Source organism: Urtica dioica, chromosome 9 (genome assembly GCF_054948205.1).
Source record: "Urtica dioica subsp. dioica isolate 48M chromosome 9, U.dioica_male_clone48M_v1_H2, whole genome shotgun sequence".
NCBI lineage: Eukaryota > Viridiplantae > Streptophyta > Magnoliopsida > Rosales > Urticaceae > Urtica > Urtica dioica.
Genome location: NC_142764.1, coordinates 19,561,723 through 19,633,645, shown reverse-complemented (window position 1 = coordinate 19,633,645; position 71,923 = coordinate 19,561,723). Strand labels below are relative to the sequence as shown.

The 71,923-nt window shown below is 36.2% G+C and overlaps 7 protein-coding genes across 8 annotated transcripts; 1 reads left to right on the top strand and 6 right to left on the bottom strand.

Annotated features, from left to right (window-relative positions):
* Positions 1 to 10,509: 10,509 nt before the first annotated feature.
* On the bottom strand, positions 10,510 to 13,760 carry LOC149385583 (Subtilase family protein). Its single transcript, XM_089625509.1, has 2 exons — positions 11,681 to 13,760; positions 10,510 to 11,276 (listed from the first exon to the last, which is right to left on the bottom strand). Exons 1-2 carry the CDS (start codon positions 13,491 to 13,493, stop codon positions 10,741 to 10,743), a joined length of 2,349 nt encoding a protein of 782 aa, XP_089481635.1. The 5' UTR covers positions 13,494 to 13,760; the 3' UTR covers positions 10,510 to 10,740.
* A 21,826-nt stretch (positions 13,761 to 35,586) lies between these two features.
* On the top strand, positions 35,587 to 36,165 carry LOC149385582 (agamous-like MADS-box protein AGL61). The gene has a single exon (XM_089626363.1). The coding sequence runs from the start codon at positions 35,587 to 35,589 to the stop codon at positions 36,163 to 36,165; it is 579 nt and encodes a 192-aa protein (XP_089482489.1).
* A 5,386-nt stretch (positions 36,166 to 41,551) lies between these two features.
* LOC149385581 (RING/U-box superfamily protein) lies at positions 41,552 to 43,337 on the bottom strand. Its single transcript, XM_089626362.1, has 4 exons — positions 42,810 to 43,337; positions 41,929 to 42,281; positions 41,778 to 41,829; positions 41,552 to 41,560 (listed from the first exon to the last, which is right to left on the bottom strand). Exons 1-4 carry the CDS (start codon positions 43,335 to 43,337, stop codon positions 41,552 to 41,554), a joined length of 942 nt encoding a protein of 313 aa, XP_089482488.1.
* A 1,118-nt stretch (positions 43,338 to 44,455) lies between these two features.
* Positions 44,456 to 46,102, bottom strand: LOC149385580 (E3 ubiquitin-protein ligase RSL1-like). Its single transcript, XM_089626361.1, has 2 exons — positions 45,718 to 46,102; positions 44,456 to 44,754 (listed from the first exon to the last, which is right to left on the bottom strand). The coding sequence occupies exons 1-2, from the start codon at positions 46,100 to 46,102 to the stop codon at positions 44,456 to 44,458; spliced, it is 684 nt and encodes a 227-aa protein (XP_089482487.1).
* Positions 46,103 to 49,761: 3,659 nt separating this feature from the next.
* Positions 49,762 to 51,383, bottom strand: LOC149385579 (uncharacterized). Of its 2 annotated transcripts, none has more exons than XM_089627119.1 (3): positions 51,235 to 51,383; positions 50,110 to 50,797; positions 49,762 to 50,017 (listed from the first exon to the last, which is right to left on the bottom strand). In XM_089627119.1, exons 2-3 carry the CDS (start codon positions 50,742 to 50,744, stop codon positions 49,945 to 49,947), a joined length of 708 nt encoding a protein of 235 aa, XP_089483245.1. In that variant the 5' UTR covers positions 50,745 to 50,797; positions 51,235 to 51,383; the 3' UTR covers positions 49,762 to 49,944. The 2 variants fall into 2 exon arrangements, with proteins under 2 accessions (XP_089483245.1, XP_089483246.1); XM_089627120.1 differs by having other exon boundaries at positions 50,110 to 50,750.
* A 1,953-nt stretch (positions 51,384 to 53,336) lies between these two features.
* LOC149385578 (uncharacterized) lies at positions 53,337 to 55,467 on the bottom strand. The gene is made up of 2 exons (XM_089626873.1): positions 53,731 to 55,467; positions 53,337 to 53,637 (listed from the first exon to the last, which is right to left on the bottom strand). Exons 1-2 carry the CDS (start codon positions 55,446 to 55,448, stop codon positions 53,562 to 53,564), a joined length of 1,794 nt encoding a protein of 597 aa, XP_089482999.1. The 5' UTR covers positions 55,449 to 55,467; the 3' UTR covers positions 53,337 to 53,561.
* Positions 55,468 to 68,877: 13,410 nt separating this feature from the next.
* Positions 68,878 to 69,809, bottom strand: LOC149385577 (putative E3 ubiquitin-protein ligase ARI10). The gene is made up of 2 exons (XM_089626360.1): positions 69,136 to 69,809; positions 68,878 to 69,058 (listed from the first exon to the last, which is right to left on the bottom strand). Exons 1-2 carry the CDS (start codon positions 69,807 to 69,809, stop codon positions 68,878 to 68,880), a joined length of 855 nt encoding a protein of 284 aa, XP_089482486.1.
* Between the last annotated feature and the right edge of the window lie 2,114 nt (positions 69,810 to 71,923).

Here is a 71,923-nt window from a genome sequence, read left to right as displayed (position 1 = left end):
TGTCGATATATCCCTCGATATTCGATATATCCATAAAATCAGAACCTCGGTATGGGTATCGGTATCGATATTTTGAACATTGGTCCTTCACAGTTGATTATTTAAGAAGTAAAATCATTACTCATCTCTAAGTTTAAGTTGAAGGAATTAGGTGAGCTTAATTACTTTCTTAGCCTTGAGATTGCATGGTCTAGTAAGAGAATTGTTGTTACTCAATGCCAATATGTACTACATCTTTTGGAAGACTTTGAATCCCTAGATTCAAAACCGGTTCACGCACCTAGGAATCTTAGAGTTTCTTTAAATAGCTTTAAAGGTGCCTTACTCGATGATGTTACTCATTATCTCCATCTCATTGGCCGACTTCTACATCTCACGATCTGTAGACCTAACATGGCATACAATGTGTTGTCGCTCGTTTAACGTTTTAAAGACACGAACGGTCCGACCCAAGGCCAAGCCATATGATCGCGTTCGAGCCTAGGTGTCTTGAACTTGGTATTCTAAGTTTATTCCCAATGATGACGTGTCCTTCGCGTTCTTCAAGATAACTTGAGAGTAAGAAGAAAATAAAAAATTTCAAAGGGAAACAGAGACGTTGCCTCTATTTACCTCTCTGACACTCAACATTAGAGGGATTGAAGTAGAAATGTAGATGGTTTTACTGTTTAGAAGGCAAATTCGAGTGAAACGAGCTTCCATAGTTTTTCAGCAACGTTTCAGGGCTCAAAATTGGATAATTACCTTTGATATGGGTTGAGACCCATATTTATAGCCTTTGTGGAACATGCCTTCTGGTTTAAGAAAGCCTCTGGGAACGCCTGTGGGGCGTGTGGCCAACACCCGACCGACCCGGATAGTGGCCGAGTGTCCGCCAGCTGATGAAGCGAGCCTCTTGGCCGGTTGGACAATCGACTCTCCTAAGGCGGCGCATGGGAAGCCCTCTCAGCGTGGAGATCGAGGGCTGCATGCGTCCACTGATGACCGATCGGTTGAGGGACGAAGGCCGGTCGGCTGATGTGAGAGGGGACGACAAGTCGGTCCGGGCCTGTTCTTGCCAGTTTGAATCGCGTATGGGCCCTAATCGGGTTGGAGCCGAGCTGGGTTCCGATGAACCATCGTATCATTCCGGAGGCCCAGAACGAACCGATAACACAATGCTCACTGTCTAGGTAAGTTTTGTTTGCTCCTCGTGACTTGCATCTTAAGGCAGCTCATCAACTTCTTTACATATCAAAGACTAACCAGGTTTAGGCTCTTCTAGGTCAAAGACTTTTTTGTTTGTTTATTAGAGATTCCCAAGTTTCATGAAAATCGAAGAAACAGACCTTACAATGCGCACTAGTGAATTTGTTTCGATTCAACGTCTACTTTGTGATTTTCGTGTTAAAAAATCATCTCCAACCATCTTTTTTTGTGACAACCACGCAGCTCTCCATATCGCATATCTCATCCTGCCTTTCACGAAAAAACCAATCACATCGAGATCAATTCCACTTCGTTCGTGATAGTCTTCAAGCCGATGGCCTGTGATTGCTCTATGTTCGTCGCTCATCAGCTTGCTTATACTTTTTACTAAATTGTTGCCAACTCCTCTTCTTACTTCATTGACAAGCAAGATGCTCCTCAAATATCTTCATTGTCCACTTTATGGGGCGTATTGGAGCTCATGTGTACTAGTGATAGCTAGTGTGTACATATTAGTTAGCTAACGTAGATTTAGTTACAATGATTTTTTCTTTCTTCAATTTCAGTATATATAAACCGAATTGTATTTATATTTGCAACTTAATGTAAATATCTGTTTCATTAGTACATTAAAGAAAGACAAAACACTCTCTCTCTTGTTTCTAGGTGATTGATTGTTTTACAGATAACACGAATCTAATAATATACATATCTCAAATAATATTTTATTACTAACGTCTCTCTCTCTCTCTCTCTCTCTCTCTCCCTCTCTCTCTCTCTCTCTCTATATATATATATATATATATATATATATACCATTATAATTTTTTAATTTAAGATTGGGCTATTTAATTTGAGTGTTATTTCATATTTGATCGGATAAATTTTAACAATAACTCATTTGAAGATGGTTATTTCTTGGATATCTTTAGTTTTAAATATTTAATTTTTAGATGATTTTACCTTTATTTTAAATGAAGCTAAAAAAGCAATAAAAATTTAAAGGTTAAATGATTACAATGAGATATTGTCATAATAAAATGATATATTGTCAAATTAAGGAGTTGGACTTTCTTGGATTTTTTATTTATCAAATGAGGTAGATTTTAACAGTTTGCTAGGGGCGGCTAATTTCTGGCCCATTTTTTTTTCTTTTTAAAAGGGTTTTAATTCTGGCCCAATGTTTCAAAAAGTGTCAATTTCTGGCCCATTTAGTGTTGGCTGTTTTGAATGAATCAGCCCGGGGAATCAATCGTTAGCTGGTCTCCTTTTTTTTTTTTGGATTATTCCTAAACTATGAACTCCTTAATACTTTTAAACCAATATCCAATATGTCAAAACTAATCCAAAAGTATGACTTCTTTATATTGGTTGGCACAAAACTACTCTCAATGAAATATTATTTTTCTTTTATATTTTATTTGTCTAATTTATTTACATGATCGTCAATAATCTACCTAATTTATTGATATTGTCGACATTACGATTTTTTTTTAAAAACTTAGAAAATTTGAAGAAAAAAATATTCAAGCAAACCAAATGAAAATAAACAACTACACATCCGAAATCAATCTCGTTTCGAGCCTCTCTCCATTTACCAGTGATGAGTTAGATATATTTGTCATAGCTTTAACTTTAGGGTTTGGGTTTGGATTTTGGTTTTTTTTTGTCATTTTGAATGAAGAAGAAGAAGAAGAAGAAATCATGACGGAGAAGAAGAGGAATTGGCGTGGAGGTGAAGATAGAGAGAGAGGGAGAGAGAGAGAGAGAGAGAGAGAGAGAGAGAGAGAGAGAGAGAGAGAGAGAGAGAGAGAGATTTATGTACGTATCAATGTTTTCACGATTTCACTCATTCCAAAGCCTCGTATATACCTAATAATTTGGGAAATTTGAAAAGAAAAAAATAGTAATAATAATCTAGAATTTCGTTTGAAGATTTATTGACATTTTTTCTTTTTATTGATATTAATGTCAATAAATCTTCAAATGATTTTCAGAAATTCTTTGAAGATTTATTGATATCGATGTCAATAAATTTTATGGATGTCAATCTTTAAAGAATTCGGTATGTTGAAGATTTATTCACATGCATTTATTGACAACAATGTCAATAAATCTTCAAAGAATTTTCATGTATCGTTTGAAGATTTATTGACATTCATGTCAATAAAAGGACAAAATGTCAATAAATCTTCAAACGGATTTCCAAATTTTTCAAACCAATTTTTACTTTATTTTATTTTTCTTCAGATTTTCATATTTTCCATTTTTTATTTATTTTTATTTTTTAACTTCACATACCAAACGAAAAATGATCTCTAACTTTGCTTTTATAACCATTAAGTAAATAACAAAATTAAATACAAAAGAAAAGAAAATGATATTTCATTAAGGGTATTTTTGTACTTACATATATAAGAAAGTCATACTTTTGGATTAATTTTGATTTATTGGATTTTGGTCCTAAAGTATTGAGGATATCATAGTTTAGGAATATCCATTTTTTCGTTATGTTCTTTTTTTTTTTTTTTTCTTTTTTTGAGGAAATTTTTTCGTTATATTCTCTACCACCAGTTTTATATTAATTTTAATCGGACAATTTTTTTTTTATACAATTTCGGCTTTCAATAAAAACTTATTTTCACTCTTCTGAGTATTTTATACATTTATTTACGATTTCGAATTTAAAAGGATATCCATATTTAATAGAACTGCTTTTACAATTCCAAGCTCTCAAAAATCACTTAAATAATGTGCATAACACTCATAAATCTAGATATTAAACTCTTTTGAACAAGTAAATTCAAGACCTACAATTATGAAATATTTAAAACTAGACTCAAATAATAAACAACGTATATAAATTTATGATAAACGGAAGATACTAGCACACAGAGCAACTCAATGACTATTTCAAAAAAAATCTTTGAATGTTAATGAATGAATCCAAACACTAAAGACTGCAAAAAAAAGGTTCAAACCTCGAATAAAAATATCTTGAAATATCGATACTCTCGTTAAAAAAGTATTAAAAAAGAGTTGAATAGACGATCCAAACCAAAACAGTTAGGACAATATGAGAAATAATTATAGAAGAAATCAACAAGAAAAGAAACTATTAAGTATTGATCTTTCTTTGGTAGAGATGTAGAGCATGACGAAGAAGTGCCACTACAACATATTTTTGGGTGCGCAACATAGAGAGAGACTACACTTCAGTAGTCCAGTTATTCTTAGAATTTTAATCACTCGTAAATTGTAATCGCATAAGAAATTCATATATGAAATTTTATGTTCAATATATTTCAGCTTTGGCGTGGGAGTTGCTATATATTTAATTGATATGGTAGCCTATACCAGTATCATACATGATTTGATAATATATGTCAAGAGTGACACATCAATAATGAAAAATACAAGCCTATTTGATATACATGTGGTCATGATTTTATCAAAATGTTTCTAGAGTATGACAGGTTTAACACTTATTTTCACTTATTGTGGTCCAAAGATATGTATTGGACTTTAATTAAATATATATATATATATATATTTATATATATTGGACTTACTGCCTATTTAAAAATAAAAAATTATTTAATGTAGAGAAATTGTCCCATTTGCCACCAATTTCATAATATTTTCCCACTTTCCATCAAAAGACTAATTTTTTTTCCAAAATGCCACCATCTATGTCAACAATATTGACATCTATTTTTGCCCTTCACTATGAGATGTCAACAATGTTGACATCTCGGTGGCATTTTGAGTCAAATTAGTCTTTTGGTGGAAAGTGGAAAAATGTTATAAAATTGGTGGCAAATTGGACAATTTCTCTGGCCACTCTTCACGGTAGATATATTATGTCTATATTGAAAGTTCTATATACTTGACCATTCAATTCAGAAAATCATTGGATTGCCTTTTTGTTAGAATTTGTTGAGACTATTATTGTCATTAAATAAATATTTTGAGTCACTATTAATTAAACCAAAATTGATATGATCGAATTCATAATAAAGTTTATGACTTAAAGACATTTGTCATGAAGTTATTATGTGGATACTATAATTGCCAATTTTAATTTGATGATGGACCAAATTAGAAATAGGCAATTGTTATTGCTAACTACCTGTCAGTTATTAATAACAAGTATGGTCCCTGATTGCAGTACAATTTTTTTCTTATATCCCAATCAATAAGAATACTCGAGACTTAGAAAAACAACAATTAGAAAACCATCACCACTGTGTGCATTCAATTCAATGCATTAAGGTACGCTTCTCGAAGACTGGTACTGATGAAGAATCTTTTCTTGACTGGCCTCGTAGTCTTCGCAATATGAGTCTTTCTCTTCCCTTTCATACCGATCTTTGGCATGTTTCCTGGATTTCTTAATCCTCATGTCCTTTTCCACAGGTTCTTTTCCTCATCGGTGTTAGGTTTCTTCATCAGGGATCACCACTGCACTTCGCAGCGTTACCTTTTTCGCTCGGAGTCTCCTCTAAGTCCTTGTTGTTGGCTTCTTGAGCCAAGAGACGCTCTTGCATCTCTTTGAACTGTTCGGTCAGGCTAGGATGAGGCAAGTACTCATCGAGTTCCTCCGAGGTGAGTGGCAAAGTGCGGTTGTGGTGCTCGATCTGTGTATCGACTCATGTGGTGTTGTTGGCGCCTCTGGTTGGACTTGATGAACTAGCTATCGATCTTCAACGCTACCCTCTCTTTTTAGCGCCAAACTGTTGACAGACATTATTAGTACAACAATTGTCTTACGAGGAACACTTGGTTCATAGCACGCAGTCCCAAGAACTTCGAGTGTCTAAATACAGACGAATCTAGTAAAATAGGGCAAGTAATGAAGGGTGTTGAATGATAGGTGAAACTTTTGGAGTGTGCTTGTATGTGCGAAAAAATGTGTGCCATCTCTTAAGGCCTTGGGGTCAAGTACGTGGGGTGACCAATCTCATGTCTCGAGTGGTTATCAAGTAACCGCTCCTAAAACGAGCTTAGTGGATGGTTATTTCCTTGTCTGCTCGGCATAACCGTCGAGCTAAGCATTTTACTTAAGTTTGAATTTGTTTACATGTGTTTATATTTGGTTTGACTAGTCTTTGATCTATTATCTTATCTTCTCTCCAAAGTTCTGCTTGATAAGGTTTGTTCTTAACTTATGAACATGTCGTTCCTTATCTTTAGTGAGTCCTCGGGCTTATTTGACTCGGACTCGATCCTGAATTTCTTCCGTTTTTGGTGCCTCCGAGCTCACGCTCGGACTGTGCAAATTATATGAGTAACACCTCCGAAGTTAGCTCGTATCAGAACCATTGCCTTACCTGCGATCAACCTTTAATGATGAAATCCGTTTTACTTGTTCGTTTATTAGCACCCTTTACATGGATTGAAGTCATTTGTTAACTATAGAACTCTATAATGAAGCTAGCTCTATCAAGAGAGTTAATCCTTTAATAGACTCTAATTCTAATTCGGTGTTCTCCGAACTGTGTGGGAAAAAAAACCATCATCAACTCATGGGAACCAGTTATCATCATACTACTCATACGACTCCCAACTTTTGAACGATAGGGGAAAAAAAGGAAGGTATGCATCAAGGAGGGGGAAACTAGTAAAAACAATTCCTTAACAACTAGCTTAGTTAACGGATAGATACGGTGGATAGGCCCCTTCTTCCTTTCGAACTCTCGTAAAATTGAGAAGATAATGGTAGGTACGAGTCGAATTCTAATGATGTATCGGCACTTGAAGAAGGATAGTAATTCATCCAAAGTTTTAACTGAAATCGTATTTATTGGATGGAAAGAAGTGGTAATATTTCTTCACATAAATAAGTTAGGATAAAAGTTGATAGTGCTCAGAGAAGCTATTGAAATTAAAACTAATTATAGTTTGAACTTTACAATTATATATCTACTTATAATATCCATTCTTTTATATATATATATATATATATATATATATATATATATATATATATATATATATAATATCCATTCATTTAATCTAAGAAAAATGTTGGGTCAAGCAGCTATATAGCCAAATAGAACTTAAGCTTTTGCAAAGTAGCCATAGTTTGCCAACTATAAGCAAACTAGCCTAAGTAAGATTAATCTAGGTTGGATTAAATTTAATCCCAACGAACTATAAAGACAGAATGTAAGTTTTACGAAGACTGGATTAAAATTAATCGAGGCAGGATTAAAAGTCGTATTACTCTCAATTGGCTATTTTGCTATACCTAATGAAACTGTGGCTATTTTGCAAAAGTCATAGTTTGAATTGGCTACTTCATACCATTTTTCCTATATATAAAGACAGAATGTAAGTTTTACGAAGACTGGATTAAAATTAATCGAGGCAGGATTAAAAGTCGTATTACTCTCAATTGGCTATTTTGCTATACCTAATGAAACTGTGGCTATTTTGCAAAAGTCATAGTTTGAATTGGCTACTTCATACCATGTTTCCTATATCAAGCGACTATATAGCCAAATAGAACTTATGCTTTTGCAAAATAGCCATAGTTTTTCAACTATAAGCAAACTAGCCAAAGTAAGATTAATCTATGTTGGATTAAATTTAATCACAACGAACTATAAAGACAGAATGTAAGTTTTATGAAGGCTGGATTAAAATTAATCGAGGCAGGATTAAAAGTCGTAGTACTCTCAATTGGCTATTTTGCTATACCTAATGAAACTATGGCTATTTTGCAAAAGTCATAGTTTGAATTGGCTATTTCATACCATTTTTCCAAAAATGTTTTAAATCATGTATATTATTTAATCACGATATATATGTATATAATTTGTTCAAGTTAGTTATTTTCCAACTACATAACTAAACTTACAATCATGAACCCTATTTTTGTAAAGTGATTCCGATTTAAGTGGCTTTTTATTTCTTTATTGGTGATTTGTTATGAATATATTTGCATCACAAATATATTATTGCCTTTTCCATAACATAATCAATTGGTAATATTTTTATGCAATGCTTAATGAAAAAAATCAATAATACATTTGCAAAAGAAAGTTATTTGGACCTAAAATCACCACCTAGACAAACCCACCACCTTCGTTATTGGCATTGATCATGGCCTATAAAGAAAAAAGGCCTTGACTTTATTTAACATTGAAATGTGTCTTTAGAATCAAGCACTTTGGGGTCTAATGTAATTGGCATTTATTTCGGAAAGTGTTTCAGGATCAGTGTGAATGTGAATCCAATATAATACAGGGAAAACTTCGGTTCATAGAAGTGCATAGTCGATGTTTAACAGAATTGGAACTTTTCAATCGTTAAGAACTGGAATTTTGACTTATTTGGAACTGGAATTTCCAATCTCACAATCGGGATCTTTAGTTCTGTTGAGTTCCGATTAAATGATTAATTTTTTTTTTTTTTTAAATGTTAAGGACTTTAAATGTTAAACTTTGCTAATAATTAAGGTGCTAAAATGCAAAGTTGGAAAATGATTACAAATTTCTTGAAATCGATCTGAATAAAATCTATCCGAGCAAGCCCAAATAGATAAATCTCAATACAATCGATAGCGGAAAAAATGCCTTTAAAATTTATTAATGATAATTTAACATACAATTTACAACAAAGTAGTTGTTTAAAAATACCTCTTGAGCTCGTTTATCGTGACGAAGTCGTCTCGACCACTTCAACTGCTAAACTATATTTTAATTTTGAATAATGCAACTCAAATCAAGATTAAAATTTCGAAAAATTGCGTGAAAATTACGCCGAAATTGCAGAAATTTGTGTGGAAATTACGCCGAAATTGAAGAAATTTGAGAAGTCCGGCACATTTACAACCATACGTGCATTTCACCATTTTGTATCGCTGGTATTGCGTCGAAATTTCCATGTCGTTGCGTCCATTAATGTCGTTTAGCCCATGGTATAAAATACAAAAAATTGTGTCATTTTCGTCACAATTTCCGTTGCATTTCACACCGCAATTTCGGTCGCGTCGTTCAAAAGTCGTCAATGCTAGTGCAAATTCAACAATATTTCGAAAAATTATGTGAAAATTGCGTTTATTTGTGTTTTTAAGCATATAAATTATAATTTTTAAGGGTTTTTTTTTTCATTGGATGTTGTTTGTACATGTTTCATTGTGAACATATTATTGTTTTAATATTTTTGGAGAGGTTACAAATTTTAAATTGATGTTAATTGAAAGTTAATTGTTAGAAAATTGTAGTTATATATATGTATTCGTAAACAAGTATTTGAAAATATGAAAAAAATGATACCTTGTTAATGAATTTCATATCTGGGGTAGTACATGAAATTATGATGTACTTAGATCTTATTATGTATGTTTCTTATGTTATGCTTGAATTTGATATTTTTCAACTTATTATGTGTGTTGATTATATATATCTGACTTTGAAGTTTGAATTTATTATGGTTGTATATTATGTGCGTTTGTAATTGAAACTTATTATGTATATTTATTACTTCTTATATGTGTACGAAACTTATTTTTTATATTTGAAATTGTGTAACATTATTTTCGCCATAATTTTCATGTTTTATCGCAATTTTTATCGGTTTCTGCAATTTCTGCCAATACAATTTTTTCAAATTTTTACATTATTTTCGTCGCAATTTTCGTTTTTTTAGATCATCGACATAAAATCGACAACCAACATTTCAAACCTTGACTCAAACTACTAAATACAACTTCAAACGAAATCAAATAAATGTGAATCCAATAAAACTAATGAAATGTGGTGGTTTATTGATCACACGCCTTCTTCAAGTGCCCGTACACTTATTTTCTTTGATCAGCGTGATTGTTGTTCAGACTTCAGACTCAGTCCGTGACAACTTACATAGGCATATATACTCCAAAAGAATCTAACTTTATACAAAGAAAATTATCTTGTGATTTCAAAGACAAGAGGACAATTACCCCGTATGATGTTTTTTTTATGAAAAAATAATAATAAAATGTTACTGAAAAATCGAATATTTTTGCTATTTCTCTAATATTTTCATTGCCTAGGATTGAGGGACCAAAATAAATAAGTGATAATAAGTTATTAACCCATTTTACTTACTCTTTCCACACGACTATTGTCCTCATCCTCTTACTTTGGCCGGTAATCGAATTTGCTCACGTGTACTTTCTACTTTTTGCTCGTGAAAACTTCATTAGAATATTCATTATTCCCCGATTAAGCCAATGCACTATAATAATGTGTTCACTCCATTCATTCACAGCCACATAGTTTTTTTTAAATTTTTTTTTTTTTTTTAACAATAATACAATATAAAGAAAAATGAGTTTGTCTGATGGCTTTCTCCTCCTCGCCCAAAAAAAAAAAAAAAACACATCACCTTTGTTAATCTTACAAACGAGGCGTCTGTAAAGATTATAAACAAATATTTATACGGTTTAATGCCCTTTTATCGACTGTGCATTACATTACATAATGACAAATACAATACGCAAACGCAAAACAAACATTACAGGCAAAATTCCTAAAACACCCCTTTCACTTCACTGGTGTGTCAGAGAGGCTGTTGCATTGTGACAACCAAAGGACTCGTGACGGTGTGTTTCCCGTCCGACCAAACCACGGTCCCGCTCCTCACGTCGGAGCTCCCCGGAGCCAGCTTCACCGCCGCCACCTCGACCCTCACCAGGAAGCTGAGCCTCTGCCCGACCCGCCGGAAAACCAGCCTGTCGGGCTTCACCGTCACGGACGCCCCCTCCGGCGCCAGCACCGCCGCCCGGTACTCCGACCCGGCCTCGCCCACGTTGGTCACGCTCCGGATGAAGTGCGTGGACATCATTTCCCGGCCGTACTGCTGGAACACCGCCGACATCGACGGGTAGTTCAGGTTGCCAGCGTGGCCCGCCCGCCGGGCCCCGCGGCAGTCCGCGGCTCGCCGCGTCACCACGCGGATGTTGGCGGCCGTGTAGTTTGAGTTGCAGAGGAAGTCCACGTAGTCATGGGCCGAGATGTCGTACACCAGGCCCGGGTCCATCGCCTTCTCCGGGTGCACGTGGCCCGACCCGAAGTCTAACACGGTTGAGCTATTCCCTGTCACCAACGTGTTCTTAACGGTTAAAGATTTGATCGATTAATCGTTCTTTTAAAACGGTTAAACATTAACCGTGTTAATTGAAACATTTTATTGAAAAATTTCACGACTAGACCACTTGAATTTACAATCTAATCAATGTTTCAAACATATTTAAAACCTAATCACATTTAGTGACGTGAAGACTTCATTGATCAAATAATATTTAACACGTTCATAAGTTAATTTTAGTTAATTAATAAAAATAAATAAAACGATGGTTAGTTCATTAAAAATCAAGGTTGAAATAGCTAAGGCGCCCTATTTTATTTTTCTTGGTGAATCGCTGATAATCATTAAATAACCGTTGGATTAATTTTGACAAAAAAGAACGATTAAAATGTAAATAAATGGCCGCCTTTACCTGTGGACTCGTCGAGCATGGTCTCGCCGCGGTTGTCGAGAGTGTAGGCGGTGGTCATGAGGGCGGAGCGGATGGCGGCGGGGCTCCAGTCGGGGTGGGCGGCCTTGAGGAGCGCCGCCAGCCCCGAGACGTGGGGGCAGGCCATGGACGTCCCGCTCAGGATGTTGAACTCCGTGGCCCGCTTGTCCGACGGGATCCCCGACGGGCCCACCCGGTCCGGCCACGCCGCCAGGATGTTGAGCCCCGGCGCTATCACGTCCGGCTTCAGAACCTCCGGCGACTCCGGGTTCGGGCCCCGCGCCGAGAACGACGCCACCACCGGAGCCGGCCGCACCCCGAGCTTCGTCCCCCGGAACTCGATGGTGGCTCGTCCGCCCCCGCTCCCGGACGAGGACTTCGACGCCGCCGCCATGTATCGCCTGATCTCGTCCCCGGCCGCCGCCCCGACGGACGTCGCCGGCAACACGTGGCAGTCGGCCACCAGCCCTTCCCCGTCGAACGCTCCGTTCGCGAGGATCATCCCCACTCCGCCGGCTTTCTTCACCACCGCGCCTTTCGCGGCCCGGGAGTTGATTCCCCGGTCGCACACCACGATCTTGCCCTTCACCGATTTCGGGTCCAGCGAGCCTTCGAGGCAGAGAGAGGACGAATATCCGTCGCTGCCTTCGTTCCCCGCGTACAAGAGCCGGAACATTCTTCCTGGAGTTAGTCCGGGCCCGCCGTAGACGCTGACTCCCGGGATGACTCTCCCGTTTCCGAGCCTGACGTCGGCCGGGAAATCCCTGTCCATCGTCCCGGCCCCGACTGTGGTCACCCACGGCGCGACGTTCGTCACCGTGAGCCCGCCGGGCCCGCCGTTCCCGGCCGAGGCTGAGACGAAGACGCCGGCGCTGGCTGCGCCGAACGCGCCGATGGCGATGGAGTCGAGGTGGTACGGGACGACGACGCCGCCGACGCTGAGCGAGACCACGTCGACGCCGTCGGCCACGGCGGCGTCGAAGGCGGCAAGGATGTCGGAGTCGTAGCAGCCGGCGTTCCAGCAGACTTTATAGGCGGCGAGTCTCGCCTTCGGAGCCATCCCGGCCGCGACTCCGCGCGCGTAGCCGAGCGTGGACGCCGGGAAGACGTATCTCCCGGCGGCGATCGAGGCCGTGTGCGTTCCGTGGCCGTCGGTGTCCCTCGGCGATCGAAACTCGGTCGTCTCGTTCATCTTCCCGTTCGTCGACTCGTACCCTTCGCAGAAGAATCTCGCGCCGATGAGCTTCCTGTTGCAGAATCCCTTCCCGGCGTCGCAATGGCCTTTCCACTTGGCCGGGATCGGACCGAGGTCGCGATCGTTGAAGCTCTGCCTCTCCGGCCAGATCCCGGTGTCGATCACTCCGATGACGAGGTCGGACCCGAAATCGGACTCTTTGAGCAGCCCTGCGCTGTCGGTGGTTGTCAGGCCGAGGAACTCCGGGGAGCGCGTGGTGTGCACGCCCCGGACTTGCTCTGGAATGACGGCGAGTACGTGCGGGAGAGCCTCGAGCGCGTGGAATTCGGACGGAGTGAGCTTGGCGGAGAAGCCGTGGAAAACGGTGTCGTATGTGTGGATGAGATAAGATTGTTGCGAAGACGAGGGTTTTACTGAGGAGAGAGACGACTCGTACCAGTGTCTGTGTGTTGGGAAAATAGAAGGCTTTAAGTCGTTCTGTACTCGGACTATGAATGTCTTGCCTTCATCAATTGGAGATGAAGAATCAGCAGAGGATAAATGAAGTGAGAGAGTTAGAGAGAGTAAGAAGAGGAAGAGGAGAGAGAGAGTGGAAGGCATTGTAGAGAGAGTGAGTGACTGACTGAGTGACTGAGAATGGTGATTCAAGCTACAACCTTTTAAAAGAAGAAAGTTAAGATCAACTTTTTTTATTTGTTTCAAAAGAAAGAGGAAAATGAAGAGAAAAATCAATCAAAACAAAAAAGAAATTGAAGTGGTGAAGGTACAGAAACTACTAAACTAAACTGGTCTAGAAATTGAAGTACCGAAACGAAGATGAGAGAGAGAGAGAGAGAGTTTTACATGGTTGTTGTGAGAGAGTCAAGGGGGGGACTAGATTTTGAAAAGGATTAGAGGATTGAGAAGTGTGATTGATTCTTTTGTTTGCACTTTTAGATGTCCCTGTAATTGCAGTTACACTTTTTTTGGGGGGGTAATAAGCAAAGTACTTTAGGAATATTATTTTGTTTATAATAATCTAAAGCTTTGATGTATGCATTGAGCAAATATTTTGTTGTTATTACGTGGGTGATGGAGATGGTAGTTCTCGTTATTTTGCGCGTAAACTATTTGATTATTTTGATTTTTTTTTTTTTCTTCTTGCACTATTTTGTGGATGGAATGTTAACCTGCCACATCCCACATGTATCAGTTTTCTCAAAAGCAGAAATCCCATTTTAATTTGGAAAATTGTCACGTCTATTACTAAAACAATAACTTCTTCCAATTTCCAACCAAAACCATAATTTGGCCAAAAATGCCACTAACTCATTTGTAAACCATTTTACCATCAACTACATTTTTCTTACAATCTCAAACCAACCCACATTAACTCGTTTTAATGAGCAAATATTTAAGTCTGAAACATTTTATATTCCTCTCTCTCTCTCTCTCTCTCTCTCTCTCTCTCTCTCTCCGTCGCTCTCTCACTCTCTCTCTCCTGTAAATCTCGTCCAAGGTCGGTCACCCATGAAACCCCCACTCAAACATTGAAACCCTCTGCTTCTAAAAACCCACACACAAGCGTTGAAACCCTCACCCAAGCTATGAAATTGTGGCTCTGAAATCCTCGTCCAAGTTCAGCCCCCGCACAACGTCCTCGCCCAAGTTCCGACCCCAGATCCTCGCTGAAACTAAAGCTCAAGGTTCATTGTTTCTTCATCTTTAAAAAAAATTTGTGGTTTAAAAAGTTTTATGTCATTTTTATAGATTGTTTAAAGAGATTTAAATGTTCAGTTTGGTTTGGGTATGTTCACCAGGTTTTCTGAAATCGTCAACGAAGTTCATTATTTGTTGACTTCAGATGTCAACAGTTGACGTCCATTGTTGACATCTAAAGTCAACAATTAATGAACTTCGTTGACGATTTCAGAAAACCTGGTGAACATACCCAGACCAAACAGAACATTTAAATCTCTTTAAACAATCTATAAAAATGACAAAACTTTTTAAACCACAATTTTTTTAAAAATGAAGAAACAACGAACCTTGAGCTTTAGTTTCAGCGAGGATCTGGGGTCGGAACTTGGGCGAGGACGTTGTGCGGGGGCTGAACTTGGACGAGGATTTCAGAGCCACGATTTCATAGCTTGGGTGAGGGTTTCAACGCTTGGGTGTGGGTTTTTAGAAGCAGAGGGTTTCAATGCTTGAGTGGGGGTTTCATGGGTGACCGGCCTTGGACGAGATTTACAGGAGAGAGAGAGAGAGTGAGAGAGCGACGAAGAGAGAGAGAGGAAGAGAAAATGTTTCAGACTTAAATATTTGCTCATTAAAACGAATTGGTGTGGGTTTGTTTGAGATTGTAAGAAAAAATGTAGTTGAGGGTAAAATGGTAGTTGTACAAATGAGTTAGTGGTATTTTTGGCCAAATTATAATTTTGGTGGGAAATTGGAAAAAAGTTATTGTTTTGGTAGTAGATGAGGCAATTTCCCTTTTAATTTCCTATGGTTCCCTTCGCCTATTTTTTATCTTAATTTTTTTTAGAACTTGATATCAAACTTCTCCAAGTCTTTCACAGCAACTTCGGTCACCAACGTGAATGTCCGTAGCTGCATAGATTTTATCATTTTTTTATTAATTTTTTTTATGGCTCTGTAGCTAAGTAACTAAGAACATATTTAAATTTTGCTAAATAATGAACGTTTGTTTATTTTATAAAAATAACCCATTAGCGGAAATTAATAAAGATCAAATATCCAAAATACCATTTATTAAACATTTCACAATTATTAACTCTTTCTATCCCTTTCTCTTTTTCATAATTCTACATTGACGTGACCACGTGAAGAATACCTCACACAGATCCTTGATGCGAAGAACATCATTGACGAGCCGTTGTTAATTTTCATAAATTTAAGTAAATAATGATTAATTTCGGTAAATAACAGATATTATGCATCAAATTAACAAAAATAAACAAATGAAAAATTACGAAAAAGGAAAACAAATCTCAGATTCAACAAAATTATGTGTTAAATCAACCAAAATAAATAAATAACAAGTTCTAAAAATAAAGAGAGAACTCAGCGAATAACTTATTATCAATTTGAATTCTAAATTCAATAACATATATTCATCCTGGGTATTGGTAGCTAATGGTATTACTGCTACTGTTAGTGTGCCTACCATTAGCTTAATGGTAATGGTTCTACTGTTATGTATTAGTTTGCCATTCGTTTCTTAATGGTAGCGGTTATACCGTTATGCTTAACGAAAATCAGCGAAAATGGTAATTTGCATTAATTTCATTAAAAAAAATAATTTTAAATGGTAATTCAAAGGGATTAAAATGGGATAATATGTAAACTTCTAAATCGCGGATGGTACCACGTAAATTTTATTAATTGCCCACACTTATGGTGGAAGAAAACCGTGGTTACAATTATTATAAAAAAAATACAAATAAGACATTACAACAAGATTATGAAATACTCATGTTTTGTAAGTTTAGATCAAAATTATCAACAAGATCAATGTTAATAATAATGTTTCTTGAGAACGTCATTCGTGTTGACACAAATTTTTGTAAACGGTTGTGCCTCGACCATTTCGGGTTTCAAGCTCTGCCTTCGATCGTCAATGATGTGACCCAAGCTACTAAATACCGATTCGGATGAAACCGTTGAAAACGGGATCGAATGTACATATAGGGCCATCTTGGATAATATTGGAAACATGTTTTCGTGTTGCCTCCACCATGTCAGTATGTTCAGATCCTCTTGGCTCCAACGTGATCTAGTCGTGCTCCGACGTTTCTTGAACGGGTGAGTAATGTGGAGATGATCTTAAAAATGAAGTTCTACCTCGAGCGAAATAGCTAGATCTCTAAACATTCCTCTACTTGTTTATGCGTGTCGGGATCTCGAAACTTTCCTATACTTGTTGATGCGTGTCGGGGTGGACTTTGGCTCGGTATGAGTAGGAATCGGTCGTTGGTAAAATTTGAAAAATGAGTAAAACTTTTCCACGACCCTAGTATGGTCATGTGTCACGTAATATTGTCTAGTAGTACATTTCAAATATTGTAAAAAAAAAGTAAGCTAACCTCAAAATTCCATTCGAGGGTCTAAAATATATGCAAAACCATAAGTGATGAATCTTTAAGGTACCCCAAAATTTTGAAAATTTTGATCTCATAGATTGTACACATGGTCGACACTAGTACAAAAAAGACCTTTGGGTGCGACTTTTTTCGCACCCAAAATTCAATTTTCGCACCCAAAGATATATTTAGGTGCGACTTTGGGTGCGACTTTTCCGCACCCGAAAGTCCACACCTAAAAGTCTTGGGTGCGAAAAGTCGCACCCAAAAGTCTTGAGTTTCGGGTGCGACATTTAGGTGCGACTTTCCGCACCTAAAAAGTCACAAAAAAAAAAATGGCGACATTTAGGTGCTTCTTCGCACGGTGAGAACAGCGACGAGGGCTTGCGGAGAGTCGGCGGCGCCATCTTCGCGCTGCTTGTCCACACCGTCATCACAGCCTCGATATAACAACATCAACAAAACAGAACTCAAAATTCGAATCTAAGAACTTACACAATGAACCACACGGCCAAGTGACCAAAATCAACCAAATTTGTCCAAAAATTTAATCCAGCCAAGAAATCTGAAATCAAAGGACAAATTCAAGTCATAACCATCAAAACCGAGCTCGATGAACATCACAACCAAGCCAAAACCTCATATTTCACTCGGAAATCAAAACCCCCAAATCAAACTCTCAACCCTAACTTTCGAAATTCTTGGCTGAGAATGAAATCTCCTTACCTTGCTCACGAAATCAACTCCCGGATGTTACTTCTCTCGCTCTCTGGCGTCTCCTCATGGGCGGCGCGCTCGGCGGCTCGCGGCGGCGCTCGCTTCTTCTTAGCCCGCGCGTGCGTCCCGTGGCTTGGTCTCGGTGGCTGTCGGCCTCGCTCTTCCTCCGCGAGCTCACTCCCTCGCTCTCTTCCTCTCTCTCGGTCTCTCGGCCCTTCACTCTCGCGCGCTCTCTCCTTTTCTCGGTCTCTCTCTTTCCCTTTCGTCTTCTTTCTTTTCTTTCTTTCCTTTCTTTTCTTTCTTTCTTTTCTTTTCTTTTCTTTTCTTCTTTTTTTCCCTTTCCCGTTTCTTTCTTTCTCTCGTGTTGGTGAAAACAAATATTTTGGACTTTTGGGTCGCACCAAAATGTATGATGAACATTCGGGTGCGACTTTTCGCACCCAAATTTAAAAAAATCAGCGAAATTTTTTGTGCGACTTCAGTGACTTTTGGGTGCGAAAAGTCGCACCCAAAAGTCATCCGCACTGAAAAACTGTATTTGTAGTAGTGTGAAAAATTGTGAAATTTTCGTTAAGGTAAAGATGTTAAAAAATTCTTGCAACACTATGAAGTGCTAGATAAGATGTGGGTGAGTAAATGACAGACAATGTACATGTTTCATCGTAAAAAAGTGTAAAAATTGAAGAAACACTTAGCCACTATGATATCTTCTTCGATTATGTTATGGCTTTCGAACCTATTTACGTATTCACTAATAAATTCTATATATCTATCGGCCAAGAAGGATTTCAACATTAAAAATGTCGAGTTCCACCTTGTATTGTTATATGTGTGGAAGTTTTTCTCGTCAAGATCGTTAAATAAAAGTCTCTTTAGCTCGACGAGAGCTTTTGTGAGATGATGACTCTCCAGAAATTTTTTAAAATCAAAACTATATTTAATAAATTGTAATAAAAACTTTAAGTATATGATTTTTAGAAAATCAAAACTATATAATACAAATTGTAATAAATACTTCAAGTATATAATTCTTGGAAAATCAAAACTATATAATATAAATTGTACTAAAAACTTAAGCATAGAAATTTAAAAACAAAATCAAAGTATATAATAGAAATTGTATAACCAAATTTAAATATATAAATTATAGAGAGAGATTTGGTTGTAGAGAATTGTAGAGGTAATTGTAGAGACAATTGATGGAGAGTGTTGTGAAAATTGTATTGAAATGGGTTGTATTTATAATGTTAGAGGATGAAAAAAAAAAAAAAAAAAAAAAACTTGATATTTCCGAGCTCAAACGGTAAAAAAACGGTCATATTTTTTCATTTAAAAACGGTAACATTTTGGACGGCTGAGATTGAAAGACAAAAAAAAAATTAAAACCCACGTCACCAACAGTAGCAAACGGCTACGATTACTCCACAATTACTGTTAACCTGATGCACGGAAGAATCTTGTCCACTACCGTTTTTATGGCTTAATGGTAGCCAACGGTAGAGAAGGAGGCGGACGGTAGTCACGGCTACCGTTAACTATTGTCTGTGTGCCCAGATTGAACATATTTACATATATATAATGTAAATTGCATTTCATTTTCTATGATCATTTATTTAATTGGAAATATCTAGTGTGGGTCTTACGGTAAGACTCTTACCAACATTGATATCATTATTATCGTCGTCGTCATCTATCATATCACAGTTTTCTTTTCACTTTTTTCCTGCTGCAAAAAGTAAACAAATGAAAAGAAGAACTCCTCGTGTAAACACCCATACTCGAGATCAGCATCAAGAGGATACAAAACCAGAGACATACACGTGGGGACAAAATAATTCAAAGGTTTTATCAGGATAATGGGAAGATCATAGCATTTTGATTGTCGTTATATAGGCTTTGAATTTGAAATCCCAATATTTTTCCATTAGGAATAATAATAAAGGTAAAACATGGTAGAAGACATTATTATGAATTTGGTTTTATTATTTAAATTAAGTGAGAAGTACATAGCTAGAGGCAACGCTTCTTTAGTTCTCTATGCGGGTGTAATTGAATTTGGAGGGAAATGAAGAGCAAAATCTAAGAAAAAAAATGTTGTGGGGCCGCAAAAGAAAATTATGAAGAATGACAGAGGGAAGGTGAAGACTGAAGAAAGTAGGGCCAATACAGTTCACATGCAATTATTGAGAGCGTTAAAACATATTCCTAATTAATTTTTCAGTGGTGCTAAATCAAAATTTGAGTTTTTTTTTTTATTTTTACGCCTCCGCAAAATCTATTTTCCTTTTTTAATTAGGCAATAATCAATTCATACATAATGTTTCCTTTCTTTTACCATTTTTTAATAGGTAAGTAATTGATTGATTTACTTGGGCAGAATTATTCATATATATATATATATATATATATATATATATATATATATATATATATATGAATAACGTTATTTTGAACTCGTTGCTTAGGGAAACTAAAGAAATACTTTAGGCTGAAAAAGAAGGTTATTGCATCTTCTTTTTTCTTAATGTTTTAGTGCATATCATTTTATGTTTGAAATATAGTCATCTAATCTAATCATCTTTTTATTTGTAACTTTTGCAAAGCCCTAGGTTTAGAAAGTGATAGCAAAATTGGCTAACAAAGGGCGATGAAAAGAATGATTAATCTGAGGACTGTAGTAGTTTGAGACATGGACTTTAATTTACTTTCCTGATATAGCCACGCATAATGTATTAGTTATACAGCCTTATTTTTACAAATACCCTAAATAATTTGGCGTCACTCCGGCGTTTATCTCAGTCTGAGTAGTGCCAGTGAATGCCGGTCAGGCGGTTTATGATCAAATATGGATAAAATCCATCATAGTAATGTGCACAATACACCAAAATTTAGGCATATTAAACGCAAAAGAATAGCAAAAAGAAATTATTTCTTAGGAACATCCTCAATTCAATCAACTAAAAACAAACTATTACATAAGAGTCTTTGCCGGGGAAAAAGAGTTGATACAAGATACCAAATCCACCATAATAATGTGGACAATAAATCAAAAGCTAAGCATCTGCTAAATGCAAGAAATAGCAATAAGAAATTGTTTCTAAGGAACATCTCATTTCAACCAAGAAACCAACCAGTGCAGATGTGTGGATTATAATTAAGTGTTTTAAGAGTAAATAGATTTTTTGAGAGAGTTCTTTTAACAAAATTGAAACTATTACATTTTTTTTTATATATTTCTCTCTTTCACTCTTATATTTTCAACGCATACAACTCTTTATATAAGCTTTTCACATCAGAATACAACTTGAAAAACGTAGAGAATTTACTAGTAGTAAAAATAATTTATTTCAGCAACATTTATTCCTGATCAGTAGTTACTAAAACGGACGTAACTTCTTTCTCAGAGCTCCAAACGATATGAAACTTACGCCATTACAAAATAGACTTAAAGGGATTTAATTTGGTATATTATATACCCAAATCCATAATCGTTTGCCCTTCCATCTGATCAGTCAAAGTTGATTGACTGTTTTTGACGTTTTCTTTTGAGTTTATCCCAACAAAAAGAGCCTTTTCCTGGAAAAAGTCAATAACAAAGACGTTGCCAATCCACACCGCCAGGGAAAATAGTGCCAGATGATGTAGATAAAAAAAAGAACCAACAAGGGACTCAACTACTATAAAAAAAGTGTAGCATCATAGTCGTCTTTGAGCCAGATGATAAGTGCATAATTCTTGTTATTTTGTGATAATTCTTCACCACGTTATTCATCGTAATCACTTAAAATCATGTTTACAATTGAACATCTTATGATTTGAGTGTTTACACGTGTTTAGGTGAATCCGGGGGAGTTCAGAGCTAAAATGTCAATTTTTGGAGGCAAACGGATCAGCACACTGAAGAGGAGCAAAGCAGTAGCTGTACCGCGGTACAGCAGTCTAGTACCTAGGTACAGGAGTAAGAATCAGTGGCAGTACTGCGGTACAGTTCCGTTGAAATCCCAATGCGACTCGAATAAAGCCCATTGGGAGTCCAATTAAAAAGGGACTTCGGGATTTTGACCTAGCACACTTAGACGGCGATTTGGAGAGATTGAGAAGGGCAGAGAGACGCTTTTGGAGAGGGACGACTCGACTTGGAGGATTACTTCACCAAAGCGAAGATTAGAGCCATCAATCTTCGCCGTTTTTCTTGTTCTTTCTTATCTCTATTCTCTATCATGAATTCTATTTGTCTTTGTGTATCTTTCATTATGAGTAGTTAAATTCCCAAACGATTAAGGGGAATTTCAATCCCGTAACACGAATTGAAGATTTTGATGTAGACTTTGCTTGTGTTTCTAATATTGAAGTTGTTATTTCTTTTTCAATTGTTCAGTGTTCATGAATTGTTGTGTTTCTGTTTGGATTGATCACCTAGATAGGAATATATTTTTTCATAGCCATACTCGCAATTTTAATCCGTAACTGTTAGGATTGCTAGTAATTAGTGGTGCGACTACGGGTACGGATTTCGCAAGGATTTTGTGCACGTAGTGAAAAGAGTAACCGGAATTAATTGAATCACGCGTGTTGAATTTATATTGTTCTATTCGTCTCGCTTTCTGAATTCATTGTTGTTGTTAGATTAAATCTAGGCGCGTGTTCATTAGGTTGTTTAACAATTAGGGCTCGTAATCGGCGCAACGTCGTGATTAGCTAATATCAAAGGATTGCGGAGATTATAGGCCGCGTGTGTCGATATCTATGGACGTTGATTTCAATAGAGTGTGTGAGCATTTTCAAACCAAAGTTGGATAGGATTGTTGCGGGAGTGAATGAAACTTTAATCGTGTTTTTTTCCATTTGATTTTCTCAAGTAATTTTAATAATCTTTCAAAAACCCCGATTCTCTCTTCTTTTATTTGTTTCTCCTGAAATTAAGAATCAATTGATTACACTAGGTCCTTGTGGGTTCGATTCTTATTTATCGCTATATGTTAGTCTTATTTAAGGTTATTTTTTATCGCGGTACGACACGCATCACCAGAGCGTCATATCTCTACAAAATCTTTTTGAGGGAAACATGAAACCGATGTCTACATGGTTGGACGACACACTACAAATTCCTCATCACCAAAAGAGTCCACCTACCACAAGTGGAATCTCCTCCGAGTTCCACTCGAAGACGACAATTTCCACAATAACCAAACTATTTGCAACGTAAAAAATAAACTCGTTTATCAAAGAAACATAATCTCGAGCTCAGCGATGATGTATAATAGAGGAAAAAAACTCAAAGAGAATTATAAAAAAAAAAGGAAGTAAGGCTCCTCGCAAGACCGGAGCCTCACCGTAGAATCAAGCAGGGATCGAGGCAACGGCCGACGACCTAGGGATGGAGCCAATAAGGATCAATGATTTGACAAACTCTGCCAAGAAGGCTAGGTCTACAAAGAAAAAAAAATTGTTTATGATAATATAACATAAACTATGACCGAGTTCAAAGAGCGCACAGATCGTGTAAGCTTTTTAAATGTATTAAATTTGGTATTTAATCATTTATATAATACCTTAATGTATATTGAGATATTAGAATTGAGCTTTGACTTGACGTTTGTAACATTCAAATGAGTCCGATTTACATCGCTTTTCTTCAACTGATTCTCTAACTTTTATACACCATCGTGTATGGATGCTTACTCCTTTGAGCACGATGCACTAAAAATTCTGGTGAACTCGATCGACTTGCATCAAATGACTAAGATAGTGTTATGTGCCCCATCTATGATTGAATGATTGTGTGTCATATCTTGGGTGAGCTGAGACTTTGTTGGATCTTGAGGTTATTAATATTTAAATTTGACTTGATCATAAAACAAATAGCAATTACAAAGAATAATAAATTTGTTGTGGTTTTCTCTCAATGTGAGAGAGAGTTATGTATATTTGTCAATGAAGATTTAACCATGGTTCAAAATGCCGGCGAAAATCCAGGAAAGTCGCCTGGAAATTCCATTTCGGAGGGTTAACGGCCGGCGACAAGCAATTGTGTCGTTTCCTTCTAATTTGTCGTTCGGTTTTCCAAGAAACGGCATGTCGTTTTCGCTTGGTCTCTGCCGGTCAATGTCGTTCATTTCTCTGTATAAAACCATCAACGTGTCGTGGAAAGTCGCCGACATTCCCAGGAAAAGAAAAAAAAAAATAAACGAAACTCTGTTTTTTTTTCTCGTTTCTGCAGCAGATGAAGAAGAAGAAGAAGAAGAAGAAAACAAACGTAATAACCAAGAGTTGGTTAATTGCTCATTTAAGTCCTCAGCTTTTTCCCTAAGCTTCACTTCTGACCCAAAATTAACTTTTTTGTTGCAACTGGGTCCTTAATTTTTGTTGCAAATGAGTCATATCCATTTAATTCCTTATTCAAGTCCACAATTAAATGGATAATATCATACATAGTCTAATATATAATATCACACATTTAAAAATTATATATAGTATTCAATTCTATTATATATAATATCACACATACTATATGAGATAATTCTAATAGATAATATCACACATTTATAAATTATATATATTAAATATTATTAATAACACACATTTATAAAATATTATATATATACAATTTTCTATTAAAAAAGATTATATACATAATGTATTTTCTTTATATATGTTTAAAAATTGAAAAATATATGTATGCATATATTTATAATATATTTTACCACATTTTTTCCGTTCGGTTTTCCATCGGCATGACGACTTTCCGTAAATCAGGAGCCTCGATCGAAACGGCAACGAAAACGGCATTTTAAACCTTGGATTTAACTATGAAACTAAATCAAGTATGGAGATTACCATCCTCCTTTCAATCCAAAAGAAAAAGGCTTTGCAACTCAACATAGGTTACGTTGGCAAATCCTATGATAAGTGTTTTTTTCTAAAGAAGAAATAGACCCGAAATACAATAAAACAATATGGAACAAATTGCTCCAAAGTTTTGCAATATGCTTAAAGTTTGCATTGTGATGGAATATTTTTTTTACCCTCGCACGACGCAAGCGTACGTGTCGTCAAGTAATGGATGTGCATGAGCACGAATCTCGAACCACGAGGAACTTGCGTATTTTTTATATTAAATAAGTAGAAAATCTAAATGATTATGAAAAAGTAAAAGGTGTGGGATTTTGATAGTTTTTTATTTGAAACTAATTAAAATGAAAAAAAAGCAATTAAACAAAGACTTGACAAATGATAAGGAGAACGAATGTATGCGACTTCTTTGGGTTCTTCGACTCGGTCGGTTCTAGGGAATCTACTAACGACTATTGTTTGGGTAAACCTAATCTAGTTTTATCTTGAATACCCATTTATCTCCTTCTCGAGTAGAAACGCGCCTAATTGTTTGACAAATTTACACCTCTCTGCTTTGATCTTATTAAAACAAACAGTTGCATTTGCTACATGAATTCAAATAACTACATAAACCTCATGGTCTTTCTATAGCTCTATGTAGGTAGACGAGAGAATGGGTTGAGCACACTTGATTACCACCTCTCGATGTCTAAACGGGTCAAGAGATTCATTAAAAAACCACATGTAAGCAGAATCCTAGCATAATCTACTAACCGAATCAAATCACCCAATTACATCACCACCCTCCTATAAGTTTAGCTACTCATTATTATGATTATGCAAATCAATTTGATGTGATCATAAGCATAAACACAAATACACACATATTCATTCAATAATCAACAATAAAAACCAATTCCACAAGAAATCCAAAGTCTCAACCAAGATCAACTAAAATTATTTCAAATAAACTATACACGATTCAAGTTAAAATGGAAAAGATAAACAATTGAGTTCAAGCACAAGTTATGAGAAAGAGGAAGAGATATAATAATAAAACTATAAAATGGAGTTCAAGCACAAGTCTCTATCTATTATCGAAAAAGCATTGATAAGTGTGAATGAATCACATTGATTTTTATTGAATAGATTTTTTCCAAATAATGTTCCATCGAAAGCGAGGTTAAATTGAACTCTTCCTATTATAATCATTAAGCCTGATTCGAGCATCCTCGGGCCTAGGAAATGACCTCAAATATTTGTGCATTATATCTTTTCATCCTTATGATATAAAATTGAGTCAGATATAGCCTATATACATATCTGACTCAAACTTAATCTTTTTTATTTTTTATTTATTTTTATTTTTACTTTTTTATTTTTTACAAAGATCAAAATTAATATCTGACTATAAGGATGAAAATTGAGATATTTGTGAAAAAGTGGCTATAAAATATTATATTACTGGTAATGGCCACTTTATTTAAGAACCATTTGTTCTTCATATCAACGTCTACTATTAATTCCGAGCAAAAAAAAAAAAAACTCTACTATTAATTAAGGGCCCACTCTATAATCTCCAAGATTAGAACTAAATGTGTCGCTGTTCATCGTTATCAAGTGAGTGGAGCTTAATTCAAAATCTTCGTGATGGACCCATTTGCATATGTTAAGAGGGGAGACAATTAGACAAACATGGCCAAATGTGAGAAACTGAAATAGTAACTACATCCTGATCCACATGTTCTTGATATCAAGTTTCGGTTATAAAAAGAGAGAAAGTAAATTCTTGGGTGCAACTTAAAACCCAAAAAAAAAAAAAAAACGTGTGGGTGAAAATACTCTCCATAGTCCATACCTAGTTACAGAATTTTTTTTTTTTTTTTGAAATAGTGATTATTGTAAATAATTTTAAAATTTATGGTTTTTTAATCTATAAATAATTATTTGAGATTATGTTCGTTATCACCGAATAAACAGAGTTTAATAGAGCCCATAATAATAAACATAAAAAAAATTATTTAAAACTTTAATAACACTATTTTCGTGATATAAACTTTAAACACGTCATTTTTACGATTTTCACATATCTTTCTCGATTGATTAATTATGCCCGGTTAGTGTTTCTTTCTGGGCCTAGTTTCATTCAGTCTTGGGCCAAAGCCCGCACCATGGTTGTGACTTGCGACCCACTCCATTGATACTTTTTCAACAACTGTACGACTTTATTAAATGATCTTTTCTAAAAATAGAAAATAGGATTAAATTCTTGGGGTAAAAGAATTTCATAAATAAAAGGTGTGAAGTAGTACTGTAGTAGGCACTATATAAGTATTGTTAAGAGGTTTAAATTAACCCGCACTTATTAAAATCCATGGACCAAATAATTACTGACAAATATAATGTAATATATATTAGCAATTAGCAAAGTTAAAAACGTGGAGCTAATTACGTACGCACACAAGTAAATATTTGTCACGCAATTGTTTTTGTTATTGATTCGGATAAAGAAAGGGGTTTTGACAGCAATAATATCATTTTGTTGTCACTTACCATATTTAGCCCAAAACCAATATTTTGACACATATGTTACTTTGACTAGGAAAGAGAAATAAAAATTTCCTCAATTACCCTAAGCAGCCAAAAATATTTTTAATAACCCATACACTCATATTTGACTGCTCTCTCTCTCTCTCATCTTCACTCTCTTTCATTCGTTCTTGCTCTCTCTCTCTCTCATCTTCACTCTCTCTTTTCTGAAGAAAAAAAAACCCTCAGATCTTCATTTCCCTCCAAGCATCTCTTTCATTCACGCTCACTCTTCAATCGCTCACCCTCTTCAGCGTGGGTCCAAGTCTTCTCCGGTCACCGTCGTCAGATCTGGGTCGAGTGTCTTCTCCGGTGACCGTCAAATCTTGGCGTCAAATCTGGGTAAGTAGCTTGTTCTTCTAACAACTAAGAGCTATTTTAGTGATTTCGTTCAGTTTGAACGTGTTCCAAAGCTTTTTTGAGTTTTTACTTCGCCAAAAATGGTGTTTGGAATTTCAGTGTTGAAATTTTCCAGGTGTCACGAACTGGATTCACTTCGTGACACTAGTGTCACGAACTGGATTCACTTCGTTACACTAGTGTCACGAACTGGATTCACTTCGTTACACTAGTGACATTAACGCTTAAAAACGAAACTAAGTGATAATGAGCTAATTGTATGGCTTTGTTCCGAGTCAATTCATATTAGTTTGGTTCACATTCTCTGTCTATTGAGTTTGATTTCAAATTCAACATTGAGTAACAAATCTAAGGAGAAGAAATGAACTACTGGAGAACTTGATGAATGCAATGCACATAATGCAATTATTTTTCAGAATGAGAAGATATAGGAGATTCGGGTTCAATTGGAATCTTTTGATCTTGGTCAGGAATGGCTGCTGAAGAGCATGATATTTATAATGGGAATGACTGTGTGATGCTACAGTGGATTTATAAATATTGGTAATTGGAATGTATAGTGTGTATGGTGGGTTTGAGTGTGCTTAATGAAAAAGAGACTAGTATTGCTTAAGTCAAAAATACAAAAGAGATGGTTCTATTTTGCTGACTACATATCATGGTAAACCCAAGCTACAATTCCTTTTGATCGATCAATTGATGTATTATTAATCGCCGCATCTGTTGATTGAATGATTTAAGTTTTTAGTATCACCACTCTGTGTTTTGTGTTGAAAACCACGTTCTTACAGAATTAGCATGGGTTTTGATGTTTTGTATTCTGAATAAGATGCAACTTTGCATTAATGAGATTATTAATTGCAGGTAATGCTTTGCTAATGTTGGGGAAAGTACAATTTGAACTTCAGGAACTTGTGGATAGCTATGTGAGTGCTTGTAACAGTGCTGTTACTTGTATATGATTCTTAATATTTTAGAAGTTTATTAAATCCCATCTCCACCATTTGTTTAGTATTTGTTTCGACTTGTCCCGGTGTTGACTGATTATTTTTCTGCTTCAGCGTGCTCATATATTTGTGACAGTTATGAGTTATATTTCATATTAGTGCTTGCTCATTTTTTTTTCTTTCTTTTTTTCCCCTTACATTGTCATGTCAATGCATTGGATATGTTTCTTTCTACAAATATCTTCGTGTTAACCTTGAAAAGCTGTCCTGCTATTTGGTATCTGCGAAGACATGTAAAACAAGCAGATAAAGTTTGTTCAAGGATGTGTTTTGTTTCTTTATCCAACCAGGATGATTTGTTTTAGGACGAAAATAAGAAGGACGAGGCCGACAAGAAAAAAAAGATGACGACGACAAGAAAAAGGACGAGGCCGACAAGAAAAATAAGCAGGACAAGGACGACAAGAAGAAGCAGGACGATGACACCAAGAAGAGCAAGAAACCGGACGACAAGTTCGTGACAGTAGTGTCACGAAGTGAATCCAGTTCGTGACACTAGTGTCACGAAGTGGATCCAGTTCGTGACACTTCCCGATTTTTCCAGGGTGTCACGAAGTGAATCCAGTTTGTGACACTTCCAGGTTTTTCCAGGGTGTCACGAACTGGATTCACTTCGTGACACTAGTGTCACGAACTGGATTCACTTCGTGACACTAGTGTCACGAACTTGATTCACTTCGTGACACTAGTGTCACGAACTTGATATTTTTCTATGTTAATAACCGTTTTTTAATACTCATATCTAATACGAGTGAACGTATACATGTATGGCGGAAATATGTTTATATGCTAAGCATAGCGGGAAGTGGGTAATAATGAGTGAAATATGTGTTTATGATACCCAAGAAAGATACGATCTTTGGCGCTAAGAAGAAAATGAGAAGAAGAAGAAAATATGGTTCTTGAACGCCATTGTTGATGATGAAACTATTCTTTCTTGATTCTTTCTCTGTGAAGGAAATGTAGTTTGTTGAATTGGGTGTGTGATTTGGTATGTAACTGTTAAGTCTAGAGTGTTGTTATATATGCGAGCTTCAATGCATTTGTTTTTTTTTTACATAACGAGAATTATGTGAGAGGTTACCAAGAACACAAAATACAATCCAAGAACACAAAATACATCAATAATTCAAGACCAAAAGACTTCAATAATTCAAGGAATAATTTATGCAATAACACACAAATACACAAACATTGGACGAGCTTGGTAACCTCTTCTTTCAAGAACAATAAACAAGGCATCAAATACGAACATAAATAAAAAACTCATTTATGTCATCATCGAAAACAAACTCTCAAATTCATACCCACCAAGTCGTTTATTTTAAATGTTCAACTATATCATAATAAGTTAATACTAAACACTAAACCGAGACTTTGCGAGTCTCCGAACAAAAACCGAAGGCCTTTCCTACTCGGCCCACCCTCGGCTTGGTCCGGCCCCGCCTCGTCAACACTCGCGCGGCAGCTCTGCCACCTTTCGGACAGCGTCCTCGCCGTCCCGAACCCGCTGCCCCGAGCCCTGTACAGTTACCTAAATCGAGCCTAAATTCTCGACCATCACAACTCACACGCACACCAACGAAAACAACCATTAACTCCTAGTAAACAAAATTCTCAGATTCTAACCATCATCACAAAACAGTTTCACATCATTTCAGTCCAAAGCACAATAAACGCTTAACAATTTCAGCCAATACACAACACCAACAGTCTCGAATCATCAACAATTCAACATCACAATTAAATCTATCATCACACAGCCAAGACCCAAAAATCAAACCCAACTCGTCCAAATAAATTTCCAGACTCAAACCTATCACGTGATTCTCAGACATCTTCCAAAGGAATTTCCTTAACCATGATAAACAACCAGAACATCAACAACGTCAAAATAAACAACCAAAACATCAACAACGTCAAATAAACAACCAAAGGAATTATTTGCCGGCTCATCAACCTTTTTCTATTTTTTTTTTCTCTAATTGGAGTTTCCTTTCCATTAAAATAAATAGAGACAGAAAGAAAAATAAAATCAATGAAACAATTTTTGTACCTGATTATGTCACAGGAAAATAATAATAATAATTAAAAAAATAAGACCAGTAAAATCCTAGTATGAAATGATGAATCGAAGAAATTTGAATAGAAAGAGCAGAAAATGAAAAGAGAAAGAATTGTGATTCTTTTAGAGAACACAGTTTCTCACAGACTCCTCAAGAAAGTGATGATTTGAGTGTACCATCTCCTTCATCTTTTCTCCGTTCTTGTACACCTTGATCGTCGGAACCGCTCTTATGCTCTCGGCTTTCGCCACAGCTCTACGTCGACCTAAAAACTGGAAAAAATAAAACAAAATAATAACGCATACTTTTACTTGAAATCCTCAAACATATGCTATTTCGCAAAAGTCTTGAGCACGATGTAAGGACTCGGCAACCTCGGCGTCCCCGGGAAGTTCTCTTCTCAATACCTCATAGTCTCTCACAGCCTCGGCCCATTTTTCAAGCTAAACCCATCAAGTAATACATTAATAAATACCTTAAGCATATTCATTTGAGTCATTTTACTAATTTTTAGAGCACAAACTATATATTTTCGTAACATTTCGTTCATTTAAAACACTGCAAAATCAATCGTTCGATTAATACTATTTCTGCTCTAATAACAAACTAGTAGACCTAAATGTCGAATCTGCACCCACAGTCTAACAACTCATTCTTACTCGCTCCAAAACAAAATCTCCGAGGATTGCTCTCTTGACGAGATTTTTTTTTTTACCTTCCAAACCTAGCTCAAAAGACCAACACCGATTGTCTCAGAACCTTTCACACATTCCTTCCACTCCCACACCACAGTCACGCAACAAGAAACACTCACCAGAAATAGAGAGAAGCGAGCCTATGGTGAGCCCGGCCGTAGCTCGGATGACTGCCTCCTCGCACTCCCTTGCGGCCTCGCCGAGCCTCCCAGCGCGGTCAGCGTCGCCGCGCGGTTTCCTCTGTACGCAGGGTTCTCCGGCGAAGCCTGTATGGCTCGATCATACATCGCCATAGTCTTCACGATCTTCCCCGTCGGACATATGTTCCCGCTCGGGAAAAATCCGCTTCCGTTTCCGCTTCCGATTCCGCCGAAGCTCGACGACGGCGATGAGGTGGTGGCGGTGGGGAAATTGGCGTTGGTGGAGCCGAAGTTTCCGCCGGCGTAGATCGGTGGAGGTCCGACAGAGATGGATCTCCGGTGCTGGGGCGGGGAGCGTTTTAAAGAGAGAAAGAGAGAGAGAAGGAAAGAAATAGCTGGCTTTCTTGGGTTGAGCAACAAAGAAGATGAAGAGGTGTACGAGGGAAGTTTTTAGAAAACAGAGGGAATTGGTTTGGTTTATTTTGAGGGTATAATAGTCTTTACCCATTGGACTAGGTGTTACATGTGTCAAATTTTTGGTTTTGGGCTATATTTGGTAAGTGACATTCATTTAGTATTATTAGTGTCAATTCCCCATAAAGAAACTGGACCCTTGCATAAAATTTCTACGACAATATACTATTGACAAAATTTATAAGACTTCTCCCAAACGAGTAATGAGCTACACGTTAGTCTTCTCCCAACGATTTTCTCTTTGGTGTGATTGTAATCCAAAGTGTAAGATTCTGAATTACATACAGCTCAAACTCTCATCAAATTTGATATCTGTATCCCATCATTTCAACAAGATATATTTTCTTCCAAGACTTCCTTTCAAATTATCTCGAAATACTCAACAAATAATGTATATCCTTTCACATTTATATATGAAGTCAATACCTCATACAATAATAATAATAATAATAATAATAATAACTTTGAGAATAGATAAAACTCACGATACAGTATAGTACTCTCTCAATAAAACGAGCAAAACTTTTTGTATAAAATATATATAACTCTTTTAAGACATATAAAAGGCTAATCAATAAATGAAATTAATCAAGTTGGTGGGTGCGTAATAGAACGCCCTTAAGTCTCCTAATTAAGATGTACGTTGTTATGGTCTAAATAAAACCAAATCCACTATTATATAAATAGGATTAAAAGTTCATACACGAAATCTAACAAGTAATCTCTCACCATAAAAACTTTGTAAAAAGCGCACGTGCATTGTGCTATGCAAAAGCGCAGAGGTATTGCCGGGCAAATCTCCTTTGGCAGAGGAAACACTGAAAGACGAACGAATTGAGCGCCGTCGATCAGTGGCCACCTGCCGGAGGAGGACTTGCCCTGTAATGCTTCTGCACCGTCCGATCTCGAGACTCTCTTTTTCCGCCAAATCTGATCGCCGATGAAGGATTTTGATGATGAACAACTTAGAAGCCCTAGCGTATTTATATGTACACTTATGAGGTATATGCCATTGGACAATCCCTTATTCTCTCACTCATGCTTTGCTTTATTCCATGACCACAATTTTAGGACCATTTATTTATTTATTTTTTTCTGTTTATCAAACTATATTTTACTTACTTACAACTTACCAAGAATAAAAAATATAAAAAAAAAACCATTTGATAATACACACACACGCGCTCTCGTCTGAACGCACTAATCTGAAGTTAATACATAAATTGAAATTTTGGCAAAAATTAAAAAAAAAAAAAAAAAGAATCTTGCTTTAATATTTTTGTTCAAAAATTAAAAAAATGTATATAATTTTCCAACGTACCTTTGACGTTAGTGTGTGTAAGAAATAGAGAAATAATATTATTATGTATAGAAAGTTAAGTTTTCCTTTCCTAATAACCTATGAATCACGAGCCTGTGCAGTCATTTTCTCCGTCTAATAAGCGGGGCTTAATCTAAATATTAATTCCGGTCTAATCATGCAAAAGAAAACTTTGAAATATCATGCTGTATATCGCCAAGGCTATTCAAAATAATGCTGGTAAATATAGGTCATATTATTTTCAGTGATTTAGATGTCTTCAATATTACGGATTCTCTCGAAATTTTAACGAGGCCTATTCTAAAAAACAGCACATAAGATAATTCTTCTTCTTTTCTTATTACTAGAATAAGTGAGCATGTGATGTCAAGTGGTGTTACAATAAGATCAGGAATCGGGAAAAAGACACATCACATATATGATCGTTGGGAAAATGAAGAGACGCTTAAAAATAACCAAATGGAAAGTATCGCCATAGACGAAGTGGAATAAACTGTTGCGGTACTTCTTTGGTTTGGAAGATCCAATATCATGTTCTTATTATATCCTTTTCAATATTCCACTCTGTAATAAAATGGTCCCTTTAGTACATTTTTTTAGGACCATACACATACACAGATAACATGTTATTGATCCCTATACGTGAAAACTCATGCATACCATAAAACTTCAGTTACACTTGTGCCATGCACGGTATTAAAAAATCATTACTTTTTTCTTCTCTCTGGATTTGTTCTTTCTTTTCGCGTTTAAAATATCAACTCATTAATTTTATACCATTTTATAGTACCCCACAAATTATTCAGAAATCAATATATATGTATATATATTTGAGATCTTTTAATTTACTAATCTAACTATTACAAGATTAATGAATGTGCCGTTCCCACGTGATTCAAATTACATTAGTATTAGGGCTATCATCCAAGACAATAAGCCTTGTCATAGGTATTGGCATAAAACTTACCATAAAGATTTACGATAAAAAAAAAAAAAACAAAGGCAATTGCTCTATTTCTCTACTTATTTTGCATTTTGGATATGTAAAATCCTCGATCCACTTTGTGGTATCAAAATTTTCAAGCTCTTTTTTTTTTTTTTTTTTTTTTACATACAAGCTTTGATCAATTTTGCTATGTATCTAGTTTATTATAGATCTATATTTCAAAAAGTTAGATTGTCACCTCTTTATAGAGAGACCAATAAGGTTGTCCATATTTCATAGAGAATAAAATAATTTGGTTTTTAAAAAATTCACCATTCAATATAGAGTCTGTAATTTCAACTTAACAGTATCATTTAAAATACTTTATTTACTTCTGAAAGAAAAATCAACTGCTTAATGAATACGTTTTTCTTTTATAAATTTTCTTGTTACAAATTAGCTATGAATTTTTTTTTTTTTTTTTTTAATTTTCAGTATAATATTTAATGAATCAATTGACGTCGTTCCAATTGATGAAATTTTTTTATTTTTAAATCGTCCGCGTAGTTCTGACGTTTATATTCTCAAAGTCTTTTTCCAATGTAATTTTAATTAATTAACACTAAAACAAAACATTAATAGACTATAAATTTCTTGTAGTTGGGATGAAATTAAAAGAATACGCATTATCATAGGCAATAAATTGAGAGATACTCAAAAGATTTTTGCAATATTATGAGGAACATGAAGTAGATTACAAAGGATAAAGGTATAGGAGAGTGCTTAGGGGAACCATAGAGGAGTCGACGACTGAGATACGCTCCGTCACCAACGACGAGTCTGTTATTTGGTGGTGAAGGTTGAGGAGAAAAGGCTCGGTTTAGGAAGTGACCGGGACGCCCGTATTCCAAAAAATGGGATTTACTTGGAGCTGTGACGTTGCGGGCCTGCGCCGTATAAGGAATACAATCGTACATATATATATATATATATATATATGAGCTGTAAACTCTTTTAAAAAAGAATGCAGCAAAAAAAAAATATCCGTATAGCGTATGTAGGATAAGTTTCAATAAAATGTAATTCCATGCGATATTCACAAGATCCAAGAGAGGAAAAGATGAAATAAATAAATATGCTTGAAAAATGTATTTAAATTGACAACTCAAATATATATATGGTTTAATGAATTGATTCTTGGTGATTTCTTACGGTCCAAAATATGACATAAAATCAATCTTTATTAATTGTCTTTGATGAAAGAAGGAACTTTCCCTTGATAAAACCTTAATCCAACGGACCTAATTACAGTCAAAATCCACATTCAACCCCAGCCCTACGATTACTAATTGATGCGCACACACATCTCCTATATTAAAGCCCTAAGCTCTCACATTTCCTTCCTAAGCGATAAAACGTCCTTCAAGCCCTAGCCACCTTTCTCTCTCTCTCTATGCAAGAACGAAGAACCGACCGTCAAACCATGGAGACGGAGAAGAGGACGAGCACCGGTCGCCGGAAGCTGGAAATGAAAGTGATCGGCGACGATAACAGACGCCACGTGGCATTCTCGAAGCGAAAGGCCGGGATAATCAACAAGGCAGCGGAGCTGAGCGTCCTCACCGGATCAGAGGTCGTTGTCATCGTCTTCTCCAAGTACGGCAAGACGTACACGTTCTCCACTCCCGGGGGCCCAGCCGTGCTCTCCGCCGTACGTAACGGCGTCGTTCCCGTTCTCCGGCTACCGACGGCGCCGGCGGAGATCGACTGCGGCGGCGCGGTGAGGGAGCTGCGACGGCTCGAGGAGTTGGCGAAGCGGACGGCGGAGCGGAGGAAGCGGGAAAAGGACGGCGGGTTCTGGTGGGACCGGCCGGTGACGGAGGCGGAGGACGCGGAGGGGATTCTGGCGGCGCTGAAGGAACTGAGGCGTATGGTTGCCGAGAAGGCTGCGGCGGCGGCGGAGGAAGAAGAAGAAGGGACGTTTGAGGGGTTGATTGACGGCGATGGAGACGGTAATGGCTTGATCATGGGCTCTTCTCCATCTTCGGTGATTTATAATTAATTCATCGTCTCTGTCACTTTACAGATTGTTTGCGTTGGTTTTGTTTGAATTCAGTAGACGTCAAGGAGTAGTTTTTTTGTTGAATAAATATAAGCTTTCCGTGTTTTTTTTTTTTGAAAGACAAAAAGAAGCTTTCTTTAAACCAGAAAGATTTCATCAGAATGTTCCCAATCCAATAACATATTTTTAGTTTCTGTTCAAATCTCGTTTCATATGCATAGTTATTGGCATTATCCTGTATAAATCTGTCCACTCTGATTAGTTTTAGAATCGTAAAAACACCCTTTAATTGTCATGAACTGATATAGAAGTATACGATCACATGCCCTAAATGTGGTATATGGAACATGATCAGTACACTATCACTAGTTGTCTATAGTGAAGTGTTGAAATTAACAAAGTAAAACCACAAATAGCTCCTCCGACTCATTTCGTCAAAGAAATTGCTTGTGTATGTGTGTATTCCAAGTATTTTATATTATATTATTACATCAGAATGTTCCCAATCCAAACCTCTTGTTTCATAAGCATAGTCATTTAAAAAATGCTAGCTATTGATAGGTGCGTGTCGTACGTAGAAAACTCCTATTATCCCAACTAAATCCGAGTTTGTTCTTGGGTAGTTTTGAGGTTTTTCGTGTGTTTTGAAGGTTTTTAGGTCAAAAATGGGAATTCTATGATATCTGGGGCAAAGCCGCACGAATCGAGGCATTCGGGATCGAAAACGAGGCTAGAAAAGAAGGAATCACCAAGGCGTCAGACCTCGCGCCGCGACCCACCTAGCGCGCGCCGCGAGGTTTGAAAAACGCATCTCGAGTCGTCTCCGAGCGTCTAGCGCGGTCCGCGAAGGTGTGGGATTGTTCACCTCGCGCCGCGACCTCCAGACCGCGCGCCGCGAGGTTGAAGAACGTCAGAGTAGAAAATCCCCGAGCGTCAAGCGCGGAACGCGACCACCTGAGAAATGCGACCTCGCGCCGCGACCCCAGTACCGCGCGCCGCGAGGTGCGCGAATCCAAAAAAAGGAAACGCGTTTTCTGGAGCGATCTGGGCCGTCAGATCAAGTTTTGTTACCCAGTCTACTCCGAAAATTAGAGGAAACACCCTAATTTCGACCTAAGCCTATAAATACACTTCTCAAACTTTTGTTTAGGATTTTTGGGCACTTTTTCATTGTTTTTCTTAGTGTTGGGAGAGATAGCAGAGAAGAGGAGAACCGTTCTTCATCAATTTGGCGCCAATTACAGTTTTATTCTTTTCTTTTCTCTTGAACTCCCTTATTTTAATTTTCAATTTAGTATTTCAAGTATGTTTTCTCGTTCTTCCTTTTATTTTATTTTATTCTTGTTTCCTCGCTACGCCATGAACTAATTCCATTAAGGACTATGGCGTAGCGGGTTTAGGATTCGGTTTTGGGATATTATTTAATATATTGAAGTTCAATTCTCATTCTCTACTACTTTGCTTAATTCAAATCCATTTTTAATGCTTGTTCAAGTTTAGCTACCTTGTTCATGATTTTATACTTCAACTTGATGCTTGAGAAAGATTAGGTTGTTAGCGATTTGGTTTGAATTACTATGTTGCATGCCTAGGCTAGAGATAGTTAGGATGTCATAGAGTCGTGTGAATGCTCTTGTTATGAATGCATGTTTTTGTTAGGGATTGAGATCGAGAGAAGATTTTCCTAATTTTGACAGGTGGTTAGATGCTCGAGAGAGATTTAACAATATCATTCTGTGAGTATGATTAGCAAATAGTAGTGAGTGAGTATTGTTTGTGCGTGACAGTCATGTATCCAAACCGTTGAATAAACCCGTGAAGCCTTGGTCCTTAGCCTCTCCTTCTGCTTACAACTTCTGCTTAAGTATTTTGTTATTTAGTTGCTTTAAAACTTGTCATTAATTTGTGACATCTTTCCATCTTTACTTTACGTTCAATTCGTGCTAGTGAGTTGTTTGTTAATTAAGCTTGTTCCTCGTGGGATCGACACTCGTACTTAAATTCACTATATTACTTGGGCGACACGTGCACTTGCGCGCGTAAAATTCGCAACAAGTTTTTGGCGCCGTTCGGCTTTTTCTGACTGAGTATCGAGAAAGGTAAATCGTTCGGCTTTTTGTGAGTGGGTTCTAATTGATAAAAATCTTGGGTTGGCTTTTTGGCTCGACGGGTTATTCCTAACGCCTATATCATTCTCACTAGATCAACGTGCGCTCAATTTCGCTTCGATTAGGGATCCGACAAGGTTCTTAGTGTGTTCGGTGGTCACTTTTCAAAACTGAGTTGGACTACTACTCAAGGGCTTCTAAGCATCGAGACAAACATTATTCGGGCTTTAAGTAATAACACAAAACTCAACCAGATTCTTTTGCACTCGGTAATTCACGGATTTTGTTCACATGTCTACGGCTTAAGACTATCCATATCATCGGCAAACATTTATTGAGTCAATTAAAGCACACAAAACACCAATTTCTACCAATTATCCTAAAACAAGACAAAAACAACCTAGAAGAAAAAAAAATAATAATAATAATAATAATAATAATAAAAAAAAAAAAAAGAGAAAAAAAAAGGGAGTATTTATTTATGTCATGTAGTTTTATTTTTGGCGTGGTGTTCTATGTTTTGTTTTAAGAGACTTGTCGTTTGTTGTTGCTAAGTCGAAGTTTGGGGAAACACGGGAATTAAAAGACTAAGGAAAACATTCTTGTTAGGCAAAAATTTGATGCCAAGAACGGGGAGGTGAGTGAACGAGCTTTATATGAGGGTTGTGATTTTGGTGAGGGGTTTGAGTCGCTAAGGTCGATGTTTTAGCCACTAAAAATTCAATTCCATACCTTTGACCCTAGCCTGTAACATTACAAGCCTTTAAGACCTATTGACGAGCTAGAAAGGACAGGTGCGCATTAGTGGAGATCAAGGGTGAAGAGAAGGCTTATGGTGTGTCGAATCGAACAAACTACCATTCAAAGAATCGATTTTTGTGGTCGCAAAGTGGGATTGGGAAAGGCTACGAATCTTGGGAATCAAAAGCTAATCGAGACAAAGAACATTGCAAACGGCTTGAGCTAACACGAACTTGTATGGATTCTTTTACATTTGGTAGTTGACTTAGAGTTTAAAACCATGGATTCCCGTGTCAATGTAAGTCTGAAGGTTTGAAATTGAGGCAAATATGAGTCAGTTAGTTCACGTAAAGCATTGAGATTTACCAATTTAGTGTAGGTAACTTCTTTGGTGTGTTTTTGTTTTGTGTCTATTATTTTGTCGCTTGAGGACAAGCAACGGTTTAAGTTTGGGGGTATTTGATAGGTGCGTGTCGTACGTAGAAAACTCCTATTATCCCAACTAAATCCGAGCTTGTTCTTGGGTAGTTTTGAGGTTTTTCGTGTGTTTTGAAGGTTTTTAGGTCAAAAATGGGAATTCTATGATATCTGGGGCAAAGCCGCACGAATCGAGGCATTCGGGATCGAAAACGAGGCTAGAACGAAGAAGGAATCACCAAGGCGTCAGACCTCGCGCCGCGACCCACCTAGCGCGCGCCGCGAGGTTTGAAAAACGCATCTCGAGTCGTCTCCGAGCGTCTAGCGCGGTCCGCGAAGGTGTGGGATTGTTCACCTCGCGCCGCGACCTCCAGACCGCGCGCCGCGAGGTTGAAGAACGTCAGAGTAGAAAATCCCCGAGCGTCAAGCGCGGAACGCGACCACCTGAGAAATGCGACCTCGCGCCGCGACCCCAGTACCGCGCGCCGCGAGGTGCGCGAATCCAAAAAAAGGAAACGCGTTTTCTGGAGCGATCTGGGCCGTCAGATCAAGTTTTGTTACCCAGTCTACTCCGAAAATTAGAGGAAACACCCTAATTTCGACCTAAGCCTATAAATACACTTCTCAAACTTTTGTTTAGGACTTTTGGGCACTTTTTCATTGTTTTTCTTAGTGTTGGGAGAGATAGCAGAGAAGAGGAGAACCGTTCTTCATCAATTTGGCGCCAATTACAGTTTTATTCTTTTCTTTTCTCTTGAACTCCCTTATTTTAATTTTCAATTTAGTATTTCAAGTATGTTTTCTCGTTCTTCCTTTTATTTTATTTTATTCTTGTTTCCTCGCTACGCCATGAACTAATTCCATTAAGGACTATGGCGTAGCGGGTTTAGGATTCGGTTTTGGGATATTATTTAATATATTGAAGTTCAATTCTCATTCTCTACTACTTTGCTTAATTCAAATCCATTTTTAATGCTTGTTCAAGTTTAGCTACCTTGTTCATGATTTTATACTTCAACTTGATGCTTGAGAAAGATTAGGTTGTTAGCGATTTGGTTTGAATTACTATGTTGCATGCCTAGGCTAGAGATAGTTAGGATGTCATAGAGTCGTGTGAATGCTCTTGTTATGAATGCATGTTTTTGTTAGGGATTGAGATCGAGAGAAGATTTTCCTAATTTTGACATAGGTGGTTAGATGCTCGAGAGAGATTTAACAATATCATTCTGTGAGTATGATTAGCAAATAGTAGTGAGTGAGTATTGTTTGTGCGTGACAGTCATGTATCCAAACCGTTGAATAAACCCGTGAAGCCTTGGTCCTTAGCCTCTCCTTCTGCTTACAACTTCTGCTTAAGTATTTTGTTATTTAGTTGCTTTAAAACTTGTCATTAATTTGTGACATCTTTCCATCTTTACTTTACGTTCAATTCGTGCTAGTGAGTTGTTTGTTAATTAAGCTTGTTCCTCGTGGGATCGACACTCGTACTTAAATTCACTATATTACTTGGGCGACACGTGCACTTGCGCGCGTAAAATTCGCAACAGCTATCCCAATTTTTTTTCTCGGGCTATTTTAATGACGTTGACATTGAAATATTGACACGGAAGTATTTAATATTTAACTTTTTGGGTTTATAAAATTAGAATACCAAAAGTCTCACGTTTACTTTTATAAGGAACTCTTGTTGGTTAATTTTTTTTAATCAGAGAAGTGTTTTGGTGTTTTTGTTGTTATTTTTTTTAACAACGAATTCTTGCTGGTATTTTTTTTTATCAGAGAGAGAACTGCGGTTTTTTTTATCCGTATGTAAAGAAATATTTAAGCGAAGAGAGAGAAAGTTATTTTCTAAAAAATAAAATAAAATAAAATTGCTGACGTGTAAATTGTAACAATTGTTGTTATATAAATGGGTCGTAAGAATAAGCTTACTCTATATTCGGGCTGAATAGCCACTCTAGTTTTTTGCATTGTTTTAGCCTGCATCAATATGGGTCCACTTTTGAGTTTTCAAATATATATATATATATATATATATATATATATATGGGTCCACTTTGGTTAGTTTTAGTCGTAGAACACCCTTTACAATAGTTATAAGCTGATATAGAAATCTATGATCACATGCCCTAAATGTCGATGTGGTATAGAGAACAAGATCAATACACTATAACTAGTTGTTTTTGGTGATCAATACACAAAGAGTAAAACCATCAATAGTTTGATTTGTCTCAACTAGTCAAATTCAGGACAAAATTCAATAAAAGCAAAATTAACACACTTCATAGCCCAAAAACCATTTGCTTCAAAAAAAAGTACGAGTTCGTTCATCGATCTTCAACATACATGCTTTGAGCTCCACTTGGAACCACAGCCGTAGCAAAACTCATTCCCACACCTGCCAAATTACAACCAAAACCAACAAACAAACAAAATAAAAATTAGATCCACAACTCATTGGAAAGAAGAAACACATTGATCAGAAGACTGTATTGACCTGCAAGAGATGTGCAAACAGCCATCGTTCTTCTCGACATAAAAGTTGCAGCCGGGACATCTCCTCCACTTGTTCTTCTTGGCGAGAGCAAGAACCAACTTCTCGTTCTCGTTCTCCGACACTTTGTCCTTCCTCGCCGCCTCGGCTGAGTCCCGACACTCCTTGCCGACGTGCCACGGCACCTTGCAGCGAGCGCAGAACAGCCTGTGGCAGCTCGGGCACTCCGACACCGTCACGGCCGAGGCGGGCCCATCGTCCACCATCATCGCCGAGCAGTCTCTGAAGGGACAGTAAAGCTTCTTTGAACCCAGGACCACCGACTCGCAGAGAGCGTTTCCCCATCGTTCGAACACCTGCGCGCGCGACCGTAACTTAACCCCGGTTAATCATTAATTTTTTTTTTTTAACCTTTTATTGTTGTTCTTGTGAAATTGTCTACAAGAAAAGATAGCAATTTTTGCACCAAATATTAATTTTATTTACACTATATTTTAAGAATATATATATTATTAATATAAATTAACTAGATTAAAATAATATTTAATGTAATTTCATACTAAATAAAGCGTTATTTAGCGTAAAAATTACATCAAATATAAAGGTTTGATTTTGTTAAGGAAATTAAATTCCAATAATAGAATTTTAGAGTAGTTCATATTAGACACTTCTCAAGCATAATGCTCAAAAGTCAAATAGTAATTTCTTATTCCACGTTCTATTTAGTATAGCACATGACATAAACAGTAATTTCTTCTCTAGTTTATGCTTATTTGTATTTCACAACAGTTCTAGTATTTTCTTATTTACTTATAAATAACTAAACATAACACACCACAGTTATTATTTGCACAAATAATTCCTCCTAACTAATCAGCTTTTACCTGTCGGGGGACGACGGAGCTGCACTGCTGAGGCTCAAGAACGCCGCGGCAGTTTGGCGCCGGGCACGTCACGGCGGAGATGTTGTCCTTGATCTTCGTCGCCACGTGGCGTGATATGCACTCGGAGCAGAAGGAGTGAGAGCACTTGTCGTTTCTGAACATCTCCTCCCTCGGTTTCGCGTCCATACAAATCCCGCAGAACTCGGCCCAGTTTTCGGCAATGGCTACTTCGCTTTCATAACCCGGTTCTTGTTTCACTCTCTTTCCCTTGGGATCCACCGGATAATATTGTCGCGTAGTTGTTGCTGTTGTTGTTGTCGGAACGAGAGCGTAGTCTCGTTTGACTTCCACTTTCGGAGTCAAAGCCTTACTCGCAGTCGCAAGGTTTGTCCTTCTGACTCTAGGAATCGCCGACATTAGGGCTTCTTGAAGAGTCAGCTCTTCTGCGTATTTCTCGTCTGAGATCGGAAACAGCGCTTCGGCGTCGAACAGAGCGGAGAAGTAGAATTCATCGACCAGTTGTTCCATATTCCTTTCTTTCGTTTCGAGTTTTTCCGAATTCAATAATTTGACCTAACTATTTATATACGCACATATGATGAAGAGATCTTTTTGCATTGGGAGATTCGAACAGTCGAGTGTCATAATTAATGAGCGAAGTAGTGAATCCGAAAGCCGAATCTTGGAAATCGCAAGGGGTGACTAATCAATCGTTCCATCATGGAACACTTATTTGGTTAAGCATGTATGTAAATATTTTTATTGAATTAGAAATGGTCAAGTAAAAAGCGGGTTACAGTTACACTTATTTGATTAAAGGAAACGAAAGGAACGTAGTGACGTGTCAGTTAGTACATTTACACAAGGAAAAAAGTTGCCTCATTCGGTAACGGTATCTCCTAAGCCTTCTACGCCAGTAAATAAATGGACATTTGTGTCCCCAGTTCCAATCCCTCCCACAGTCGTAGCAGAACTCGTATCGGCACCTGTAAGTCAAACTCAAAACAAATTAATTATTTCTCTTTGGTAGTTATTGCGATAAAGTTGAGCGTAAATTTACATTTCAAGCCTAGAAGATTAATAGAAAAAAGTATGAGAGGAAATGTGTTTGGACTTTGGAGATGTTGTTTTTATATAATAGAATTTGCATTATAGGGAATTTTCGCAATTTAATTCAGCTAATTAATATGGTGTACACAAAAACATGGAAATTCCATTTAGAAAAAAGTTAATATATGGGCCTATCTCCAGATCAAAGTTACCTTTTATTTGCAGTTGGAAAGATCATGTATAATAAATGTTACGAATTGTTTCCTTAAGAAATATACCGCTTAAATAAAATTAAAATTAAATATTTTTGATTTATTTTTAACCGGTAAACAAAAAAATTTAAAAATAAAAATATAGAATCAATTCATATATTTTCAAATAGAAATTAATATGCTTAATGCTAGATTGATGAATAGAAATGAAATGGTAACACAATTTTTGGGAAGAGATAAATATGGGTCCATTAGAAAAATAGTCAACTTAAATGTTTAACATTGCTAAACAGTCAACGTTTGTTAAATCTCAAATGAATAACCACTTCCAGGAAGAAATATAATTGGCTATTCTCCTAATTTTTTGATGTAATATAGGTATAGTTACCGGCACTGGATGTGGTCACAGCCATATTCTTTTTCAACGAAGAGTCTACAGCCAGGGCATCTTCTCCAGCGCATAGAGCCGGCGAGGCCTTTGAACTTTTTGTCCATGCGCTTCACGCTCTTCTCGGGCTCGTCATCATCGCCGATCCTTCTCAGTCTCTCCTTCTCCATGTTCTTCCTGTATTCCTTGCACGTGATTCCCACGTGCCATGGCACCAGGCACCGCTCGCATAACTCCCGCCCGCACCCGTCGCACTCCACCTTCAACTTTCTCTGTCCCACTATGTCTAAATTTGCTGCATCAAAATTTTTATAAGAAGCTGTTTTATATATATGTTCATTGTCCAATATTGAAATGAGTGGATTTGCAATAGTGAAACAAACCAACATGAGAAAGTACCTAGTTTCAATATTTTTTGTGATCTTTTGATTATTTATTTATTTTTTTTTTTTTGGAATTGATTGTATGAATCGCCACCAATGATTTTAATGAGTGTCGGGTACAAAGTTTTTTGATAGTGTAACTTTGATTATTTTGTTGTAGATTTAAGTTTTTGAATAATCAATTAATTTTAAATGATTATTTTGTATAATTTTCCTATATGATACCGTTTAGGAAACTTATGTATAATATTAATAACTAATGACCATATAAATTGGTAACATCCGGGTAAAAAAACATAAGGTATATTAAGGATATTTTTGTCTTAAGTAGAAAATGATTTTCTTCCTTAAAGCTAATTACTTGCATTATCTCATATTTTATTAAATTTCTTCCGTCAAATTATCAACAAAAAAATTTATTTAAAATTTTGTCAAGTGAAATTCATTTCGGTATTTAAAATTTTGTCAAGTGAAATTCATTTCGGTAATAACTAATTGCAGTATTTCTGACCGGAGCTTATATCTGTTCGAATATCAACTTTTCATTTGTTAAAACAACATTTGTGAAATATAATAAGAATTAACCGGGATTTTAATCGTTTATATCATATAAAAAATAAAAATCATTTATTTAAAATTTGATGATATTAAAGTTATAAAAGGTTAAAATAAAAAAATTCGAAACGATTCATCGCAGTTCACCTATTTGAGGTTAACCTTGACCAAAACCAGAGTCCCACTATAAAATGAAGCCAAGTAATATTGTTAATTACGACTCATGTATCAATGATGCCCCTCCGTTTAACTTGAACAAGAAATGTATAAGGAATTAAAATTTACTAAACGTGAGATGATAATGATTATCATGTAAATACCTTCCCAGGCGGGGAGCGAAGCACGGCAATCATTAAAGGGACAGGAATTGATCTGCAAACAGCGAACGATGTGAGCGACCATTCCGATCTCCCACCGGAGAACCACCTCCTCCGACAGCCTCGCCGCCATCTGCTGCGAGCTCTGAGGATCCAGAAACGCCCGGCACCGCGGATCTGGACACGACACTTTCGCCGGATCTTCTCTCACCCTCGCCGCCACGTGGCGGCTCACGCACTCCACGCAGAATATAGTGTGGCCCTCGAACACGTACTTACACCTCACGTTCGTGAAAACCTCGTCTCCCTTTATCACTTCCATGCAAATCCCACACCTCAACAACACTACACCACTCTTGTTTTTTAGTACTGGTGATTCCGAACCCATTTTTTTTTTTTTTTTTTTCTCACGGCTTTGTTTTGGGTAGTTGGGTTTCGGTTTTGAGAGTGTATATAACGACTACGGACTAGACTGTGCCCATGTTTTAATTTTTTTTTTTGGTTGATGGGTATTATCATGAACTGATCAACAGTCATACGGTTTGTCCTATATCGTTGCGTAGATTTAAATCTAACTTGCGTTTATCTTTCCTCTTCTTTAGGCTATTCAATCGTTTTTTCGTCTCTCTATTCATTTATATATAGATTTGGTATATGCTCTGAGGAAAGAAGAAATCTATTTTTATTTTGCATGCGAGAATATCATATATTCATCGAGGCTAAAGCAAATTTATTTTTATAGGCATTTTTTTAACGTTTATTTACACTATTTAATATATATAAGCTTAAACAATATATATATTAGACCTAAAATATATTAAATTTAGGCTTTTTTTTACATGATTTACACTTTTATTTAGTGGAGGCCTAAATCAATTGTTTGACCTCCCTAGAGGTCAAGCCGAGCCTGTCATATAGCCGATTAATTAGTAGGACTTTTCTTTTCAAAATTTTCCCTTATAAATAAAAACATCAAGTTAAGTGCTTGATGTTATGTTTGGATAATTATTATAATGTATAGTCCTATTAAATATACATGACAAAACTCACTTCTTTATAAAAAATAATTTAATTATCCAAGAATAAAGTAAGTTTATGAACTTTATTATGACTACCAAGAGTAAGAATATGGGGTAATAATCCTTTGAAATCTGGAATGATTTATTGTTCATTTCGTAAACTTAATTAAACAGTATACTTGGATAAAGTTCAATTTTTTTTTTTTTTTTTTTTTTTAGTATTGTGCACTAATACTATTTTACAAGAATTAGTGATGTAAGAGATTAAGAGCAATATGCATAAATGGCCCCCAAACTATGTAAGTTTAACTGTTAACTCCTTTAAATTTTTCTTTAGACTATTTCTTCCTTGAACTTTGGGAGGTGGTTGAATTTTAGTGTTATGAATCATAGTTTTGAATCTTAGATAGACATCAATGTTTTCGGAGTTACTTGGATTTCCGATCGCCAAAAGTGTTTTATTGGTGCGGTGCGGATATTGTTTAGATGTGTACCTCATCGATTTTGCATTCAACATTCATACTCAAACTATCCGAAAAATTTCACAAAGAGAGCATCTTAAGCAACTTCTTTGTAGTATATCTCGGGCAGTACGAGTCAACGGTAAGTTACATGTGAAAAAATTAACTATAATAAATCTTCAATATGTATTGAGTAGACCAATTTTGTTAACTTTTGTAATATGCTTGTCAACAATTTGTGTGAATTGTTCAATTTCACAATAATAGCTGCTCAAGACAAACTTATAATGCCTAGAAACGATTAGAATGTATATCATGAAGTGGATTGAGTAAAAGCAGTTTGGAGTCGAAAAATGGAAGTTTCATGTTGAAGAAAAAGTGTTGAAAATTCTAGAGAATATGAAATTAGCCACTAATTTTGTCTGTGTAGGCTAAAGAAAAAAATTTGGTTAAAAAAAGAATTTTGATTTAAATTTTAATCGAAATTATTCGGTTAAAATTAACCGTACGGTTAATTTTAATTGAATTTTCGGTTAAAATTAATCGTACGGTTAATTTTAACCGAATAAAAAACAATTAACCTAGGTTAATTGAAAAAAATAATAATAGTTTGGTACTGTTGTTGAAACTTGAAACACACACACGCTAACATGCGCACACACACTGAGTCACTGACACACACAGCACACTTATAGTTTGGTACAATTGCCCACTTTTTGGTTAAAACAATTAATTGCAATTAATTGTCCACTTTTCTATTTCGGTTAACAATTAACCGTGAGAAAAAAAAAATCGGTTAATGGTTAATTGAAGTTAACCGAATTTTCAACTTTAGTGTAGGCAACTTGGTGTTCGGGGTGAGGAAAGATATTGCTGATTCAAATATGCTAATTTATGAAACTTTGAAACCATAATCAAAGTTTGATTTTTTTTTCCAAGCAATAATCTCATTATGGGGATGATGAGGTGGTAGTCGATTTGGGAGCGAAAACATGCGCATCTCGATAGTTGATGCTTAATGGTGTCATGTGTGCTCATGCGATTAGTTGCATTGAAGTCCAAGTATTTGATATATATCAAAAAATTAGAAAATAGGCAATTTAAACGTTTGACATTGTTAAATAGCCAATGTTTGATAAATCTTAGATATATAGCCGTAAATAATGATGTGGCCTAACATGTAGAGGTGGCTATTTATCTAAGATTTACGTATGTAAATACATGAAAATGACTATTTAACTAATATTTACCAAACGTTGACTATTAAGCAATATCAACGTTTAAGTACGTTGACTATTTTCCTAATTGACCCTTGATATATCTGGGTATATACACTCAAGGATTGGCGGGACCACATATAGGAATGACATATACAAAACTCAGGTTTTTAAGCTCTCTCGCTCGAACAAAATTCCCATCACTGACATTTGAGCCAGGCATAGCGGGATTAGCCAAGAGTTGTAGATTCATATCACTAGGTGAGGAGCGTGAAATTTGCACCAGCCCGGCGAGAGACCCTTATTGTTGGACTTCAGGGGGACAACGCGCGTGAACAAGCCATAACACGGATCTTGGGGGCATTGGCGGTACTGCAATACTTATCCGTGTGAGTGAGATGTCCATAGATAAAGCAAAAATTGTGTAGTTTTTCAAATCGGAACTCAACCCACCGTGTCATAGACGTCACCTGATTTAAGAGGGACTTCAATTCTTGTTTCAATATGGAAAAAAAAAAAAAGAAGAAGCAAATATTATCAGAAATGATCGCTTGAACATGACAAATAAAAAGGCAATGTATTAATAGTGCCTACCACATCAAGTCAAGATTTAAACCAAATCACTAATATTTGAAATAAAGTGGCCTTTTAGATGCGATTCAAGTCGCATCCAAAAAAATTTCGAAACTAAAGACACAATTTGTCCTAGTGTTTGGTCCTGTTCTTAGAGGGTTTCAAACATCATAGTGAATATGGACTTAGATAAAGTGGCCTATCCAGCTGAATTAGATAAATATTTTTCCCATCAAGCCAGAGTGAGATTAGGCGAAGCCCTCCACCACAAGCGGCTCGCCAAGGTCGACACCTTCGTCTTCAACAGAGATGCTAAAGCCATGCAACTGATAAGAACTTCGTCCATAGCAGTGAGGGAAAAGCGGGCCAACTCAAGGTGGAAGAATACCACAACTTTTTTGAATGATTATGCCTTTTTGTTTGTACTTTGTAATCATGTGCAATATTTAAATAAAACATATATTTAAAGAAATTTTTATATTTCTGATAACTTAAGTTAGTGAATAGACTGAATCACAATACCCATTTCATTCTAGTTAAGCATATGGTTGACTGAAAGAGTTACAAATTCGACCATCACATAGTCCGTGGAATGTCCATCGAACTCTTACTACGGCTTTGTGATATGTTTTAAATCTAAAAAAAAAATACCCTTAATACTTTGGAAAGCAATACAAACATTAGATGAAGCACTTGAAAAGTTCCAAAACAGGTAAGTTACAAAACATGAAAACTACTCCAGCTACTAAGGGCAGAGAGAGAGAGAGAGAGAGAGAGAGAGAGAGAGAGAGAGAGCTTACTTACCAAGCACAAACTAGTTACAAGAGGACATATACACTTTACTATAATATCATGTTTTAGGCTTCACTGCTCTCAATTCGTCCAACACAAAAGAGGACAAAAACTAAAGTGATTATGTTTGATTCTGGCCTTAAAGTCCAGATATTATTTCCACACATTTCACGTCACAGGAAGACATAAGTGACCAGACATCCAGTTTTTTCCACACATGTAACAGAAACTATAGCCACACCTACAAAACAAAAGTCTTTATCAAACAAAACAAAAAAGAGTAACAAAAAATAATGTTAATCAAGCACAACAAACCGTGGAAGCCAATTTTACCTGCAGTTAATATGCTCACAACCCGAAGATCGCTGAACATAGAACTTGCAATTAGGACACCTTTGCCACTTCTCTCTCTTGGCGATCTCCATGAACTTCTGGTCCATTATCTCGCCATTGAATTGGCGACACTGCAAGCCATAATGCCACGGAACCCGACACTGCGCGCAGAACAGCCTGTGACAGTACGGGCACTCCGCTGATGTCACCCTATTGTCCCGATCCTCTACAGCCAGCACCGCCGAGCACTCCCTGAACGGACAGTACATCTTCTTCGACCCCATATCCGACTCGCAGATCATCATTTCCCATCTCTCAACCACGCTTCGTGGCACGAAGGACCGGCAGTTTTGGGGTTCGAGTTTGACTTTGCAGGCTGGATCGGGACACTTGACGTTTACGATGCCGTCGCGTATCTTAGCAGACACGTGGGCGGTGATACATCTCAGGCAAAATGAGCTAGGACATGTGCTCTTGAACATTTCCTGTTCTGTTTTCCTCTCTATACAAATCCCACATAATCGAGGCGTTATTATTCGGCTACTCTTGATGTTCGACTTTGTCTCGGGATCTTCTTCTCTCTTGCGCTTACTCTTGGAAGCAGAGATATCATCTTGACCTCTCCGAATCTCCATGCTTGTCTGAATTTGAAGTTGTGCCTCAAGTTTCGAGGCTTGAAGTAACGTCTCTTTTATAAAATCAATGTCGATCATTAAGCAAACAAAAAAAAAATGGAGAATAAACATCAAACACTGACAAGATGATGTTACCAAACATGTCCTTTAAATCGAATATATCACACAGGTTGAGCTCAGAATAATGTTCATGCCTTTCACTTTATAAAGGGTTCTTCTACCATAAATAAGTGAAATGGAAGGAATAATAGTTCTAAATCCAGTCTAGATTGAGCTTTTGAAATCCTAAATGAAAACCTAGAAAACCACAGCAATAATCAACATATATATTATATAATTAAAAATAGGGAAATAGTAAAGAGCACTCGTTTATCATTCATCAAAATATAACTTGCACTCGTTTCTTTTGCTTTCATTTAGTAAAGAGTAACATCAACAACCAAAAAAGGGAAATTTAAAAATTGTACGAGCATAGTAAACGAAGACTGACCTTTTGGTCGCAGATTGTTCAAGGAATCAATGGCTCAAGAAGTGAGTAATTTTATCGCTCCATTTCTCTTCCTTCATCCTTTCCGAGGCGATTCCTCTCCTTCCAACGGAAGCCTTGATTGCCAAGTAAGTTGGCTATTTGGTCAATAATCATTCATAGTTCCTTCTCTTACATGGGTTTTATCAGTCTCATGTGGACTACATGGCCCAAGCGAAATTCGACTATTATAATCATAGTAATTATCTAAATATCTTGTATTTTCAAATATTCCATAACTATCTGAGTTTGTTTTTATGATTTTTAGATGATTTTGCGTAAATTAATGAAACTGTAAACAACTTAGAAAACATCGATAAATTGTTAAAAAAAAAAAAATCAGGCTATGTTGAAGTAGCACACAAGAAAAAAAAATCCAACATATCTTTGGGAGATTGATATCAATAATATCAATTGTTTGTCGAAAATCAACCAAAATTTAAATATTGACACATTTAGTACCAAATCGATCACGAATTAGGTTGATTTCTTGACACATTGGTCACGAAATGATTGCAGTTCGTGACCGATTTAGTACTAAAAGTGTTAACATTTGAGTTGTGGTTGATTTTTGTTAAGTAACAAATAAATGGTATGATTGATGTGCATTATCATTTATCTTTTGAATTTACTTCTAAGTGGAATGAGTTTTGGGCCAACTTTTTTTCATAGATAAAAATGATATATTTGGGCCCAATAGCCTTTAATGAGTTAGGGTGACAAACCCAAAGATTTGATCCATAAGACCATCTCCAACCCACCCTTAATTTGGGTGGGATTGGACATAATTTGGGGTGAGATTGCTCCAACCCACCCCAAATTTTATCCTAAATTTGATGTTGATAAATAGTTCAACCCTAAATTTGGGTTGAAACTATTCATCCACCCCAAATTTGGGGTGAAACTATTTGTAATTATAAATCCACCCACAAAAAAATTAATTTGTAATTTAGACCTTAATTTAAATAATTTATACAAAAAAATACATATTATTAATTAAAAAGGGAGTAAATAATATGACATTGATAATAATACATAACATTAATTAAACACAATACAACCAAAATAATATTTGTTTTTATTAGTTAATTTTTATATTTTAATATTGTAATATTAACATAATATTTAATATAAATATAAATATAAATTAATTTAATATTATTGACATAGAAAAATATATTAATGTTTAATAAGATTGATATTGACATAACATATTAATAGAGGGGTTAATATGAAATTAATATAAAGTAATATTGAAAATTATAAAAAGATAATATTCTTTTTGGGGTAGGATTTGGTGTTGTGGGTTGGAGTGTAAACACTGTAGTTGTATCAAATTTAATATAAAATTATACCAAATTTGGTTTTTGGGTCGGAGATGGTCTAATAATGACCGTTTTCGTTTAATTACTAAGGCAAATTATTATCACAAATTGACACGTGCAACTTCTTCATTGTTTAAAACTTTTGAATAATATTGATGATGTGTTAAGTGATGAATATGCCATGACTTTATTTGAACTTATATAACCGTGCATAACCAGTATTATTTGGTCAAAATGCTTATGAAATAAACTTGATATTTGTTACAGAATGACACTTGTAATTTCTTCCTTAATTAACTTGAAATTTTGAAAAAGATTAATGAGGTGTCGAATCAATATTGAGTCATGATTTAATTTGAGGAGATATGGGCGTGCATTAGGAGTCAAGGGAAGGTTTTAATCCGGCCAAGATTGTCTAATAGCTTTCATAAAAGAAAAGGTTAAGATCACATGACACCTTGTAAAAAATCAAAATAATTTGTTTTATTGATTTATTTATTATTTAAAGTCAATGAGAGGGAAAGGGAAATTTTTAGTTTGCCCGTGCTGTCCCTCCTCTCTCCTAATCTTCTTAATTGCCTAAGCTAAGTTTTGTGGTTTGCAAAAGTTTGAATTCAGAACAACATATGTAACCTACACTAATATCGTAACTCACAACAGTTAACAACAACAAAGGAAGTGATCACAATTTTTTTATGATGCTAAATCCATAGAGGTAACTAAATTTTCCATACTTAGGCAAACAATATTCTAACAATAAATAGACACATTAAAAAGAAAGATTCACGGTTGTTCCCAACAGACATTCCCAAAAGTCACAGAAAGCTTTCCTAACATAACCTTGAAGAACCATAAACAAGTTATACCAAGTCTAGATATAAATTACAAGAGGCTTATACCACAAATCTCATGTATTAGTCTTCATGAGTCTCTGTCAGCATCGACACAGGAAGGCTTCGAAATATTTCACCTCGCAATGGTCTGACATAAATGGCCATAAATCCAGCTTTGTCCGCACACGTAACAGAACTTATTTCCACACCTAAAAAAACAACACACAATTCTTGATTTGTCCACAACATGTTCATCTTCAAACACATCTAATATACAATAACTTATTATAGGACAATTTTACCTGCACGCAATACTTTCGCAACCCGAAGATTTCTGGACATAGAACTTGCAGCTGGGACATTTCTGCCACTTCTCTCTCTTAGCAATCTCCACGAACTTCTTGTCCATTACTCTCTCCCCATTGACTCCGCTGCAGTGCGAGCCATGGTGCCACGGGACACGACACTGTGCGCTGAACAGCCTGTGACAGTGCGGGCACTCCGCTGATGTCACGTCCCTGTCCTGATCCTCTACAGCCAGGACCGCCGAGCAGTCCCTGAACGGACAGTACATCTTCTTCGACCCCATCTCCGACTCGATTATCATGATTTCCCATCTCTCAACCACACTCTGCGGCACAAAGGACTTGCAGTTTCGGGGTTCCAGTTTGACTTTGCAGGCCGGGTCGGGACAGTTGACTTTTATGACGTTATCACACAACTTTGCAGACACGTGGCTGCTTATACATCGCAGGCAAAATGAGTGGGGGCACGTGCTCTTGAAAATCTCGGTTTCGGTCTTCCTGTCCATACAAATCCCGCAAAACCGAGGCGGTTTTGCTTCATCCAGCCTTTTCTTTGGTGATACCGACGACTCCATTGCAGATTCCATCTTCTCCAACGAAGCTTCCAATCGCCTTATTCTGGCCATCTGGGATTGCTTTGAATCTAGGCCCCGCCGAAGTTTTTCATCAATTTCTTGTATAATGTGCATCTTCTTGTAAGAAGCAGAACCGGTTTCTTCTTTACTCTCTGGCTCATTCTTTGAAGCAGATAAACTATCTCGGCCCGCTCTCTGAATTCCGGAGGGCCCACCAAGGAATGGGTCCGATCCAGAGGGCTTCGCTTCTGGCTTTATCTCAGGTCGATTTATTCCTAGTTTCCGCTGAAGAATTTGATGAAATTCTCGCAAAGATTTCATCTCGTTGCGAAAAGCAGAACTGTTTCCTTCCTCGCTCTTTCGCTTGTTCTTCGAAGCAGATAAACCATCTCGACCTCCTCTCTCAATCTCTGAGGGCTCAACAAGGTTCACTGTCGGATTTTTCCCGGATTTCTTTGCGTCTAGGCCCAGCCGAAGATTTTCATGAAGTTCCGGCAAAGAGTACGTCTTATTGTAAGAAGCAGAACCGTTTTCTTCTTCTCTCTTTCGCTTATTCTTACAAGCAGATAAACCATCTTGACTTGCTCTCTTAATATCCGATGGCCCACCGAGGATTGTGCCCGATCCAGAGGCCTTCTCGGCCGGATTTATCTCAGATTGTTCGGCACTTAGGCCCTGCTTAAGATTTTTATGAAATTCTCGCAAAGAGTATGTCTCCTTGCGAATAGCAGAACTGTTTCCTTCTTCGATCTTCTCCATTGTAGATTCCATCTTCTCCAACGAAGCTTCCAATCGCCTTATCCCGGCCATCTGGGATTGCTTTGAATCTAGGCCCCGCCGAAGATTTTCATCAATTTCTTGCAAATTGTGCACCTTACCGTAAAAAGGAATGATTTTCATTCCTAGTTTCTGCCGACGAATTTGATGAAGTTCTTGCAAAGAGTACGTCTCGCCGCGAAAAGCAGAACTTTTTCCTTCTTCCCTCTTTCGCTTGTTCTTCGAAGCAGATAAACCATCTTGACCTCCTCTCTCAATCTGCGAGATCATCTTCTTTTCCGTTTCCTTTTTTAAGTTACCGGACTTGCCGAGAATCACATTGCTCTGCTCCCCATGGCTTCCACAGCTCTTCTCTACTTTCATGGTTCACTCTGAGCTTTTTTTTTTCTCTTTACTGGCAGAATATAGATATTATGGAGCGTAAATCAGATGGCAAAAATCCAAGATTAGACAAGATTATTTCATGGAAAAGCATTAATATCAAACACCCAAATCCATAATGCTACCAAATATGACCTAATTAAAATATGATACGTTTCATTTCATAAACTGCTCATATTTTTCTTAATATCATACACTGCTCTTCTAATGTACAGCTGAATAGATAAATTTCACTCAAATTGTCTCATCTTTTGAATATTACACAAGTAAGAATATGTGCTCGTTCAAATTTTGACTCATGTTTTCTAGATTACAACACATCAAGAGTACATAGCATTTAGTATTCATAAAAAAAAAATATTGCGTTTGCTTTCGTCAAGTAAAGAGTAAAAATATTAATTCTATTAATTAAAATAGAAGGGATTAAAAAAAAAATGTACGAGTTCTTGTAACGATCTAACAAGTAAAATAGGATTAGTAGTAAACAGAGATGGACCTTTCGAAGCTTCGTGTTAGATCAAAATTTCCCTTTTCCGTTCCAATATGCAAAGCCTTGCTTACCAAGAAGTCATCACTCATCTAGAGCATCCATCTGTCCCTTCATTTTTCTCTCTCTATTTTATATCTTACCATCAAAGTGTTTTTTCATCCCCAAGCTCCTAGGTTACATCCTTTTCAAATAATATAATAAATATATTAACTCTTCCAATTTTCTATTGTATTCTAGTTTTAACTTTTACTATTTTTATACTTTACATTTCTTCTAACAAGTGTATACTTCATAACATTTAATTGTCGTTAATTAGCATCAATAATTGCTGGGTTGCTATGATTTAAGATTTATTTATTCTAAATCGTGTATAGTTCATCACAACTAATTATCGTCAATTAACGTTGATCTGTATTGGGTTTCTATGATTTTTGAATTTTTTTTATTCAAAATAGTGTATAATCCATCACAATTAATTATCTTAAGATATTTGAATTTATGCACAGTTAATAATCATAAATTATTGACAATTGTGACTGTGATCGTCTTCCTCTTCATGATTTTTTTTTCTTAGGTTCACTCATAGTTAATAATAATTAATAATTGTCAATAGATGGTCGTCTTCATCTTCTTTTATATGATTTGTTTTCCTCATTTTCATGGACACTAATAATTTGTGTGTATTATGAGACCGGTTACTTGAATTGCGTGATTGAAATTATCACGTGTTTATGAAAATAAATCATACAAAATGGGCGGCAACAATTTAAGGATATTTTTGTGAAAAACTATTGGACAATACAGGAAAAATGTTTTCGTGTTGCCTCCACCATGCCAGCACGTTTAGATCCTCTTGGCTCATCGAGGCGAATTGTTGAGCGTGATCTCGTCGTGTTCCGACGTCTCTTGAGCGGGTGGGGGATGTGGAGACGTATGATCTTGGAGATGAAGTTTCACCTCGAGCGAAACGAGCTAGATCTCAAAACATTCCTCTACTTGTTGATGCGTGTCGGGGTGGACTCGGCTCGGGAGGAGTTGGAATTTGTCGTTAGTAAAACCTGAAAAATGAGTAAAACTCTTCCACGACCCTAGTATGATCATGTGCAACGTAAATTTGTCCAGTATTATGTTTCAAATATTGCCCAATAGCACGTAATCTCTTCTTGAGTGAAGTTGAAGATTGATGCTTGATATGAATATGTTGGAGAGGGGACGGGAGGGATTTTCGTGTCCTCGAAATTAGGATATTGAGAAAGATTCAATTAATTTTATGGATATTGGATGGCTGGAGAAGAGGGATTTGGTTGCACAACTTGTTGATTTTGAGCCTCTTGCTCATGACTTGATGGTGATAGTGTGTGCGTGCGACTAGAACTTCGACGAGAACCTCGACGAGAGCCTCTGTGAGATGGTGACTCATCACACATTTTATAAAATCAAAACAATATACAATAAATTGTAATAAAAACTTTAAGTATATAATTTTTAGAAAATCAAAACTATATAATACAAATTGTAATAAATACTTAAGTATATAATTCTAGAAAAATCAAAACTATATAATATAAATTGTAACAAAGTAAAAGTATATAAATTACATAGAGAGATTTGGTCGTAGAGAATTGTAGAGGTAATTGTAGAGATAATTGATGGAGAGTGTTGTGAAAATTTTATTGAAATGAGTTGTATTTATAGTGTTGGATGATGAAAGTGTAAAAAAAAACTTTTATTTCCGAACTCAAATGGTCAAAAACGACAATATTTTTTCAGCCATTGATTTTAAAAAACGACTGAGATTGAAAGACAAAAAAAAAAAAAAAATTAATTAAAAGCCACCAACGATAGCACACGGTTACCAATACCCACTATGCCTCAATTACGGCGGTAGAGGAGGAGGCGGACGGTAGCCACGGGTACCGTTACCCAATTAGGCCACAACTATCACAATAACTACCAAAACACAAATACATATCAAAGGAGTAGCGATAATAACAAATTCCCAGTTTCGTGCGAAATACAGTTGTCGATTGCGGCGACATATATGGCCAAAAGAATACCTATCACCACATTCGTAACAGAAATTACAGCCACACCTACAAAACAAAAATAGTCGGTCATCGTCAGTAATAATCATCTCCAAACACATTTTAATAAGAAAACATCAATTTTGACCTGCACTTGATAGCTTCGCAACCCGAAGATCGCTGAACATAGAACTTGCAACTGGGACACTTCTGCCATTTCTGAGTCTTGGCAATCTCCACGAACTTGTTGTCCAATAATCTCTCCACTTTGAATTGGGCACATTGCAAGTCGGAGTGCCACGGGACGAGACACTGCGCGCAGAACAGCCTGTGACAGTGCGGGCACTCCGCTGACGTTACGTCCCTGTCCCGATCCTCTACAGCCAGCACCGCCGAGCACTCCCTGAACGGACAGTAGATCTTCCCCGGCCCGATCAACGACTCGCAGATCATCATTTCCCATCTCTCAACCACACTCTTTGGCACAAAGGACCGGCAGTTTTGGGGCTCCACCGCGGCTTTGCACTCGGGTTCGGGACAGTTGACTTTTGTGACGCCGTCGCTGATCTTAGAACGCACGTGGCTGCTTATGCAATCCTCGCAAAAAGAGTGGGGACATGTAGTGCTCTTGAACATTTTCAGTTTAGTTTTGTCTTCCATACAAACTCCGCAATATTGAGGTTCCGGTTGATTTTTCGGAGAAGCTTCCATTTGACTTATCGAGGCCTTAACCTCAACGGAGGGCTTCTTTTCTGTAATCTTGCTCTGCTCGCCATGCCATAATGCTACTATCCCAAACATATAACCTTATGAAAATCTGATACATTAAATAAGGCGCAGTGTAATGATATGAAATGTGCACCAAATATGTCATTTGAAATAATAATTGGTAGTAAATTTTAGAGACTCTTAAGTGTCCTATATTTTGAATATTCAACAAGTCCTTTCAAAATTTGACTCTGTTCTTTTGATTCAACGTCAAAAAGTGCACATTACAAATTAAAATTAAAAATTAAAAAAAATTACGTCCAATTCGTTTGCTTTCGTCAAGTAAAAAAATTACGTTCGATTGACATAAGCACACTAATAAAGTTAAAAAAAAAAAAGTACGTCTTCATTTAACGATTCAACGAGTAAATATGAGTAATAACATGGACTGACCTTTTCCCGTACGGTTTCGCAGCTCCCAAAATACAAAGCCTGGCTTAGAAGGTATGTCTCCTTTTTAAAGCTTAAATCTCAGTCGAATATATAGCCCAAATTCAGGAAATTTCAAATTTACCTGAAATAATAATTTTAAGCCCTAAATTATGGTTCTATTAATTTCATCAAAAAGGAAACAAACTCTATTTCATGCACTACCAAAATGAAAGCTCGTTTTCAGAAATTTAAAACCAACGAAAATCGGAATACTGTTTGTTAGGGGAATGTGATGGAGGTTGGATATCCCGAATATTTTGCATGTAAAATAGGTTATATATGTATAAATACATAACCTATTAAATATGTAATTTTATTATATTTAGTAATTAATTATATATAGGTAGTCAACTCTTTTATATCACCTACATATCATATATTTATTAGGTTATATATTTATATATATGCACATATATCGTGTACGTAAAAGATATATATACATATATATATATATAACATAATATATATTACGTAGTAGTACTCTCTCTCTCTCTCTCTCTCTCTCTCTCTCTATATATATATATATAATATATATATATATATATATGTATATATATATAATAGATATGAGCTATATTGTATTATATACATGCTTTCGTATCTTATATTCTATAGGTTCATCAAGCATCTAATTAATATTTTAGGTTTTCTGACTAATTTGGTCTCCGAACTTTTAGGTTTGAGCTTTTTTTCAGTCCTCAACCTTTTTTTTCAAAAACTCCTCGCCAAGCTTATTTTTTATTGGCACAATTCGTTCTTCCGTTATTAAATAGACACAATTAACACGTGAGTGAGTTACGCATGAAAATGTATTTAAAAGAAAATAATGTTTTTTCCTAGTTCTATAAATATTTCATTGATACCTATAATTAAGAATAATTATAATAATTAGCAGTATCAACAGCGTTGGCGTGACACCTTTCTATTGATCATGAAAAAAGTGAGACCATGTATTGTTGATGTCGTTTCCGAGCTTCAATAATCACGAAGAAAACAATATGAATATTATGTAGTTGATTTGATTTAATTTATTTGTGTATCTCAGAAAGGCTTCGTATAATAAACGAATATTAAATACATAATAATAAATATGAAAATAGAACGAAAAAGTAATTGTCTTTATATTAAATATCCGATCTCAAATACACTGGTCGAGCTCGACTGATTATGAACACAATCTACGAGCTCAACAATACAAATTGAGAAATATATATATATATATATATATATATATATATATATATACAAGTCATGTTCCAATTTTTTCTGAAGAAGATAATTTATACTATGACAAGATGCGAAATCTTCGGAGATACGTATTGGCGAGTTCGATCATCCTTCATCGCTTCTTCTTCAGCCATGTCGCTTTTGCGCTTGAATAGGCTTGGTAGAAATCATCAACTCTCCGGGCTTTAAGACGAGATCGCTTCTCTTGTGTTGACTTCGACTTCGTCACGACCTTGGTGGTTGTGTTGTGAGCTCGTTAAATGGGCTTCGGCCGGGCCCAAGTGATTTATTACATTTGTACGACAGTGATTAATAACAACCAATAAATAGTATTGTTTTATCAAAATGGGTTTTGATAGCTCAATACCAAATTATTTTATAGGGTCGAAATTTACCCCACATGTATCATAGACTCGATTAGATATATGGTACTCAGCACTATGAAATTCGACAAGCGCATCATAGTTCTATCCAACTCTTACCACTAGAAAAGTTAGAATCATTAGATTTATGAAACATCCCAGAAAATAATATAGAAGAGAACATAGTGTTTGTATTGCTAAAAAAGGGAAATACAAGATAATCTGGTACTTTACTTTTCCTTAATAGCTTTTGTCTTTTACATAAGATGCTTATTATTAATTTCAAGTTTTTTTTTCCTTGTTTGCGATATTGCTGGCTATGTTACCTCTTACTGAGTAATTTGAAATCACCCTTATTGAGCTTGATTTTCTCGAAGATGAATACGCTAATTTGGTTCATCTTGGACTTTCTTGCGGCCTGAAGCCTTACTATCCTGCTTTTGTTACTATTTTTTTCTGTCTACAATTTCGATAATTGTAGACATGCATGTATACAATTGCAATAATTGTAGACATATATATCTATAAATTTCTAATATAAATATCGATAATTATAGACATGTATATCTATAACTTATGTAATTGTAGACATGAAGTCTTTAATTATCAAAATTGTATGCATACATATCTACAGAAACAATAGATATACATGTTTATAATGATCGAAATTGTAGACATAAACGTCTACAATTATTATTATTAATTTTTTTTAAAAAAAAATTCACAGTAATATTTTAATTTTAAATGATAATTCAAAGGGATTAAATGTATAAGTTTTCATAAAAAGGGCTAATATGTAAACTTTTAAATTGTGGATGGTACAACGCAAATTTTATTAATCGCCCCGACTTGTAGCGGAGGAAAACGTGGTTACAATTATTATAAAAAATACAAGTTAAACATTACAACAACATTATGATACAAACATTACAACAAGATTATGAAATACTCATGTCTTAGAAGTTTAGATCAAAATTATCGACAAGATCAATGACAATAAATGTTTCTTGACAACGTCTTTCTTGTTGGCACCAATCTTTGTAAGCGGTTAGTGCCTCGACCATTTCGGGTTTCAAGCTTTGCATTCGATCGTCAATGATGCGACTCGAGCTACTAAATGCCAATTCGGACGAAACCGTTGTAACCAGGATCGAATTTACATCTCGAGCCATCTTAGACAATATTGGAAACATGTTTTTGTGTTGCCTCCACCATGTCAACACGCTAAGATCCTCTTGGCTCATGGATGTGAATTGTTGAGGATTGTACAACATGATCTCGTCGTTTCCGACGTCTCTTGAGCGGGTGGGGATGTGGAGACGATCATGGAGATGAAGTTCCACCTCGAGCGAAACGAGCTAGATCTTGAAACATTCCTCTACCTGTTGATTTGTGACGGGGTGGACTCGGCTCGAGAGGAGTTTGAATTTGTCGTTGGTAAAACCTGAAAAATAAGTAAAACTCTTCTACGAGCTTAGTATGATCACGTGCCACGTAATCTTGTCCAGTAGCACGTTTCAAATATTGTCCAGTAGCACGTAATCTCTTCTTGAGTGAAGTTGAAAGTTGGTGCTTGATATGAATATGTTGGAGGGGGGACGGAAGGGAGTTCTGTGTCATCGAAATTGGGATATTGAGAAAGATTAAACCAATTTTGTGGATATTGAATGCCTGGAAATGATGGATTTGGTTGCTCAACTTGTTGATTTTGAGCCTCGTTCTTCATGGCTTGATGGTCAAGGCGTGATCGCACGACTAGAACTTCGACGAGAGCCTTTGTGAGATGATAACTCGCCACACATTTTGTAAAATCAAAACAATATAATATAAATTGTAATAAAAACTTAAGTATATAATTTTTAGAAAATCAAAGCTGCTATATAATACAAATTGTAATAAATACTTAAGTATACAATTTATGGAAAATCAAAACTATATAATATAAATTGTAATAAACACTTAAGTATATAATTTTTTTAAAATCAAACTATTTAATATGAATTGTATAACAAAGTTGAAGTACATAAATGATATAGAGAGATTTGGTTGTAGAGAATTGTAGAGGTAATTGTAGAGAGAATGGATGGAGAGTTTTGTGAAAATTTTATTGAAATGAGTTGTATTTATAGTGTCGGAGGATGAGAGTGTAAAAAAAACTTGTTATTTCTGAACTCAAATGGTAAGAAACGGCCATATTTTTTCACCTATTGATTTTATAAAGGATAACATTTTCGACGGCTGAGATTGAAAGACAAGAAAAAAAAATAATTAAAGGCCACCAACGGCTACAAATACCAAGTATGCCTCAATTAATACACGACAACCATTTGTCCACTACCGATAGCCAGCGGTAGAGGAGGAAGCGGACGGTAGCCACGTATACCCGCCATTAGTCTGCGCACCGCAATTACTAGATTAACTACACCTAAACAAATAGATATGAAAGCCACAGCCAGTCCCAAGATTTGTGCGAGAGAAACTTGTCGATTGCGGCGACATATATGGGCAAAAGAATACCTATCACCACATCCGTAACAGAATGTACAGCCACACCTACAAGACAAAAATAGTCGGTCATCATCGTCAGTAATAATCGTCTCCAAACACATTTTAATAAAATAAAAATAATAAAAAACCATCAATTTTGACCTGCACTTGATAGCTTCGCAACCCGAAGATCGCTGAACATAGAACTTGCAACTGGGACACTTCTGCCATTTCTGACGCTTCGCAATCTCCACGAACTTCTTGTCCGATATTCTCTCCACTTTGAATTGGGCACATTGCAAATCGGAGTGCCACGGGACGAGACACTGCGCGCAGAACAGCCTGTGACAGTGCGGGCACTCCGCTGATGTCACGTCCCTGTCCCGATCCTCTACAGCCAGCACCGCCGAGCAGTCCCTGAACGGACAGTAGATCTTCCCCGGCCCGATCAACGACTCGCAGATCATCATTTCCCATCTCTCAACCACACTCTTTGGCACAAAGGACCGGCAGTTTTGGGGCTCCACCGCGGCTTTGCACTCGGGTTCGGGACAGTTGACTTTTGAGACGCCGTCGCTGATCTTAGAAGACACGTGGCTGCTTATGCAGTTCTCGCAAAAAGAGTGGGAACATGTAGTGCTCTTGAACATTTTCAGTTTAGCTTTGTCTTCCATACAAACTCCGCAATATTGAGGTTCCGGCTGTTTTTGCGAAGAAGCTTCCATTTGACTTATCGAGGCCTTAACCTCAACGGAGGGCTTCGCGGCCATCATCTTAAAATGCGAAATCAGCTTCTTTTCTGTAATCTTGCTCTGCTCGCCATGCCATAATGCTACTATCCCAAACATGACCTAATGAAAATCTGATACATTATATATATGGCGCAGTGTAATGATATGAAATGTGCACCAAATATGTCATTTGAAATAATAAGTGGTAGTGCTGAATAAATAAATTTTGGAGACTTTGTGTCCCATATTTTGAATATTCCACAAGTTCTTTCAAAATTTTACTCTGTTCTATTGATTCAACACGTCAAAAAGTACACATTACAAATTAAAAATATATATAAAAAAAATTACATTCAATTCGTTTGCTTTCGTCAAGTAAAAAAAATTACGTTCGATTCCCATAAGCACACTAATAAAGTTAAAAAAATAAAATAAAATAAAAACTAAAAAGGTACAATCTCATTTAACGATTCAACGAGTAAATATGAGATTGACCTTTTCCGGCACGGTTTCGCAGCTCCCAAAATACAAAGCCTGGCTTAGAAGTTATGTCTCCTCTATAAAGCTTAAATCTCAGTTGAATATATAGCCCAAATTCATGAAATTTCAAATTTACCTCAAATACTAATTATAAGCCCTAAATTATGGTTCTATTAATTTCATAAAAAAGGAAACAAACTCTATTTCATGCACACTATCAAAATGAAAGCTCGTTTTCAGAAATTTAAAACCAACGAAAATCGGAATATTGTTTGTTAGGGGAATGTGATGGAGATTAGATATTCCGTATATTTTGCATGTATTATATATATATAAATACATAACCTAATAAATATGTAATTTTATTATATTTAGTAATTAGTTATATATAGGTAGTCAACTCTTTTTTATCACCTACATATATATCACATATTTATTAGGATATATATTTATATATATGCACATATATCGTAGTGATCAACTCTTTTATATCACCTACATATCAAATATTTATTAGGTTATATATTTATATATATGCACATATATCGTATACGTAAAAGATATATATATATATATATATATATATATATATATATATAACATAATAGATATTACGTAGTAGTATTCTCTCTCTCTCTCTCTCTCTCTCTCTATATATATATATATATATATATATATATATAATAGACACTACAACATTTACAACATTTACCGACGATTTTTTTCGTCGGTAATAACCCTAAAATCGTCGCTAAATGTATTTAACGACGATATTAGCGACGATAAAAATCGTCGCTAATTCGCCGTGCCTAAATATATTTAGCGACGATTTAATCGTTGGTAAATATTTAGCGACGATAAAATCGTCCGTAAATGTTGTGACGAGAAGTTTTTTTTCATTTTGAAACAGACAATTAGCGACGAATTTGTCGTCGCTAATTACCGCGGGAAAAAATCCCGCGTCGCTAAATGTTGTGACGAGAAGTTATTTTCGTTGTGAAACAGAGTTTTAGCGACGACTTTGTCGTCGCTAATTCACGCGGGAATTTTTCCCGCGCCAATTAGCGACGACAAAGTCGTCGCTAAAACGTTGTGTGAATAATATTTAGCGATGATTTTATCGTCGCTAATTATTATTATTATAATTTTTTTTTCGTCATTAATTATTTATTTTTTACGGTTTTTTGGTTGTGAAATTCTAAAATGAAAAATCAAATAAAAACTAAATTATATTATCCAAATCAACAACTATATAAAATCCGGTTACGTACGTTTTCGGTTATCGAGAAATATGTAAATAATAAATACACAAAACAACTAATAAACCACTAGTCGCGACGTTTGCTTTGTCGTCCCGCCACTCGTTTATAATCCTATATATATTAATCATATATAACTAATATATACATAAATTTATAACTAATATATATTAATCCTATAACTAACTAATATATATATATATATATATATATATATATATATATAGTTTTTAAAAAAAAAACTTACCGATCGGACAAAAAGAAGAAGAGCGCGCGCGGCCAGAGAAGGGGAGCGGCGTCGGCGTCGGTGGTGGAGCGGCGTCGGTGGTGGAGCGGCGTCGGCGTCGGCGGCGGAGCGGCGGAGGATGAGCTGTAATGGGAGAGAGAGAGACTTTAGGAGAGAGATGTGAGGAGAGAGAGAGAAGTAGTGAGGAGAGAGACTTACCGGCGAGGCACACGGCGGAGGAGCGTCGGCGGCACACGGCGGACGAGGCACACAGCGGAGGAGGGAGAAAGTAGAGAGAGAAATGGAAGTTAGGGTTTCTGAGCGAATGGGGAAGCTGGGTCGCGTTCTGGTATTTAAAGACATTTACCGACGATTTTTTCGTCGCTAAATGATTTCAGTTCGTCGCTAAATGAACTTACGTTAACCAGACATTTAGCGACGATGAAATCGTCGCTATTAGTAAATTTCACACATTTAGCGACGATTTTATCGTCGCTAAATCATTTCGTTTTAATTTAATGGGAGAGATTTTTCCCTCTTTAAAATTCGTCAAAATTTGATAACATTTAGCGACGATTATTTCGTCGCTAATTGTATAGCGACGATAAAACAAGCTTTAGCGACGATTTTATCGTCTCTAAATGTTTTCGTCTTAATTACATTGGAGGGATTTTTCCCTCTTTAAAATTCGAAATTAATTCAACGTTATTAGCGACGAAAATATCGTCGCTAATTAATGTATTTTGAAATAATTAGCGACTAATTTATCGTCGCTAATTATTTTCCCGCGAACTTAGCGACGACAAAAAAGAATTAGCGACGATAAAGTCTTCGCTAATTATCTTTGCCGCCAAACTTTAATATTTCTCGCACCAAAGAATTAGCGACGATAATATCGTCGCTAAAAGGGTTATTAGCGACGATATATTAGCGACGACTAAATCGTCGCTAATAGTGTCGTCGCTAAATGTGTTATTTCTTGTAGTGAGATATGAGTTATTGTATTATATACATGTTTTCGTATCTTATATTCCATAGATAATTAATTAGGTTCATTTAGCATCTAGTTAATATATTAGGTTTTCTGACTAATTTGGTCTCCGAACTTTTAGGTTTGAGCTTTTTTTTAGTCCTCAACCTTTTTTTTTCGGAAACTCCTCCCCAAGCTTATTTTTTATTGGCACAATTCGTTCTTCCGTTATTAAATAGACACAATTTACACGTGAGTTACGCATGAAGATGTATTTGAAAGAAAATATTTTTTTTTCCTAATTCTATAAATATTTCATTGATACCTAATTAAGAATAATCATAATAATCAACAGTATCAGCAGTGGTGACGTGACAACTTGCTATTGGTCATGAAAAAAGTGAGATCATTTATTGTTGATGTCGTTTCTGAGCCTCAATAATCACGAAGAAAACAATATGAATATCATGTATTTGATACGATTTAATTTATTTGCGTATCTCAAAAAGGTCGTATAAGAAACAAATATTAAATATGTAATAATAAATATGTAAATAGAACAAAAAAGTAATTATCTTTATTAAATATCCGATCTCAAATACATTGATCGAGCTCGACTAATTATTAACACAATCGACCATCTCAACAATACAAACGGAGAAATATAAATATATATATACAAGTCACGTTCCATTTTTTTTTTCTGAAGAAGATAATTTATACTATGGCAAGATGTGAAATCTTCGGAGATACGTGTTAGCGACTTCGTCCTTCATTGCCTCTTCTTCTGCCACGTCGCTTTTGCATTTGAATAAGCTTGGTAGAAATCATCAACTCTCCGGGCTTTAAGACGAGATCACTTCTCTTGTGTTGACTTCGACTTCGTCACGACCTTGGTGGTTGCATTGTGAGCTCGATAAATGGGTTTGGGCCGGGCCCAAGTGATTTATTAAATTTGTACGACAATGATTAATAACAACCAATTAATAATTGTCGTTTATTTGTTATTTGAATTGTTTTTATCGAAATGAGGTTTGATGGCACAATACCAAATTATTCTATAGGCCGAAATCTACCCTCTCACATGTATCACTGACTCGATTAGATATATGGTATTCAGCACTATGAAATTCGAAAAGCGCATCATAGTTCTATCCAACTCTTACCACTAGAAAAGTTAGGATAATCAATAGATTCATGAAAGATCCCAGAAAAGAATATAGAAGAGAACATAGTGTTTGTATTGCTAAAAGCGGGAAATACAAGATAATCTGGTACTGTATTTTTCCTTAATAGCTTTAGTCTTTTGCATAAGATGCTTGTTATTACTTTCAAGCTTTCAAGTTTTTTTTCCTAGTTTACGATATTGCTGGCTATGTTACCCCTTATTGAGTAATTTGAAATCACCTTTATCAGCTTGATTTTCTCGAAGATGAATATTTACAGAAACAATAGATATACATGTTTATAATTATCAAAATTACAGATATAAACATCTACATTTTTTTTAAATCACAGTAATATTTTAATTTTAAATTTGTAGACATACAATTGAAAATTGTAATACGCGTCTACAATAACATAAAATTGTAGACTTACGAGTTGAAAAAAAATCATCTAATACAAGTATAAAAAAAATTATTTTCATATGAAACATCTTAAAGATAAAATAATTTAAAAAAGAAAAAGAAAAAGAAAAAGAGAAGCGAGAAGGCTGATGGAGGAGGGATCGAAGATGAGAGAAAGGAGGGAAAGAGAACAAAGAGAGAAAAGAAAAGGAAAGAAAAAACAGAGAGAAAGAAAGAAAAATGAAAAAATGTAAAGAAAATAAATTTGAGGGTAAAATGGACATTACCACACTAGAAAGAAGTGTCAAAAACTACACTTTGACGTATTTTGATCAAAAGTATTACGCTTTTGTTTCGAAAGCCTGCTACTATTTCTCATCTAACCAATCACATAGAAATAATTCCCAAACTAACTCCCAATGTTAACATGACGTAAACAAAGACTACCAAAGCAACAGACATAATAAGACATTCCCAGTGTCGTGCGAGATACAGTTGTTTAGTGCGTTGACATGCATGGGCAGAAGAAAAGCTTTCTCCACAGTCGTAACAGAAATAACAGCCACACCTACAAAAGAAACAGAGTTACACATTTGATCATTCAAACAATCAAAAAATAAAAAATAAATAAACTTTCAATTTTACCTGCACTTGATGCCACCGCAGCCCGAAGACTTTTGAACATAGAATTTGCAGCGGGGACACTTCTTCCAATTCTCTCTATGAGCAATCTCCATGAATTTCTTGTCCATTATTCTCTCCCGATTGTCTTCTCTGCACTGAGAGAACAGCCTTTGGCATTTCGGGCACTTGGCTGATGTCACGTCCCTGTCCCGATCCTCTACATCCACGATCACCGCCGAGCAGTCCCTGTACGGACAGTACGTCTTCTTCGACCCCATCTCCGACTCGATCATCATGATTTCCCATCTCTCAGCCACACTCTGCGGCACGAAGGACTTGCAGTTTCGGGGTTCCAGTTTGACTTTGCACTCGGGCTCGGGGCAGTTGACTCTCGTGATGCCGTCGCTTATCTTAGCAGACACGTGGCTGCTCATACATTTCAGGCAAAACGAGTGGGGACATGTGGTGCTCTTGAACATTTTCTGTGTCGCTTTCTCCTCCATACAAATTCCGCAAAATTGAGGGCCCGATTCAGAGGGCTTCGAGGCCGGGTTTATCTCGGATTGGTTCGTAGAAAGCGGTTCTTGAATTTGGGGCATATTAATGATGTGAGAAGCCGATAAATCATCTTTCTGAATCTCCGAAATCACGTTGCTCCTCTCCCCATGGCTTCCACTGCTCTTCTCTACTTTCATGATTCACTCTTGAGTTTTTTTTTCTTCTTCTTCTTCTATTTATTGGAAGAATGTAGGGATTATAGTGCATAAATCAGATATCAAGAAATCTAAAACCAAACATGATTATTTCAAGGAAAAGCATTGACATTAAACGCCCAAATCCATAATGCTACCACCAAGCATGACCTAATTAAAATCTGATACATTTTATTTCATGAACTGCACTTTTTTCTTAATATCATACGCTGCTCTTCTACACCAAATATATAATTCAAAATAATACTTGGTAGTGCTGAATATAATAATTCTACTCGAAGTGTCCCATAATTTGAATATTCTACCAGTCCTTTCAAAATTTGACTCTGTTCTATAGATTACAACACATCAAAGAGTACACATTACTATTTAGATTTAAAAAAAAAAAAAAAAATTACGTTCGATTGGTTTGCTTTCGTCAAGTAAAGGTAACAAAACCTTAACATACTAGTCAAATTGAAGAAAATATACAACTTACTTCATAACAAGTAAAATATGAGTAATAACAAAGATTGACCTTTTTTTATCGCAAAGCCTTGCTTACCAGGAAGTTATCTCTCCTCTTTAAAGCTCAGTCGACTATATCGCCCTAATTCAGGAAACTTCAAATTTGCCTCAAATAATGACAATAAGCGCCGAATTATGGTTCTATAAATTTTTTTTAAGGAAGGATATAAACTCTGTTTCATCTTTCATGTACTACTAAATCGAAGGGTCGTTTTTAGAAAATTAAAAACCAACGAATTAGAAGAGTGTTGCGAGGGAGAGTGAGGGAGATTAGTTAGGTATCCCGAATATTATGTATTTATAATTGGTTTTATTATATATAGTAGTCAACTCTTTTATATCATCTACATATCACATATTTATTAGGTTATATACTTATGTACACATATATGTTATACGTATAAGATATATATGTATATAACATTATACCTATCAGTTAGCTTCTATAGTATTACGTATTAAATATCCTATCGCTATATAATAGATACTAGTTATTATATATATATATATATATATATATATATATATATATATATGTGTGTGTGTGTGTGTGTGATCTTATATTCTATATAGACTTAATCAGGTTCATTTAGCATATAAATAATATTTGAGGCTTTTTGCTTATTTTGTTTCTGAACTTTTTAGTTTGAGCTATTCTAGTCTTTAATCTTTTTTTTTAAAAGCAAAATTATGGCACAATCCATCCTAGTTGCCAAAATATTTCATTCATATCTAATTAAATGTATGGTATTTAGCACGATGGGAGCACGTACGTGAAAGATCATAATCTTAGCAATGTGACACAAAATAATGTGATTCAAAGAACATGTCGATTCGCGCAATAATGATAAATGGCAGAAACATGCAAAATGTGTTGTGGGTTGCCCTTAGATATTGCTTGCATCCTCGGAAGTGTGGAGCAATTAGTTTGTGATTAAAAGATTGAATCACGAGCATAGTTGCACTTTGGAATTTTCGAATAGAAAAATTGGATATAAGTGGTTATGTAAGAAGTACTTGAATCCGCTCATAGCAGAGCCGAATAAGTTGTTTGAAGGATTTAGACAACAAGCAAAAGAAAGATACAGTAATCAATGTCTCTAAATGGAAGCTTCCTAGAGCTGGGAAGCTAGATCAATATATCATTCAATATTAAATGGAGTTACAATAAAAAAGCTTTTGGGATTATAGGGTTTATTTATTTATTTTTATTATCTGAAAGTGACTTGCATAAACTAGACCATATCAGTATTCACACCCAAAGCTTGCTGATATGTCTCCAAAACACACAGTCTTTGTGGCCCACTTACAAGCCAAGTGAGCCACTTGACTACTATCTCCAGAAATCCAAGAAAGCAGACATTTATCAAATACAGAAAATAACTCCCTACATTCATCCAATTTTCCAAGAAGTCTCGAGTCAGGGCATTTGTACACATCTAAGCAGGCCTCCACAATTGCTTTGGCATTAGATTGGATCCAAAGCCTCTTCAAGCCTTGTCTAGCTGCCCACCTGCACGCCTCAATGATCGCGTCTAACTCCGCTTCCTTCGTGTCTTCTGTCTCTGGCTTGGTTGTGATCGCACTAT

Coding starts and splice junctions, on each gene's coding strand:
- LOC149385583 (XM_089625509.1), bottom strand. CDS start 13,493: ATGCCTTCCACTCTCTCTCTCCTCTTCCTCTTCTTACTCTCTCTAACT. Junction 11,277..11,680: donor CATGCTCGACGAGTCCACAG/GTAAAGGCGGCC, acceptor CGTTGGTGACAG/GGAATAGCTCAACCGTGTTA.
- LOC149385581 (XM_089626362.1), bottom strand. CDS start 43,337: ATGGAACAACTGGTCGATGAATTCTACTTCTCCGCTCTGTTCGACGCC. Junction 42,282..42,809: donor GCTCCGTCGTCCCCCGACAG/GTAAAAGCTGAT, acceptor TCGCGCGCGCAG/GTGTTCGAACGATGGGGAAA. Junction 41,830..41,928: donor TGTTTGCACATCTCTTGCAG/GTCAATACAGTC, acceptor GTAATTTGGCAG/GTGTGGGAATGAGTTTTGCT.
- LOC149385582 (XM_089626363.1), top strand. CDS start 35,587: ATGGAGACGGAGAAGAGGACGAGCACCGGTCGCCGGAAGCTGGAAATG.
- LOC149385577 (XM_089626360.1), bottom strand. CDS start 69,809: ATGAAAGTAGAGAAGAGCAGTGGAAGCCATGGGGAGAGGAGCAACGTG. Junction 69,059..69,135: donor TGCGGTGGCATCAAGTGCAG/GTAAAATTGAAA, acceptor TTTCTTTTGTAG/GTGTGGCTGTTATTTCTGTT.
- LOC149385580 (XM_089626361.1), bottom strand. CDS start 46,102: ATGGGTTCGGAATCACCAGTACTAAAAAACAAGAGTGGTGTAGTGTTG. Junction 44,755..45,717: donor TTCGCTCCCCGCCTGGGAAG/GTATTTACATGA, acceptor ATTTTGATGCAG/CAAATTTAGACATAGTGGGA.
- LOC149385579 (XM_089627119.1), bottom strand. CDS start 50,744: ATGGAGATTCGGAGAGGTCAAGATGATATCTCTGCTTCCAAGAGTAAG. Junction 50,018..50,109: donor TGTGAGCATATTAACTGCAG/GTAAAATTGGCT, acceptor TTTGTTTTGTAG/GTGTGGCTATAGTTTCTGTT.
- LOC149385578 (XM_089626873.1), bottom strand. CDS start 55,448: ATGAAAGTAGAGAAGAGCTGTGGAAGCCATGGGGAGCAGAGCAATGTG. Junction 53,638..53,730: donor TGCGAAAGTATTGCGTGCAG/GTAAAATTGTCC, acceptor TTGTTTTTTTAG/GTGTGGAAATAAGTTCTGTT.